The 72,089-nt window shown below is 38.8% G+C and overlaps 1 long non-coding RNA gene across 1 annotated transcript; it reads left to right on the top strand.

Annotated features, from left to right (window-relative positions):
- The first annotated feature begins 36,652 nt into the window (after positions 1-36,652).
- Positions 36,653-54,850, top strand: LOC121232726. Its single transcript, XR_005931662.1, has 3 exons — positions 36,653-36,765; positions 50,045-50,054; positions 54,841-54,850. It is a non-coding gene; the product is annotated as an uncharacterized LOC121232726 (long non-coding RNA).
- Positions 54,851-72,089: the final 17,239 nt, after the last annotated feature.

Below are 72,089 nucleotides of genomic sequence, written 5' to 3'. Positions count from 1 at the left end.
TGGGGTTGCTCCCTGGTGGGCTTTGGACACAGTGGAGAGACTGCTGGTGCTTGTCCAGCTCTTGGACTAGTACCATCCACATTTTCCCCCATGGCCACCAGTGATGCTGCAGATGAGACATGGAGCATTCCAGCAGTGACTGCACATCTTGGGGAGTGAAAGCCAAGGGCATGGGGGCCCAGACAGTGACTCCTCAGCCCCACCCCTCTTACAGGGAAGGGCTGGAGGAGGAGTAGATGTGTCCTGCAGGTCAACAAGGGGTTGCAAATCTGAGGTTCACAACAGGGTTTTGTTTTTTATGACTATGGGATATTTTTTGAGAACAGAAGACTGCCATGAAGAGATTGGGTCCACCTGACCAGGTTGGGCAAAAGCATCTTTGCCACCAGGCCGGACAACTTGTTGAGGAGAACTTTAAGCTTGAAATGATGGGGCAAGGGAGAAGTGGTGGCCTGGGTTGGCAAGCAAAGGGTGTATGCTGGTGTGGACACAAGAGACCTTGAAAACAATAAAAGAGTACTGAAGGGGGCCAACCCTAAACATGTGCACATAAATGAATAAGAACTACCTACAGAACAGCATTATCAGGGAAGCCTTCGTACCTTTTCTGAGAAATCAACACAACTGATTGCTTCTCTGAAAGCATCTGTACTCTGACACATGCAGCATGGGGAGCAAACAGGACAAATTAGTGGTCTACATATGGCTGCAAAGCCACAATCTCACTGAGATCATGGAGATGTGGTGGGATAGCTCATGCAACTGGAGTGCTGCTGCAGGTGGATACAGGTTTTTCAGTAAGGACGGGCCAGGAACAAGAGGAGGAGGAGTTCCAGCTGATGTGAAAGCAGCAGATATATATGTAGCTCTGCCTAGGAATGAATAATGAGACAACTGAGAGCTTATGGGTCAGGATTAGTACACAGACAAACATGGGTGACATTGTAGTGGTAGTCTGCAGTGGACTGTCCCATCACGAATTAAAAGCAGATGATGACTTCTTCAGGTAACTGGAAGAAGCTTCACATTCACAGTCACAGGCAACTTTAACTACCCTGATGTCTGCTGGAGGGACAAGAAAGCAAGGCACAAGCAAACTAGGAGATTTCTGGGGTGAATGAATGAAAACTTCCTAATCTCCTGCTAGAGGTGCCCATGCTGATGGCAGGAGTCCCCTCTGGGGTGGTGAAGGATCTGGGGACATCTGTAACACTGTCTTCCTGTCCCCTGGCAGTTCAGGTGTCCTTTTGGCCCAGCTGCCTCTGGGCCCCTTTGCTGCACTGGTGCATGATGACATTGATTCCTGCCAATGGAGGAAGATTGCTGTGTGGTCTTGCAGGCTGGACTGCAGCTCCTGGACCAAGGCCTCTTTGTCCATCCCCAGGAAGAACAGGCTGCTCATGATGAGGGCCTCTGCTGCAACCACTTGCCACCACTGGGCCCCATAGATTTCCTGCAGCTCTTGTTACAGCCAGGGCATCAAGAGCTCCAGAGTTTTGGGGTAGCCTTGGAAAATGGTCACCCAGATGTCAGGTGGGAGGCCACCCACCATAGACCCGGACACCATCCTTGCAGCCCCCGGCTCATCCAGGAATGGCACTGGTTGGGAAGAGAATGGTGGGGATGCCATTGGGTGATGGGGATTCTGGCATCTGGGTGCCGTGGGCATCTGGGTGCCCAGAAGCTTTTTGTACCTAGCTGCTGGCATCCAATGGCTCTGCATCAGGCGTGTTGGTATATGCTAAAAAGCCATCTTCCATGCTCACCGAGAACGTGATGGACTAGACAGGGGGCCCACAGAGGGGCAGTCTGTTTTTCTACTGGTCCACTGTACCATGCAGCCAAAACAGACCTGGTGCAGACATGGGATCACACAGGCCAAGTCAGACCGATCTTTGCAGGAGGTGGGACAGGTCCAGTCTGATGCCACAGCCATGGTCTCAATGCACTGCGGCAGGCTGGGGAGAGCTGAGGGCAGAAGCTGCTTCGCCATGGCAGCCAGGGAAACACAGCCAAGAGCTCCAGGGACAGGCACTGAGAATTGCTACCAACAGCCCCCAAAGCACAACACAGCAGCAGCCAGAGCCTCGCTCAATCCTCCAGACGTTGCAGACACATTCAGCAGGAGTCCAGGCACGAGCCAGGCTGGGCCAGGCTTTGCCAGCACCTGGGGATAAGTAGTGAGGCTCTGATGATGGCTACCCAGACAGTTGAAGTGTGTTTTGAAGAACTAGGGAGGAAGAATAAGGACCTAGGAGTGGGAACTTCATAAACAAATATGTTCTTTAAAGAATAGTGAGTTAGGCAAGGGCTTGGGAGATCCTGATGTCACTGTTGTTTTTCTGCATGGATTCGGAAAAGTGCATACTTCTTCGTGATCCATAATTTCCTCACTGTAATTTGCACTGCAGCTAATTACATATTTTGTATCCAAAAACAAATTATGGAGGGAGAGAGCTTTTTGGAAGACCTTACTATTGAAATTTGAATAAGCAAATCTGCCTCATGTGATATTATGCTTAGTTATGTAACACTCTCAAAATATTTCAGTAGGCATATGTCTATGTGGCTACTTTTTCAGTCAGCAGAAAAATTTACCACTCTCCTTTCTGCCCCCCCAGAAAGAGAATTTTTGCCAAAACCTCAGATACAGTACAGACTTGCCTGTACAGCTCTTATTCCCCTGGTTCTCATTGGTCACATTAGTCAGAAAACCATATAGCTGAACTGACATGGCATTGTATACCAAGTAATTCTCCTCATTTTAAGTTTTTAGAGCTATATGGCTTCCAGATCAGAAATTTGCTGGTTTAGGTTCTACATGCCTCAGACCCCCCAAATTCATGTGCGTTGTGTTGAAGACTCAGACAGGCTAAGATTACCTAAAAATCCCAACAGTGGCTTAATTCTGTTGTTTTTGCAGGAATTCTATTTTCTTCTCTATAACCTTTGTTGAGAGGAAAAACCTTTCTTAATTTTCTGAAGAAAGTGGTTAGATTTTCAGGCAAGCAGTTTTACATGTTTACTGAGTTAGTGCTAACAACTGTAAAGGACAAAATGTTTTCAGTATTTGTTCAAATACTCAATATTTTTTAATGTCATCAATGCTTAAGATGTATCAGGCACTTCTTTTCTATGTGAAGTATCTTGTAAAGAGAAGGCATTTAGCTAGTGTTTTTACTGGTTCTTACAGAGGCACTTCCTTGAACTCTTCTTTGAAGCTATGCATGTTTATCGTAACACTGAGATGATTACTTTTTCAATAGTCTAGATGAACAATACAAGTAATTTAATTCTTGCCAGTTTGATGAATGAGAGATAAAAGTGGTTTTCTTTACTTTCTATTGAATGATTAAATTCTATTCTACAAATCCAGAGAGCCTCATACTAGTAGCAGTTATTCCAAAAGTTAGGATTACGGGCATTTCTTGATTTGCCTGTGCATTTTATAACAGCCTTTATAATATCAAATTATTTGTTTGTATTACATGGCTGCCTAGTAAGCTTGGATCCTTACTTTGCACACAAGACAGCCCCTTGCTCGTAAAAAAAATAAATCAACTTTAGGCAAATGTATGTTATAGTAGGAATGAAAAATTTTACCCAAATACGAGCAGAAGATCTGACAAAGCTGAAAATGAAACCCAGCATTTTTGCCTCCCAAAACAAAGCAAAAGCCACAAGCCAGTGATTTTTCTTATTTCTAATTACAAGCTTTGTGACTGCTCCATGCTCAGGATTTAAAGCTCAAAACATGCACACCTTTCTTGAAATGAAACTGGTGGAACAGTAATGTCTAATTTTCTGTCAAAGTTTTTTCTTTCTCTTCCACAGTTTCAGAGACTCTTCCACAAGGGGTTCTGACTTACTTGCAGGCAGATAGGTCTGGGCACCTACGAAGCATGCTCACCGTGCATATGTCTGAGTAAGGCACTAAGTAAGCATGATCCTAATTCCCATTGACATGACACTGAAGTGAGGTCCTGACTCCTGTGCTAGATAGGACCAAGGATATATGATGTGGATGTGCTGTGCTCTCACACAGCATCAGAACTGTCCAGTGTTGGTAGCATCTGTGGACAACAGTGATAAAGCTACATGTAGCCTGGGACAGCAGTGCAAAGGTTATATGGAGATTGTGGCCCTGTGGTTGCTGTCATCAATTCCCTTGTTTTCTACTCTCAGAATTTTTGTTTGTTTAAGTTGATATTCTTTTGCTTAAGTCTTCTTGCTGCTATTGTATCTCTGTGTCTTTCCATGCTCTGTCTTGCATGGGTCTATTCTGTGCACATTCTCACTGGTCCTCCTCACAATGTAGACATTTCCTCAGTCTGAGGAAAGTCTGAGCTATGCTTATGCCTCTGGGCTGTAAAAAATCTAGGTTTCAGGTTGCAGCTAGGTGCACTCCAAGGGAGATGGGGAGAGAAGGTTGGAAAACAGGACATAAAAAAAAAGAGAACAGGACATTTGAGTTAATATACTGGCCCCTTTAGAAAAGTGGAAGCTGCTGATTATGATCTGCTTATTTGATACATTCTTCATATCTGGAAAACAAAATGAGAGCAGAGCAAGATGGAAAATTGCATCTGGAATTTATAGGAAGATAGGTGACCCCTGATAGCATTGTCTATATTGAAAATTCACCCTTCCTTGCTAAGATAGTTACAGAATTTCCCAGGGCACTAAGCTGAAATCACTGTTATACATCAGTGAAATCAGATAGATGAAACCCTGCTTCAGAAAAAGGAAGGACTAAATCAGAGAGTCTATTAAGAGCAAAACTTTCTCTTAAGGTAACTTTCACAATTATTTTCATCTTATCCAAGATAAACATGTATCATATCCCATTGTCAAATATGACTTTTGGTTGCTGTCATTGTTTCTAGTATCGATGGGGTTAAGAATGAATATTTTTGAAATTATAACACTAACAAGAGCTCCTAATGCATTCATTCTTTGCTCTATCAGCAAAACCACAAGCATGGAGGAAGAGATTAGAACCTAACAGTGTTCCTTCTAAGCAGTAGAAAACTGTAATTTGACTGCTCTTCTGAAAGAATGCAAGATCATTACACAAAGTATGAGAAGGAAAGGACAGACTTGCACAGATTTCAGTCTTGCAATAGCATGCCTGAATGATTCCTTTCTGTTTCAGGATTACTGTTGGTATAAGTTTGCAGTGTCAGCTGGCTTACAGATAATAGAAAAGGGAAGGAACTGGACTCTTACACTACTGCCCACCCCACTCTGCCTGTTGCTGAGAAAAAAGAAGAGATAAATCCTTCAACTGTTACAGAAGTTTTCTGCTGTGTAGCACCCAATAAGAACTGTAAGCCCTAAGACTTTAGAGCTTCAGGAGTAGTTTTAAGCCTTGGTAAAATGAGCATGAAAGCAGAGCCAGAAATGGCCAGGTAACCCTGAGAGCTGAGCTGTTACACATGAGAGAATATGCTCCAGGCACGTCAGGGGCTTCACTCTTGGATTTTTATCAATCATGATAAGGACTATAACTTACCATTACATTTGCTCAGCCTAGTTAGTGATTCTTAGCTGAAACTGGCATACAATTACATCCAATGTGTCAATGTTGCATGAGTTAAATGAAACAGCAATTTCTTTTCTTCCTATAAAATCCTTTTTCAGAAGAAAACACAAAAAAGTCAGAAAAGTCCACATATTTTCAAAATTCTAATGGAATGAGCTGTTCTTTTGCTAGCTTGTTTTTAAAAACTAGTAAAACATAAAAGGCTAAACAAGTAACTGTTTGTCCTATAAAAAGTTCTGTTCCTTTCAAGATGTCACTTTATTGTATTAAAGAAATTTAAAGTTCAGAAACTTGGTAACCCATCATTTTTATAAAAGTATTTTTGACTGATGTGAAACAGAGTTCACTTAAAGTTGAAATCTCATTTTGAACTGTAATAACTTTCGTTTTGCCCTGTGTGTCTGAATTTGTCAAAAATAATGAAAAATGTGTCCAGTTCCAAACTTAACATGAATTTTTTAAGAAAACATTTTTAATGTACTCATTCTTACGTCTTTTCTTTCCTTCTCATGATCTCATTTTGCCTACAAATATAATAGTTAAATAGTTTCTTCTCACATTTTTTCACAGCACAGAATCTCTTGGGGGTGGAAAAAGCAATAATGAAACCACACTCAACCTATATCACAGATTAGCAAAAAAGTGCTGTGCATTTTTCAAAAGACAACATCAAATGTTCGTAAATCTAGTTGCTAGATAAGTTGATGGTAGATCTATGTTTGTAGAGCTGTAATGTTTTTCCTCTTAATTGATTTCCCTCAGGACATTGAGAAGATACTCTTTGTACTACTGGTACTTTATCTCTGACATGGACACTGAAGATGATGTCTATAATATCCCTGATGTGAAACAAAAACGTGAAACTGGGACAAAAGGTTAGCTAAAGAAAAAAAACTATTATGTTTATTTTAGTGCCCTTGATGGCAGTGTAATTGCTGAGGACTAAAATTCAAATGCAAGGAATTATGTATGCATTAAATAGATATTTGCATTGAGCTCTCCAACCACTGTGACTTTCTCAAGCAGAGGTGAAGAGATCTTTTTAAGCTCATCTCCTGTAGCTATTTCCAAAAAGAGCTTGATATAAATAACAACATGTCTTTCACAAGAATGTATTTCTGCCAGCCTGTGAAGTTCCTCATCTTAACTAACTGGTAGCATATCATGTTGACGCCTAACGGGAAAACTCTTTTTAGCATTTAACGCATAATATTTTTGTTGGAGTGGAGGCACTTGACCTTTTTAAGGAAAAGTTTGTAATGCAAGGATCTATTGCAATCATGGTTTGGAGCAACTATCTTCAAAACCAATGTATTTCTGCAATTTTCAAAATGAAGAAGGGTCTCTGACATTATTGCTTTCCCCCAATTTCTCCCTTTCTTTTCTTCCCTCCCTCCCTCCTTCCCCCCTCCAAATTATGATCACGCAGCTCAGCACCATTCTGTTCACATCGCTGTTTCATGAAAACTCAGGTAGCCCCGCTGGTGAACATTTCTGCTGGTAATTTGTGTGATAAAATCAGATATTCTGGAGATTGAAGTTCTATGGCCTGCAAACTGTGGAATCGCTGTTCTGTCTGGGTCACAACCCATTTCCACATTTCATTCTGCTTTCAAGACTTGATTTGTGTGACTCCTTTGTATGACTAATACAAGTTTAGTAATTTTTGACATGTAGTTAGTATCCATGTTTTAGGAAAACAAACCCAAATCTGGAGTAATAGGGATTCTATTCCTATACTTAGAAACTGTCATCTAGCTTTATTATCTTTTTGTTGTTCTCTAAACATCCTCTTTGTTGATATTGCTCTATTATATTCTTCAAATTATCAACATTTGCCATGTAAAATACCGACTTTTATTAGTAGTGTTCTTTATCAAAGGCAGTGTAAGATAACTGCTGTAACTGTATAGTTACTTATTTTGAAGCTTAAGAAATTGAAAGGGGGCAGCAGGTAAATTGGCTGACCACAGAGGAATTTCTTAGAGGAGGAAAAGTATGTATCACTGTTACTTCAAACTGAATGTGACACTCTGGCTAACACAGAAAACTGATGAATCTGAGAGGAGGTGTGACAATTTGAAATGTGGAGGAGGAGGAAAAAGAGGCAAGGAGGCTGATATCAAGAATATCTTGTCAGGAAGCCTGTAATACAGAACTCTAAAAATGGTAGTGAAGACAACTAGCATGGAGGATGGAGAGACTGAGTTCTCAAAGAGTGGTGATGAGCTAAGACTTCAGCACAACAGATTTTTTGAAACATTGTGAAATGACAGAATTCATGGATAATATTTACCACAGGAATGTGCAAAATCATCTTTTCACCTTAATATTCCTAGATAGCATCTTTGTTGCATCATCACATGTTATCATTTGAGCAATGTACTCAGAGCTAAGATAAAAGTAAAAAATAATAATAAAAAAAGTCTGTGAAAGTTTCTTTTCTTTTTGTTTACCTTTTTCAAAACACAGTAAATGCAACTGGTTCAAGGCTTTCAGAGCTCAGCTGCTATATAAATACCATAACAAATATTCACATTCTTTCCTCCTCTCCTTACAACTATTCAACACTGACAGCTAACTCCATGCTAAGACCTATTAAAAAAAAAAGTTTCTGACCTTTGCTGCAAAATACTTGGAAATGTTCACTATTTGAAATACTCTTATACTAATTATAAAGAAAATGAAAATCCTTGGACTTAATGTGGAAGCAGTTTTTGCAGGCTGTCCAATCATTATCAGTAAAAAACCACCAACAACAAAAGGCTTTCTGTATCTATATTAAATATATGTATACACTCTGAAGAATGTTCTGAATCTTCACATAAATGTTTATTTTAATTGGAAATATTTTGTGAAGAATATACCGGAAATGTGGGCTGCACATTCTACAATAAGGTATCTTGGAGTTCCAAACTTCTGAAATTTTTGAAAAAATTCTTGGCTGATAGTGGTTGCAGAAAACATGCTTATTTTTCATTTTAAAAAGTCATGCACACACACATACAACACTGGATTAAACAGTATGTATCAAAAGATTTTTTGTGCAAGTTAGGGGAGGAATACAGGAGAAATAGGGCAGGGAAAGATCATAACATATTGACTGTGCATCTCTCCCTCTGTCTCAGAAAATGAATTTGGCTAAGGTTATTAATGAGGTTGTGCTCAGAAGTCTTAAATGAGTGCACTTCCCTGGCTGGCTAAATACAAATCAGGCAACCTGTTTTAAAAAATCAGCAAAGACAATCCTTGACCTGTAAATTTAAGGTTAAAACTTATCACATAGACATCTTTGTAAAGGTCTTCTGCCCCACCCCAACAAATAAACAAATGAAAGTCTGGCTTGAAAATGCTGCAAATTCTGACATGTACCAGCTAGATCTGAGACAGTTTATGGTAACTCCTTTATCTCATTACTGTGGGACAATAGAGAAATGTATGGTTTTTATGCTGTATGTTTTGTCTGCTGCATCAGTCATTTCTCTGAGTGTTTTACTATGAAAGCAAATAAACAAACCCTAGCACAAAGTTTTCTGCTACCATCACATAAAGCAGCTGTTGTTCATACTGCTGCTCTTCCTGATTTGTTTATTTATTCAAAAAATACTGTTTAGTAGTTTTAATCTACTCATCTATCAATGGTATAGGATAGAAAAGATGGGAGAAGTTAAAAAAAAAAAAATCCCTCCTACCACCACTATATGTGAGTGTCTATGTATTTTCTAAGACATGTTTAGATTTGTAGTTCAGCTCTTTTTGCTTGAAATTTTCATTTTGATGATGAAGTGATGAAAAGCACTTATATAGAGCTATGTTTTGCCTATGTTGTTGTCCCAGTGCTGTGAGTAGCCTAGTGTCTGTTTGCTTTTGCTGTGCAGTGTAATGAGAATTTTTTTCCAGTTTTTAATTTCTTATTTTATTATTTAGATTTTTGTTTTAAAACATAGAGATTAAACCAAGAGTTCTTTCATCTGCCTCTGTTGTTTGAAACTAATTTCTTAACTTTAGTAACGTAAAGTTCCTGATGCAGATCATCATTGCACTTCTTACTGCTAGTAAAAAAGATGAATAGAGAGAATACCGTTAAAGGAGGCAATGCAGCATTGAGAGGGTGTTCATGAGAACTAGCAAGTGTAAAGAAGCAGACTTCGGAGGCAGATAGTGGAATTGCTGTAAAAAAAAGTCATAGTATGCTTAAGAAGTGGAAAGCTGGGAAGATACCTGCGCATTGCATTTTCTTCTACATTCCTTATGCTCTAAGGTAATGCAATGCCATTTGTTTAATTTGATTAAAATGCTAAGAAAGGAGCTGTTCAAATGCTTTTCATAAAGCGTTTTGCAAGAAATCATTTGGCCAAACTGAAGCAGGCATGATCTGTGAGGATGGCAGGTTAACACTTCTCATGTGGCTGCAAGGAAGATAGGGAAAATGCTTGGTCAGGCAGTATGACCTGGAGATGAAACTTTTCCAATTTGTCTAAAAGCTGAATTTATAGAAAGTGAAATGTTTTCTCCCATGTGGTAATGACAGTTTGGCACTGCAGCATTTATTTTGTGCCTCAGGGATCAGGTTGCAGTAGACCTTGGAGAGATCAGGCAGGTGATATAAACTAACGCTGTCTTACAGATGTGCCTAATCTCACTGAGATGAAGGGGAATTTCAAACACATTTTCTGTCAGGCCTGTGCCCATGGTGTATGTTCCCATGGTGGAGTGTTAGTGCTTGAAATGCCAGTTTCTGCCCATTAAGGTGCAGCTGGTGCTTTCCACTCTGAGAGAGGGGTCTACTCTCATGGCTGCCTGGCTATGCTCGGCTGCAACCAGGACACCCTTCCAAAGGAGGAAAAGACACCTTCTTTGCAAGAGAGAAGGGGTGGGAGGAAGAGTGGTACAGTGATATTACCTGCAGTAGTAGGAGTTACAAGACAGAGTTCATAACTACAAACCCAGCCAGGTGTCCTAGAGATTTTTCGTGTGTCTGTCATTCAGTGCTAATATCTATATTGTTCGCCAGTATTTGTCATGGGTTTGTTCATCAGGCATGCATTTCTGTCACTCTAGTATCTATTGTTTTTAATTTGAGGCCAGTTAAGCAGCTGTCATGTCCCACTAACTTTGGGGTTTCCAAAAAATAAAAGTGCATTAGCAATACAACAACAATGCTGTTCTTCCTAATGGCTAAGCTGCTCATCATCTGTAACACATTTCTCCTTCTGAAGCACTACTGTCTCCAGAGACTCATGTAACTCAGTCCCCTGAGGCACAAAACAAAATGCTGTCTGTACTCTCATTGCTGTACGAGAGCAAGCATTTCATTTTCTCTACAGGATTTAAAAACATCCATTGGACTGCTTTCAAGCTGGAAAATTTTCCTCACTAATGGTATCCTTTCACAAACAGTTGTCATATATCCTTTAAATTCACACCATCACCTGGAGGCCTTTTATTTTTTAGCCATTAGTATACATTTCGCTCTCTTAAGTGCCTCTACTAAAACATTATTTATGTTCTGTGACACCAAAGCTCTTGATGTTATGCTCTGCTCCAAGGCACTGTTTGCTGAGATAATACGTCACTTGGTTTGACAAATCTGTGATAGATAGGATGCAATTCTCTGACAAGATAAAGGCTTTAAAGATTTAATTTACAGAAGTTGCTTTTTATTATTCTTATGTTTGCACACACAGAAAAAGTCAACAGCTAATATTAAATGCCTATCAAATACTGTTGGCATTGCATATTAAACTTATTAACAGTACATTACAGTCTCTTCAGGGAAGAATTTAAATTTGAGACATAATTCTGAATTTGATTTTTTTTTCCCCTGTGGTATTTGTTTTCCAGATGTTCTTCTTTTGTTCTTTCTCTTCTTCCTAGTAGGGAAGAGAACTAGCAAAAAATCAGAGGAAAAGACAAACATTAACTGTAGGAAGAAAAATGGGCATGCTGTAACAGTTTTTTTTCCCAGCTCCATCCCGTACCACAGCGATTTTATCATCTTTGCTTGCAAGGAACTTCCCAAAGGTTCCCATGGATATGTGCTATTGCTTTCACTCCAGCTGTCATGCAGTGTGTCTTTGCTATGTTTTTTTCACTTCCTTTCCATCAACACAAGGAAGGAAAACAGACTTTTAATCTGAGGGTTGGAGTAGGAGTCATAGAGTATCAAATAAAATTGAAGCTTGGGTTTTAAACTGCATGCAATTCCACTAAAATCATTGTATGCAGCATGTAGTTGTTTTCCTGAAATAACTGTTTTTCTCTCAGTTCTAGAAGCAGTTTCCTTTTGCTTTGGGTAAAATAGCACATACTTTGTAATTGTCAGCATGTACCAGTTCTGTCTAAACCCTGGAAATGTGATTTAACTGGAATTTAATAGTGGGGGGACACACACACACAACAAAAAAGTCAGGATGAAATTAATCCCTGGATATGCAAGCTTATTTGAGATTTCTGGTCTAAAATTTTGTTTTGCTTTAAATCATGACAATTTTTTTTTCAGCTTTTTGATCAATAGTCATGTGTATTGGTCTGGGAAATGCTATAAAAATATAATGAAACACAATAAAAACAACATGATTTGTGCATGTCTTATCATCCTCCATCACAGCTAAGGGATAAAATGACTAATAGTAACGAGCTGTCCACGAACAAAACTGTAAAACTAGCCCCTCACTGGCATATCACTGTGCATCCAGACTATAAACAAAACAGCTTATTATGGTGGCATTTATCATTTGTATGCCACGGGCTTTGTTTATTCTGTATCTGCTACCTGCAAAATGAGCAGAGAGAGTAGACACCCCATGTTAAACCAAAAAAGTTACATTTTCCAGTGCTGGGAAGAGGGATGGAAATGATTTGATACCTTTGAGGGAAGCTACAGAATCCACACTTTGTGTTTGATGGCCTGGATCAGCATTTTTTTTTTCCTAGCTTTGAGTAATAAGATTGACAAAACATATGTAAACAAATATAAAAGTTTCCAAAGTATGAAATACAGTGCTGTGGCAAGCCAGTAAACAACTGGCATAAGATTTTGAAGTTATGTCTTCTCCCTGTTTCGTTTGGGTTTTTTTGTCATTATTGTTATTGTTAACAGTAGATTTAAAAAAACTTTAAAAAAAAATCTAAAAATCTTTAATAAGATTTCTATAGTTCTTGCACTTTAAATTACAAATAAATTGTAGATCCTAGGGAACAGAGTTATGTAACTGCACAAAGCTGAGAAGGACACCATGTCACTTGATGTGTTTGGTGAAAGCTAAGGAAACATACCAAAACACATTGGATTTTAGAGGCATTTGAGGAGCTAAGGCCCTTTGCTTCCCATTCATAAATTATCCTTTGGCTCAGTAGAATCAGTATAGAATAACCATGAACATGTAAACTGCATTTTGTTTTCTTCTATTTTAGGAGGTTTTTTTACTTTCATTTGAAATGGAAAAACCTATTTCATGGTGACAGGAGTAGCCTAAACAAGGGTATGAGAGAAGGTGGAGTGGGGGGTCCTGTAGGTACTGTCCCAGTGCTGTGTAGTTAAAAAACACTTGAAGTACATGTGTGCAAAAGCAGTGCAACTTAACAGTGAAAAGTCAATGTATCATGCGTGCAGTTAAGTGTCTAACACTTGTGCATACCTACTTCTAGATCAGTTGTAAAGAATGTGTTTCAAATAGCTTCTCTCCTTATCTGAATCGCACACATAGATGCAAACTGCATATACATACAAAAATGAAAATATAACTATAAATATATAAAGATATAAATAAATATATTTATGTGTTTATATACATTAAATTTGCTTTATAGATGCTATATACTTAGAGACACACACCTATATAAATGTAATCTTTTAGGTTTGGTAGTATATACTCTTTGACAACATCAAACAAAAAAGGGCTAGGACCGTCTGTTTACCAGGGGAACCATGCACACTAATAGGCCTAATAAATAAGTTGAAACACAAAATAAAAGCCAAGCATTGGTGATTTCCTATAAAGGGGAAGAAGTGACTCTATTACTAGGTTTTACCTCTGAGGAAGTTTGTGTTGGGGGGGGTGGGGAAGAAAAAACCCACCTTGAAATTGTCTGACCTGTGAAGTAAGGGAAATTCTGACCCAAAAGCTGTTGTAATGGTCTGGGAAGGAAATTAAGTGTTGGGCGGGGGAAAAAAAAAAACAAACACATTTGCTGTGCATATATGGTATAGATTCATCCATGTGATGTATCATAAAAGGACCTTCACAGTGCTCTGGTAAGATGGGTCACTGCACCCACAGAGCCTGGACTTTTCACTGTGGCCCTGCTAGTACCGTTCAAACTCTTCTTACTGGGATGTCTATCACTTTCCTGTGACCTGTATCATGCTTTAATACACCTTAGTCTCTCATTTATATGGGAAAGGATATTCATCTATTGGCAAGCAGAGGATCAAATTTATTTCTCCTTTTAGTCTACAAATATTAGTTGAATTAGAAGACTGATAGCACTTGCTTAAGAAGTCCTGATGATTTTCCTTACTAGCCATGTGACAGTTGTTCTCAGACAATGTTTACCTTTAAAATTAAATTCATTCCTGATCTAATCAGCTTTATAATTACCTAAATCTATTTCATTTTTTTAAAAAAAAGATCATCCTTTGCAGCGTGCATTGGGTTTATGTTTCATGTAAAAACTCTATCAGACTTAGAAAATTTAAAAATATTTTTTCCTCCTTTTGCCAAGTTGTGCTCAGCAGTTCATGTTCTACCTTCCTGGCACATATGTGTTGTAAGGTGCTACAGGCCAGTGTGTGTTGTTGTAATTTGTTACTGCTGTAGAGGATCATAGAAAAACAATAAGTATCAATATTTCATTTTGCTAAAAGCTTTACACAGGCATGGCTGAAGATACTGAAGCTCTGTAAAATCTAAATGCTGAAATGCTGATGTATAGAAGCAGTGATTATGCTTATTTCAGAGGAAAGTGACTATAATGTTGAAAGCACAAGGGGAGGAAGACAGTTTAATTTAGCAGAGCTGACACATACTCAGTCTTAGATATGGGTTTAAGTATCACTGTGGACTCATTTTCCTTTATTGGTGTGCTGGTTTTGGCTGGGATAGAGTTAATTTTCTTCATAGTAACTAGTATGGGGCTGTGTTTTGGATTTATGCTGAAAACAGTGTTGATAATACAGTGATGTTTTTGTTGTTGCTGAGCAGTGTTTACACAGAGGTGAGGCATTTTCTGCTTCTCAGCCCACTCTACCAGCGAGCAGGCTGGGGGTGCACAAGAAGTTGGGAGGTGACACAGCTGGGACAGCTGACCCCAACTGACTCAAAGGGATATTCCAGACCATATGATGTCATGCTCAGCATATTAAGCTGGGGGAGGAAGAAGGAAGGGGGGGACGTTCAGAGTGATGGCATTTGTCTTCCCAAGTAACAGTTATGTGGGATGGAGCCCTGCTTTCCTGGAGATGGCTGAACACCTGCCTACCGATGGGAAGTAGTAAATGAGTTACTTGTTTTGTTTTGCTTGTGTGCATGGCTTTTCCTTTATCTATTAAACTGTCTTTATCTCAACCCACAAGTATTCTCACTTTTACTCCTCCGATTCTCTCCCCCATCCCACTGGGAGCAGTTGTGTGGGGCTTAGTTGCCAGCTGGGATTAAACCATGACAATAGGTGAGGGGAGTAATTTTCTCTTCCATCCCTCCTTTCTCATGAACACACAAAAAGTATTGCAGAAATTCACCACAGAGTCTTAAAACATAGAAAAGTAATATTGTATGAGAAGAGAAGAGAAGAGAAGAGAAAAGAGAAGAAAATATTCAAGTTGGAAGGGACCTACAACGTTCACCTAGTCCAACTGCCTAACCACTTCAGGGCTGACCAAAAGTTAAAGCATGTTATTAAGGGCATCATCCAAATGCCTCTTAAACACTGACAGGCAGAGGGCATTGACCACTTCTCTAGAAAGCCTGTGCCAGTGTTCTCTCAGTAAAGAAAATGCTTCCTAATGGCAAGTCTGAACCTCCCCTGATGTGGCTTTCACCCATTCCCACATGTCCTGTCACAGGATTCCAGGGAGAAGAGCTCAGCACCTCCCTCTCCCCTTCCCCTGCTCAGGAAGCTGCAGAGAGCAATGAGGTCGCCCCTCAGCCTCCTTTTCTCTAAACTAGACAAACCCAGAGTCCTCAGCTGCTCCTCACAGGACATGCCTTCCAGACCTTTCACCAGCTTTGTCCCCTCCTCCGGACGTATTCGAGTACCTTCACGTCCTTCTTAAATTGTGGGGCCCAGAACTGCACACAGTACTTCAAGGTGAGGCCGCACTGACACTAAATACAGCGGGATAATCCCCTCTTTTGACCGGCTGGTTCTGCTGTGTTTGATGTGCCCCAGGATGGGGTTTGACCTCTTGGCTGCCAGGGCACACTGCTGACTCCTACCGAGCTTGCAGTCAACCAGCACCCCCAGATCCCTTTCTGCAGGGCTGCTCTCCAGCCACTCCTCTCCCAGTTTATACTTGTGTCTGGTGTTACTCCATCCCAGGTGCAGAATCCAGCATTTGGTCTTGTTAAAGTTCCCACCATTGGTGATTGCGTGATGCTCCAACCTATCTAGACCCCTCTGCAAGGCCTCTTGTCCTTCAAGAGAGTCAACAGCACCTCCCAGCTTGGCAATGTCAGCACACTTGCTAATGGTGCATTCAACTCCTGCAGCCAAATAATTGATAAAAATACTGAACAGAACCAGCCTTAGAATTGAGCTCTGAGTAACCCTGCTGGTGATTGGTCACCAGCCAGATGTAGCCCCATTCACTGCTACCCTTTGAGCCCTGCTGTTCAGCTGCTTCTTCACCCAGTACACTGTGAATCTGCTCATTCCACAGCTGGACAACTTGTCCAGAAGGATGCTGTGAGGGACAGCATCAAAAGGCTTACTAAAATCCAGAAGAAGTACATGACCACCTTCCCTTCACCCATGAGGTGGGTGACCTTATTGTGGAAGGATATCAAATTAGTTAGGCAGGACTTCCCCTTTGTGAACTCATGTTGAGTGTGCCTGATGATTGCATTGTTCTTTAAATGCTTTACAATAGTACCCAGTATGATCTTCTCCATAATTTTTCCAGGAACTGAGGTGAGACTAACAGGTCTGTAGTTTTCTGGGTCTTCCCTCACACCCTTCTTGTAAATTGGAATAATATTGGCTAGCTTCCAGCCAGCAGGGACCTCACCAGACTCCCAGGACCTTTGGTAGATGATCGAGAGGGCTCCTGCCATAACATCCACTAGCTCCTTCAGTGCTCTGGGATAAATCTCATCAGGCCCCATGGACTTAAGAACATTCAGCTGATACAACTGCTTCCTTACAATTTCAGTGTCCACAAATGGAAAGTCACTGTTCCTGCACTCATGGTCATCTGACCTAGAGGACTGGGCAGCCCAAGATCTATCAGTGTTATTAAACACTGAGTCAAATAAATCTTTGAATGCTTCCATTTTTTCTTCATTTCTATTTGTCAGGTGACCATCTTCAACAAGTATCAGTCCAATGTTTTCTTTGGACCTCCTCTTGCTATTAATGTACTTAAAAAAGCCTTTCTTCTTGTCTGATACAACACTGGCCAGTTCAACTCCTGCTGAGCTTTGATCTTTCATGTCTTCTCCCTGCATATGCAAACTACGGCTCTGTAATCTTCCTGCAAAGCCTGACCTTGCTTCCAGAGGTCATCCAATTTCTTTTTCCTCTTGAGCTCCAAGAGAAGTTCCCTGTTCAGCCAAGCTTGTCTTCTGTCCTGCTTGCTTAACTTAAGACACAGTGGGGTTGCCTTCTCCTGTGCTTTTAAAAGGGGGTTCTTAAAAACTGACCACACTCGTGGACTCCTAAGCCATCAAAGACAGATTCTCAGTGAACACTGAGTAGCTTAAAGTTTGCTTTCTTGAAATTCAGGGTAGCAACTCTGCTGACATTTTTTCTGGTTACAGAGAAAATTTTAAATTCAACCTTTTCATGATCACTGTGGCCAAGACAGCCACCTACCATCACATCTCCCACAAGTCCTTCTCTATTCACAAACAGCAAGTCTAGGAGTGCATCTTTCCTAGTTAGTTCACTGAGTGCTTGTGACAAGAAGTTATCTCCCACAAACTTCAAGAATTTCCCAGACATGGGAAAATGGGAAGTGTGGCATCATGGCAGTATTGTATTCCCAGCTGATGTCTGGGAAGTTGAAAACTCCCATAAGGACAATGGCTACTGACCCAGAGATTTCTCCTAATTGCCTGTAGAATAACTCTTCTGTGCTGTCATCCTGGCTGGGTGATTAGTAGTAGACACCCACTATGACATCTGCTTTGTCTTCCATCCCCTTAATCCTCAGCCAGGGGCTCTCAACCACATCATCTCTAACTGTAAGGGCTGTACAGTCAAATCTCTCCCTTACACACAGTGTGACTACTCCGCCTCACCTGCCCTGCCTAGCCCTCCTGAACAGCCTGTAGCCCTCCTGAACAGCACTCCAGCTGTGGGACTGATTCTACCAACTCTCGCTAATACCAATGACATCATAGCTCTGGCAACTGACCAATTAGTCATCTGGCAGAGAACTTGCTGTGTGAGTTTTGCAAAAAAAAAAAAAAAAAAGAAAAGAAATGCATCACCTCTTAGAATAATAAGGATGACTGCAAGGTTTCCATATATGTAGCAGTTAAATGTAACACCCAAGGCAGTTTCTCTGAATTTAAGTTCTGTAAAGGTGTGTAATCCTTGCTCCACAGACTGTGGAGCTCCAGCCTACAGGAGAGTTGAATTACTCCCTTCATTAATGGTGAGAGTAAATGCCAGTAATTATTTACATTGTAGCAGAGGAGTGAGATACAAGCCCTGTTGGAAGTCAGGGTTTTTTACAGCTAGTTTTGAATCCAGATGCTGAAATTTAAGAAGTCCTTATTGATATTTACAGGGTGTGAATCGGGCCCTATAGCCAGAATCTCTGGTGTTTGTGTGACAATCACATTATTGTGCAACATAATGCAAGTTAGAGAAATAGTTAAAGTGTTTCCTTAAAGTATTGCTCTGTAAAAGCTTAGGAACTATGGAACTTTATTAGGGAATAAAAAAGTATAACAAAAAAGGTGTTTAATTTCCATCTTCTTTAAGGGATTAGCCATGAGTCTTATAAACCTAAATTCTTACTAAATTTCCAGCTGGTGTAAACTGCATTGTTCATGTGAATTGGTGTACACATTTGTGAGCCTGAGTCATGGATCAGAGCTGGCTTGATGAATTCAGTCTTGTATAGACTGAGCTGTTAGGAGTCATCTCAGAAAAATCAGGTGGCACAAATAATGAAGAAGGTCCCTTGTTGTCCAGAAAGACATTGCAGTGGTTGTGTGAAGCAGGCATATGAACATATTTCTACAGTGAGTAGGAATACTTCTTTCTATTTTCTTCTAACTTGGAGATTGCAACCATATCTCCAGCTTCTGTAATTTGCAGCTGATGTGCAGGGAAGTGATCTCATGCCTGGATTTTTTTTGTACATTCTGTGCTGACCCATCTCAAATCTTGTATGTATTTTAACATTTTAGGTAAACTTGTGATGGTACTGAAAATGACCCACCCATTAACATACCTTGTAAGTCACCCCTGAACTATTACCTTTAACCTGTCTTTGTTATAGAATGACAACTGTTTTCTATTTAAAACCTTGTTTGCTTCCATGGGTATGTCACAAGCATCCAGACAACTGATGGCTCCTCTTTGTGTGAAGTTTTTAAGAAAACTAACATATGAATTAATTTTTTTTAAAAGTGTTCCAGCAGCAGTAGTAAAACTACTGCTATAGCTCTTACTTTTCCATGTAATATATAGGAGCTAAAATATCTAAGCATGGGAAAATTGGTCCATTGGTCATTGAACGAACCTGATTCTTCATTGTGATTCATTCTGATTCCTCAAACTGGAGGCTAAAACGTACATTGGAAGGGAAGATGCATTGCTGGTGTTTTGTGTTACATCTGAATGTGATGTGTAATAGACTTTCAGTTCAGGGAGCTGAGGTTAAGGGAGTTTATTTCATTGCTTGTTTCCAAATACTCTTAAAATATACTGTGACTCTATATGCTTGTTCCAAATAATGACTGTAGAGTGAAACCAAAGTAATTTCCAAAATAAAGCTTTTAGGATTACTTTTAAGATTTAATTCTGTAGATTTCCATGACAGGGAAAAAAAAAATCAAATTATTTATTAAGCTTTAATTTAATTTTACAGCATCAGTTTAGATAACTCTATCCCATTCACTCTTGTAGGGAAAGACAACATTTTGCATAACAAAAATAGACACATTTCCATTTGATTTTCAAATGAGCTGAAAGGGAGAAAAGAATAGGTGCTGCTACATAAATGAGTACATGTTTAAACAAACTCAGTCGTTCCCAGGAGGAAACTACAACAGATACGGTCAGCATTAGGTTGTTAATTTTGCTGCATACATTTCTCCTTTTTTATGTATTCATCTGGAGGTAGATTTTCATAGCTTTTCTTCAGCTGTGTAAGACAGTAAATCTATTATTTTTTTTCAAGCACATATATCACAGAAGGAAGAAGTAAGTTGCCCTCCTGAAGTGTTCCTCTACATGTAACAGAGGGGAATAAATGGGAAAAGAATAAGAAGCTCAACCTGCCTTATTTCCAGAGTGCCAGTGGCCAGCATTTGACTAGGTATACAAATATGAGGAAGCTAAAATCCAAATGGGTAAAAAATAATCAAATAATAGCAGTCTATAGATGATTTTTACTGATAATATTTTTCAGTCCACAGGTATCATTTTTAGTTTCATGTTGGACAAATCAACAGTCCTTTTATGCAACTATTTTTACAACACTTTCTGCTCTGGAAAGAAAGTATACTATCTGGAGATTGCTGCCTGATGTAAAGTGCGGCACCTCAGTACAAACCAGGTAATACAGACTCCTGGCCTGCATTAGTAGGACCATTGTCAGCAGGTCAAGGGAGGTGATCTTTTCTTCTATTTAGCACTGATAAACACATCTGGGGTGCTGTGTCCAGCTCTGGGCTGCCCAGTACAAACATATGGATTTACTGGAGAGGAGTCCATGGAAGGGCCATGAAGATGATGAAAGGATAAGAGCATCTCTTCTATGATGAGAAGCTGAGTGACCTGGCACTGTTCAGCCTGGAGAAGAGAAGGCTTAGGTGGCATATTATCAATGTGTGTAAATACCTAAAGGGAGAGTGCAAAGAAGATGGAACCAGGCTCTTTCCTGTGGTTCTCAGTGACAATGGGCAGAAAATAAAATACACTAAACTCCATCTGAATACAAGAAAAAAACATTTCTACTGTGAAAGTGGCCAGACAGTGGGACAGGTTGCCCAGAGAGATTGTGGAGTCTCCATCCTTGGAGAAATTAAAAGCCCAACTGGACACAGTCCTGGGCAACCTGCTTATGACTGAGCAGTGAGCTGAACTACTTGGTATTCAGAGGAGCCATTCTGTGATCCTGTGAATATAAAGGTCAGCTGGCATCACCTAAATTTAAAAGTGAGAAGGGAGAGCAGAGACTTTGCAGTGTGTTATCTGAGTGTGGAGCGTAGTCAGACTGCTTTCTGGTACAGAAAGTCTCAGAGGTATACTGAAGTTTACCATATAGGAAGGAGAATAAAAAACAGTATAAAGGAGAACTAAAAACTTTGAACACTTCCTGGGGTAGAATATCCTCTGTTAAAATCTCTGCACTACAGTGACCTCTCCAGGTTTTGTTTGGTCTTTATTTATATACAAGATGGAACTATGAAAAGGGTATGAGGAACATCTAAAAGAGAAAACAAAACAAAACAAACAAAAACCCAGGAAGGATAGCCATTATGAAATAACTTACTTTTTTCCTAGGTATGGTCTGTGATAGTTAAGCATTCAAATAACACCTTTCAAATACTCCAAGACAGTGAGTCTACTGCAAATAGATTATTTTTAATTTTAGTTCTGATATTTTCATTATAACATCAGTGACAGTAAATGAAGTATACACCTATTGTAAAAGAAACAAATTTTATAATATGCTGTAAAATTTTAAGAATGTCTTTGTAAGTGCCTAAATGAATGGAATTGAACTGTTCCTGAAAACTACAATGAAATCTGATCTTTACACGTCACACATCATCTTGATTTTTTGTGAATTCCTTCAGAGAAAGGAAGATTCATGCACACATGAATTTTTTTTCAAGTTTTGGGGGAGGAAAATATTGCACATTGAAGTAATTATGCAATTCATTTATTAACTTTACAAAACTATTTCTTTCACATTGCTTTCACATTTAGCCTGAGTAACCTTAATGGGGTCCTAAGTCAGCTAGAAAACCTCCTGGGTGTGTGTTGTTTGGTCTTTTCTCTCTGAACAATGAACTCACTGGTTCCTAGAATACCTGTCTTCTTGCTTCCAGGTCTTGGATCAAATTCTTTCCTTGCACTGGTTCAGTACAACTGGCAGCATTGGAGTGGTGCACCAGTCAAGTCAGCAGAATGGGAAGAGGTGAGAGACCTAGGCCAAAATTTTTATTCAGTCTGTGTATAGCTTTCCCACATGTAAAGTGAAAATTATTTGCACTTTTCTCAACACGTATATGGTATTTTTAAATTACACATCCTAATGGGCAAGACTGCTTCTCCTTGTGGTTTGGAATAGTTCTCCACAAAACATGCCTCTAATGCACATTTGAAGTTGACATCCAGGCTGCTTGTTATATACTGTTTGGAGTTTGATTTGCACACCTTCTTGTTATTCTTATAGTTGTACAGTGGTAAAATCAGATCAAAAGGTCAAAAGCATATGATGCTCTTGGTGAAAAATTTTTAAGGTGTTCAGCAGACTACAGATGTTGACTAGCACTTCTGAAAGCATTTCTTGATGTCTAAATTATGATTTTCTCACATTTGCTATGAGAACTAATTTTATTTTAAATCTGGACTGCTGTTCAGACCCCATTTTTACAAGTGACAATGGGAAGTAGGAACTAATTGCTGTGTTAAAGGTGTAAGTTATTATGATCAGCAAATACCCATGAAAGAGCATCAAGCTGGGAAACTCATGTCTTTAATGTCTGTAAAAAGGAGAATATTGCTGGGTCAGAGCTAAGAAGCACCCTTTGGTCCAAGACTGTGATCAAGTGTTGAATCTATTCCAATACTTTTTTGTAAACAGTGAATATCAACAAACTAAATATATTTGCTTGCATTTGCTTGTACAGTTTCATACCCCCTAGGTAGAGCTTTTGGTAACCCTTCTGAGCCTGTTGATTTCAGGTCTCCTCCAAAAGTCATATGTGATTTGGTGGTCTTTTCATTGCAGAAGGTAGAAAAAAGAGTTGGTGCTACAATGGGATAGGAAGTAGGAGGCGAAAATAATCTTTTCTTCTTAAATGGACAGAGCTGCCTGACCCCAAGGATATCATGAATAACCAGAATAACCTAACTGTTGTTGAGTGACAATAAAAAGGTATTCCCAGCTACTGCAGGCAGCTGTAGTCTTGGAATGCCTCTCCACATGCCAGCAGTGTGTGCTCTTAAGCAGGGGTTAACAAGAGTTGCCTGAAGAGCTACCTAATGTTAGCAACCACAAGGGCAGAAAGACTGATGAAATGACACAAAGGGTCTTCTGCATTTCATTTGATGTGGCAATTGTTCCCTCAAAACTGCACAAGTAGTCTGCATTTTTACAAACACATTGCTACACCACCACACCCCAGTACTCTCCTGGAATATAGAAGTTATTTGGGAAAATGTAGAAGCAACAGTATTTTACAGAAACCCTCAAATTTCTTGCATTTTCTGGTTTTGCTCCAGACTTTTCAGTAGTTTATGGTGAAATTACAGGAACTGATTTTATGTTTCATTAACGTAACTAGAATACATAGTCTGGTTTAAATTACTGTGATTACAGTTCTAAGTTTAGCATCTTTTTAAGTATTGCTAGGAGAGTGAGACTGTATATACATTCAGTTGGTGAATAACGGCTAATGTGTGCAGTCTCTAAGTCACAGGTGATTATTCAGTGCTGAAGTCATTACCTCTTTTCAAGGTGTGTATAAATCTAAAGCAGAGAACTAGAATATCACATTTTGTGAAGGCCCAGTGCTGTGTCCCTTACACATCCAATTGGGATGATATCAGGTAATTTAACTAGGTAGATTCACTGAAGCTAAATAGATTAACATATCTAGCAGATTGAGTCTCAAAAAATACTTGCACCTACACAGACTGATCAGAGTCTGGTGGTATTTCTACAGGGTATGATTAACTCTCTTAAGGTATTTCTCTTAAGGAAAGTTTATACTATATTTTCCATCATATTCTTTCTGATTATGCAGTGAAATATATCTCAGGGACTCTTGGATTTCTGGTAGACTCATTTCTCTCACAGCTAGAGATCAAAATTTATTAAGAACTCAGTAGAGTGAAATGCTGTGTATTACAGAAATATATGTACACTTGGGAGAAATAGAAAACAGAATTAGAAGAAAAGGCTTGGAGCCACTCTAAAGCTTTAGCTAACTGTGGAAAGGTATTGTAGCGTAGGGTTACCTCTATCTGTGAGTCCAATCCCATAGGGGCTATATGACATTGACACAAGACCCTGGAAACGATGTGAAATCAGTTCTGACATTTAAACTTGCTGTGCAGTGGGATGTTTGCATGCTAAAGACTCCAAAGGAAAACCAGGAATGAGTGAACAAATGACTTTCATTTCTGAATGCAAGACTTCTTGTTTTCTGAATAGCTGATTAACATGTTACAGTCCTTCGCTGTTGTACTATAGCAAACATGAACCCACATTTTTCTGATCCTCTGGAAAACATGTACCCACATTTTCCTATATGCAAAAAAAGTCTTAAAGCTGCTTGCAAAAGCTGGAAAATATCAGCTATTTTTAACCATTATTAGTTTTCATCTATACTAAAAAACAGAATCTTACATGTTGGCCTTCCTGCAGCCTATTATTTCATTCAGTAAACAAATTAATTTCTACCTGGTGTAGCAACTTTTTTTTTTTTAGCTAACTTCAATTAATTTTAATAGAAATGGGCTACATCTTTCACTGGCACATGTAAGAGTAATGTCGTCAGAGGTAGGGCGACAGGGTTGGTTAATATGTGGTGGGCACCTTGCTCATAGCTACCTTCTGTGCCACGCAGCCCTAGTCAAACTGAATCAGAGATCTGGTGACTTTATTCAAAGATTACCCAGAAAACAGCAGTAATGCAAACTTCTACATCAATGCAAAGACTGTCCTTGGAGCAGGAGTTTAGTTCATTTCTCATTCATCTTCGGAGTGCCTCTGCCAGATCTACAGCTGGTGTTAATCAGCATAGCTGCACTGACTTAAAAATAAACTTAGGCTGATTTATGCCAGCTAAACAGATAGAGCTCCTGATATTACTTTTTGTACAACAGATATTTGTGTAGGAGCTGGCTTGGCACCAGCAATTCGGTTTTCACTCTCAGATTATAACAACTTCTAATGATACTGACTTGGCTTTCAGCTGAAGTTCAGAAGTTAGAAATGTAAATAACAAAACAGGTTCCCCCACTATGTTTCCTGAGTTTTAGTATGTTTTTTCTCAATCAAAAGTCTTTTTCAACAAGTCAAAATGAATCATATTTCATAGAGTTCTAGGTTTTAAAAAATACACAGTATGGTGAACCCTGGGAGAGAAGCTGGGCTCACAATATAGCTAACCTCCAAAGTGACTTGTATGCCTCCTTTCTGTGTCTCTACTACCAAAATAAGTATGACATCCAGTCAATGCCTTAATGTCTAGAGGATAGGATAGTTTTACTCTTTCTGGAATGCCAGCTTGCTTCTTTAAAAATCCTAAAGTTTATTTAAGAATTTAGATGCTTTTAACCATAGAATTAGTAGCAATAAAAATCAGTGGTAACAATCTCTCGAATTCTTTTCTTTCAAGGACTACTTGCACATACCAGTCTTGCTTCTGCTGTCACCTGTTAAATTAAGTAAACTTTGTGTTTCACATACTGTTCAAAGACAACAGTGAACTTCTGTGATGACACTAGTGTAACATACAGTGCAATTCCTTGAAAGCCTGTCCTTCATGAATCAGCTTGGGATAAAGGTATCTCTGGAAAAAGAGCAAAGGCGGGTAATAAGTCAGATTATACATTTCTGTATGTTGATGTGTATTTCTGATAGCTGCGTACCTGGAACAGTGTATTTAAGAGTTTAGATATTGTCTTTGCATCCAGCTTTAATTAAAACATTTTTTTAAGTTAGTGTAAGCCATGATGCATGCAAAGATGGAAGACAATGTATGTAAATCGTTTTGCACAATTTTGGTTTTTCTCACCTTTCCTCCCCAAGTTTTCTTTTCTATTTTTGCTCTCCATACAAGTATAATAGAGTAATTAATCATATGACATTTGGGGTTTGACAGCTTTAGCCTCTTGAATACATTTATATCATCAGCCAGAGCTTCTTTATGCCACATCCTTTGGCTTGCTATAACTTGCCCAGTAATCCTTAGTGCCATCTACTATTCACCTCAGACAGCATTATGTAGCCACTCAGGAATGATTATCTATCTGGGAAATCAATAAACTGAAGGTCTATTAATAATACACATTATAAGGGATACACCAAAATGACTGTCATGTTCTCTTGTGTGAGAGCTGCCTTAACACAGAGGAAGATGTCAGAAACCCATTAGAAATAAATCATTCTGACACCATCATTCTGCTTTTTTAATAGTGGGATGTCAGCACCTCAATATTTCCCTGTGTTAATAAACTGGGGGCAGGTGGGGGAAATAAAGTTCACCATCACCACCAAGAGACTTTCAAAGCTTGAGTTTTGGTGTGACATAAAATGAAAGCAACAGACCAACTTATTACCTCTTGCCCCAGGGTCACTGTTACAGACTAGTGATTCAAACACACTGGCTTGAGAAGCATTTGGAAGCATGCCTGCTCAGTTGCAGTGAGGGGCTCTTGAAAGATTCATATCAGAATAAAATTGAAAATTACTGACAGAAATCACAGCAATTTAAATTAATCCCTATCTCTGGATGTTTTATGTTTGCTCACAAAACACGATGGCACAGTATCATATTGCATCTTGGGTGAGAGAAGTCTCCATCTGACCTTAGTGGCTATATATCCTGATTCGAAAAAAAACCAGCTTCTTGCAATCTACACCTCCATCATCCATTTCGTGGGATGATACAACTGAAGTGTTATGATTTCCTGGTCTGCTCTGAATATTACATGACTCTCACAGTGGCCAGCTGCAATCAAGTGTGTGGGATTTTTGAACATAGGACTTAACAAGTGATTCAGGTTGCCCTTTAAAATAAGTAGTATTGGTAAAAAGGAATGGAAGGAATGTAATTGTAACATTTCCAAGCATTCCTGGGGGTATATTTCACAGCAGATAGCTGTAGATTTTCAGATTTGCACCACTCTTTTTCCACTTTTTGCATTGGTTTTCAAGTCTGAGGATGTCCTGTAATCCTTATGGAAGAAATCCTTTCACTCAGCAGGATGTGTTTATTTAGCTTATTATTAGACAGGGCATGCACAGGAAAACTATATTATCATTCAGGTCCTTAGATAACAGAAGCTCATGCATTACCATATGAAGCTGAATATATGCTCTCCATTCCTGTAAGAGAAAGGTAGCTCCTTAGGCCCTTCTGAGAGAGAGAGGTGGATACAGCATATCTTGTATAAGATAACAACACCTACAACCCACATGTGGAGATCTGTTTTGCTAGGTAGATGTGTCTGCAGATCCATGCCCGCAGGACTTCACAATGTGAAGAGAGAAGACACACTTGGTTCCAGTTTGTGCATGGAAGTCTCAAGTCTCAAGTAACTGTGTGTCCCAAAATTTGAGCCATGGTGCTGTCCTGTCCCCACAGTTGCTAAAATTATACATGGAGGTTTCAAGAACTTGGACCAGTTTATAAGGTGTTTATTTGAAGATCTGAGTGAACCTGAGGTTTCAAACACTGTTGGGGATTTGGGGGCTCCACTAGGTTTTGAATGACATGCAGAAATTAATTTGTTTTTACTGGTAGAATTTTGGGCAGAATCAACTGCTTTTAAACTTCTACAAGTAGTCAAATGACAGTTTCAGCTGTTACTTGCTACGAAATGCAAGAGATGCTGAAACCCCAGACTCACTGAAACACAAGACAATTGAAACAAAGAAGATAATGATACATCACTGTCTATGTGTAGAAAACATGAAAGTTTACATAGTAATTAGCAACCATAGATGCTAGTGAAATAACTGCAATAGTGGAAATGTAACTCAAATTCAGAAAAAGGGTTTTGATAGATATTCAGTGAAATGTGGACTTTCAGGGAGTTTAGCCCCCAAAGTTCTTGCCCTGCTGCCAACTAGCTGTTACCTTCTGTGTCTCTGTTGTCATATAGATGAGCAACACTTTCCCATTGGAGTGCTGTGGCTTCTCTCCAATTTCTGAAGCTGACAAGTTAGACACGGTCTATTGGCTTGGAAGTTAGGCATGCATATTTTCTCACCCCCTGAAGTAGAGAAAACCCTGTAATATGGCACAAAGGCAGGACAAATTTGCTTCTTGTTGAAATGAGAAGTAGGAGTGGGGATGAGGAAGTTAATGGTATGCAAGCTTATTTTTGCATTCATATCTATCCTCCTTTGACTTACACATTTATGTGCTTTCCCTCAGCAGCAATAGATAATGCATTCTGGGATACCAGAGCTGATGTTAACCTTTGTTGGTTACCTGTTTGTAGTTTATAAATCCTAGAGAAAACAAAACTTTTAATTTATGTATTTGACACAAATTTTGGGACCATACAACTTGTCTCAGAAGTAAGTTAATATTTAGTTAATATTTGTGATTTTATATAGATTTTATTTATTTTTAAGAGTTTTGGGGAATTTTGGCCATCTCTGCTTGGTTGAATGTTTACAGGTTTTCTTTGTGTGCCTCTGAATATTTGAAGAAACACTATTATTCCTTATGGGCAATAGCAAGTTCACAAATACTATGCTGTACTTTTCCCGCAGCCCACAAGGATCTGTGAGAGATGAGAAGAAAGCGCTTTTTTTTCTCTCTCTCTTTTCTTTCTTTCTTTCTTTCTTTTTTTTTTTTTTTTTTTAATTGCTGCATCTCATTAGTACTCTTGGTACAAAAAAACTTAATGGCATGACTGATATGGCAGATTAAAACCCATGAGCTATTTTTCTCCCCCACTGGTTAGCACTGAATAACAAAAAATTGTAGAAGACTAGTTCAGAACCTGCTCAAGATTATTATTTATGTTGGCTGTTCATAATTTCTTTTTTTCTCTTTTTTTTACAAAGCAGGAAGAGTAGAGGCAGGAAAGGAATTCTGTTTCTGGCAACAAGGATTTCCCCACAGCACAGCCAAACACCCTAGGGCATAGCTAGCAAAGGTGAAAGAAAAGCTGATCTGACAGATTCTAGGTGCAAGAAAGATGTAGCCTCAGATTTGCAAACTTGAAGAGTATGTGAGGAATCATGTCAGGTGTTATATAACAGTATTTTCCATCAGGAAATAGATTTTGTTCTTATGCTGAGAAGCATGTCTTACTTTGTACAGAACTCCTTTAGGTGTGAATGGGACTGCTCAAAATAAAATATTGCTTAGTTGAAGTAAGAGACCACATTTTGTTATATGCAACCTGGAACCTTGAGAAAATCTGGTTTTGTTTACTTCTGTTACTTAAAAAATGTAGAATTATCATAGGACTTCTGCTCTTTAGACCTTTACTACAGAGAATAAATAAAGCAGGGCTCTACGCATTGCTTAGAAAAGTTAACCCTGCTCTATTCCCAGGAGAGAGGTGCTGCTGGTGACATTTAGGCTTCAATCACTAAAGAAAATACTGGTTTGTGCAGAAGTAGAAAGATGCTTGAAAATGGAGCAAACCAAATAGAAAGATTATTAGCATCCTCACAGAAGAACAGAGTAGAAAGAAAAAATGGACATGATGAATGAGAGGCAACCTGTGGCTGGACAGTAGTAGGTAGGATGGCAAGTAAGCTGCATTTAGAAGGGCACGAGCGCGTGTGTGTCCATGTGTGTGAACATGCCTGTGATGACATTAATGGTTTGTTTGTTTGTCTGAAACCTTAATTAACTGCCACAATTTTGGAGAAAGAAAACAAACAAAGAAGTAGTTATTTAATCTAGTTGATACTCAGTTTGTGCAGTTTGTCACTGTGTCTTCGACATGAAACTAATATTTTGCAGTGTGTCACAGTTTGTAGGGCAATATAGTAAGTTTTCTTAGCCCACCTGATGGAGCTGGAAAATAAACAATCTTTCAGGCACACTAGTCTGTTAAGTCTTCCATTACCCATATGTCTACAACACCTTATTTTGTTTAATTCTAGGAAACCAGCAAATGTGATTTACCAACTATTATTTAAGACAAAACATCTACAACATGTGTATTTGCATTTGAAACAAACTACTGAGAGTCAGCATGCAGTTTGTTGCTTAAAATGTATAAACAAAGGTATTGAAAGAAAGGTATTTAAAATAAATAACTCATATAAAACTGCTACACAAAGGGTGGTAACAGTAGAAGGTTATTGTGTGTGCAGCTCTGTGGGAAATTTTGTCTACACTTCCTCTCTTGATGTCATTAATATAAACATTATTAGTTTTGTTAAAACACTTTTTTTTTATTAAAAAAATAATTCTCTGAACAAGAGAAAAACCTTGGTAGGATCTCACACACACACAAAATCTCCCACTTACATCAAGCTTGTCAGCAGTAGTACAACTTTGGTCTTATACAGTAAAATATCAGCTGTGGATCTCAGATGTTATTATAAATGTGCAAAGGATTGTTGAACGTATTGAACAGATGGAAAAACTGACGTGCTTGGATAGTGACTTATACAAAGTCAGCACAAATACTTAAAAAGTCATGTATTTCCCACCAGTATTTGTAACCTGTTTTATCTCCAAATGGAAGAGATGAGTCTCATAATACATAATTGAGATCCTGACAAATAGTAATGTAAGGTATATTATTAATAATATAGAACAATACAGCTGCTTTTGTCTACATCTTATTTTTAATCCTCTTCTTTTCTTAAGACTTGATATTTCAAATTATTTTTTACTTAAAATATTACTACTTCAAGCCCACCCCCCGCAAAAATTGTTGACCTGAAAAATAAACCATTCATGTGCCAAATGGTTTGATTTATTCAAAGTGACTGAATTAAAGGAACAGGTCAGTTATCTGAAAACCAAAGAGGGATTTGGAATAATTCTGTTGAAACCTGACAGATTCTTTTATCCTGCAAATTGATGTATTGTCATCAAAGTCCAATCAGCTCTTAGTTTTTTGGGTAACATCCTTCACAGATGTAAATTGCTGCAGCTCCAATGACACTGATAGGGCTAAGCTGATTCTGTATTGCCTTAAGATCTGGGACAATGAAGGCTGTTAATGGAAGTAAACTATGTTTCAGAGCCTGAAAATTGGCGGGAAGTAGCCTTTAATATATAGTACACTTAAAAAAGCAATGAGAACCTCAGTGTGTACATACACTAAAATGTAAATCTGGAAGCAAAATCAAACCCTCAAAAACTACGAAAATTCTGAATTAAGTCTGCCTGAAGAACTTTATTGTGGCTTTCTTGGCATACGCATATAATGCAAGCTAAAGCATTGTGTTATCCCCACCCACTCTGCATGCTGCTTCAGGACAAATGGTAGTAAAAAACCCTGGGCTGCTATGCTGCATTTTGTTCTTTTCCTCATCAGTCAGTGTGTGGTCAAAGTCATGTTTTCTACACGTTGTTCAGATGCTCCCCTGACGACAGATTTATTCGTTTCCTCCTTGAACCTGAGTGCTTCAGTGATGAGAAGTCCATTTATCTTCACAGTGCCCTGGTGAGGCGAGGTGGTGTTACAGCCATTTCAGGATCTCTGTCTGAGAGCACAGACCTTTTTTATTTTCTCTTTTCACAGTGCTTTCACATTGTTTAGCATCTTTACCTCTATTTAACTTCAGTTCAAAGGTGAGTGATTGGCTCGAGCTCAAAATGGGACCCTGCTAATTCATATGGTGCATTAGAAAACTGAGAAGGCAGACGCAATGGTTGCTGTGAACCATCAGTTGAAACAACTTGGTCAGTGTTGCTGAAGAAATCTGGAGGGGAAGGAGAGCAAAATCCAGTTCTGTGTAGCAGCACCCTGGTAGCTTCACCATGAAAGAGGCTGTGTTCCCCTTTCACTGGCTGGTAACCATGGTGCTTGCTTTCCAAATGAAAAAATACTCTGTAATACTGTATCCAGATGAGAGGTTAATATTTTATACAAGAGAGATCAAATGGCTGTTGTGGGTGCCACTGACAGTTTTGTTACAGGAAGCATTTAAAATGGGTATCAGACAAAACCCGGCATTTATTCATACCCTGGTTTTGGTTTTGGCTACCTTTTTTAGCATGAGAAGTAGCTGTATTGGATTCCTTTTGAAAGAGCATGTGGGATGGGTTGACCAAAGACGTGGTGTCCATCACTCTGCTGGGTTCCCATAAGCAGTGTGAGATTTCTTCTTTGCACACGTGCATAGAGGCTGTCATGGGATGTGACACAAGGGATGTGACCAAAGTAGAGATGGTCCATAAGTTGGCCAGGTTCTGGGCTCAAGGTCAGGTGAGACTTTCTTGTCACGGTTTAACCCCAGCCAGCAACTAAGGACCACGCAGCCGCTCACTCACTCCCCCCTCACCCAGTGGGATGGGGGAGAAAATTGGGAAAAGAAGTAAAACTTGTGGGTTGAGATAAAAATGGTTTAATAGAACAGAAAAAACTAATAATGATAATGATAACACTAATAAAATGACAGCAATAATGATAAGAGGATTGGAATATACAAATGATGCGCAGTGCAATTGCTCACCACCCACAGACCGACACCCAGCTTGTCCCCAAGTGGCGATTCCCCGCCCCCACTCCCCCCAGTTCCTATACTAGATGTGATGTCACACGGTATGGAATACCCCGTTGGCCAGTTTGGGTCAGCTGCCCTGGCTGTGTCCTGTGCCAACTTCTTGTGCCCCTCCAGCTTTCTTGCTGGCTGGGGATGAGAAGCTGAAAAATCCTTGACTTTAGACTAAACTTTACTTAGCAACAACTGAAAACATCAGTGTTATCAACATTCTTCTCATACTGAGCTCAAAACATAGCACCGTACCAGCTACTAGGAAGACAATTAACTCTATCCCAGCTGAAACCAGGACATTTCTGAAAGCTGCCTTTAACATTTGACTGAGAGCTCCCACTGCTGTTGGATCACATTCTTTTCCTAGGCATAGACAGACACACCTGTTGTAATTAAATCAACAGGACTGCATCAGAAAAATTAGGGGGAAAAAAGTATGTAGTCCAGCACTTATAAACTCCTCATTATTTTACAAAAGAGGTTTTTCAATAAGCAAACATAAAGGGAGAAGGAGTGAGAACTATTGTAGCAGATAAGATTACTCTAATTAAATTTAATTAATATACTCTTGCACTGCAGTATTTAAAATTCAAACTAATTTAATAAATACATTAATCATGCTGGTTAAATGGAAATGAATAGGTAATTCAGTATGCCCTTCAGTTTCAAGAAATGTATTAAATCTTTTACCAAATTATATACCTAGGATAGAGGACACTGGGGAAAAATATGACATTTGTCAACACTTCTGTCCTCTCAGAAGTCCTCATGGCTAATAATTGCTTTTCTAAAGCAGTGTTACTCAACCTTTTATTATTGAGGGACCACTTCACCTGTAAAAAACAACCCATAGATCTCCCCAGTATTGTTTGGTGGCTGGAAGGAAGGTAATTAACAGATTATTTAGCATTTAGATATGATAAAATTATGTTTTGTACAAAAATGTAATGTGCTGTTATGATTAAGAATGATGTAATTAAGCCTCCGGATTATTAAAAAAAATAAATAAAGTGACCATATATCCATCTTCAGAAACTGTTATATATTGTCAACTTTCCATATGCATGTATTTCTTCCTCTTTTTACTTTTCTTCCCAGTTCATTCATGAGGTTCTTGGGAGGGGAATTAATGGATTTATGAGGCCCTTTGGGTGACCACCAAAAAACTGAACACTGTTGTTTTAGAGAGTTGATCTCTAGTCATTAAATTTGTATGTGGATATGAATCTAAATATTGAATTTGGGTGGATTATTGATGTAATAGTCCACTGAAAGAATGTGTGCTAATGTATGTTAATCCTGTATTCAAAACCAGCCTAGATATTTAGGTACAGTAATTCAGTCAATAAAAGTGACTAATTCGTATTGTTTTAATGGTATTTATGAAGTAGATCTGGTCCATCAGATAATATCTTCTGTTGAAAACTGGCAACTATGCCTATTCTATGTGCAATGTATGTTCAGTTTTGCATCCTTCAATCCTGGTCTTTGCACTATCCAAAACAGTGGATATTTTGGCTGATTCTGTGCTTGTGCATTTAAGTTTCCTTCCAAGGAAAGGAAGGTGTATGCACAAGGGTCTCATCCAGCTGTACAACAAACACTTGGTCATGTCATCTATATTGGAAACAGATTTCTAGGGCACACCCAACCTGCACTGCATTGTGGATGCACCAACTAGAACTTTGTTCACTAAATTAATGATTTTGGAAATGTCACCTCTGACATAAAATTTGAGTTATTTCAGGGACTTATAGACTGGGGAGCACATTCGTGTCCACTGAAAAGTGAATGCATGCTTGTCGTGGTTTAACCTCAGACAGCAACTAAGCACCATGCAGCTACTCGCTCACTTCCCCCGCACCCAGTGGGATGGGGGAGAGAATTGGAAGGAAAAAGGTAAAACTCATGGGTTGAGACAAATACAGTTTAATAGGACAGAAAGGAAGAAAATAATAATAATAATAATAATAATAATAATAATAATAATAATAATAATAATAATAATAAAAATAATATCAGCAACAATAACAACAATAATAAACAATAACAACAATAAATAACAACAACAACAACAACAATAATAATAACAATAATAATAATATGACAATAGTAATAATAATAAAAGAACTGGAATATATAAAACAAGTGATGCACAATGTAATTGCTCACCACTCACTGACCAATGTCCAGTTACTTCCCGAGCAGTGATCTGTCTCCCTCCCCACTCCTCCCCCCAGTTTATATACTAGACATGACATCACATGGTATGGAATATCCCATTGGCTACTTTGGGTCAGCTGCCCTGGCTGTGTCCCCTCCCAACTTCTTGTGTCCCTCCAGCCTTGTTGCTGGCTGAGCATGAGAAGCTGAAAACTCCTTAACTTAGTCTAAACACTACTGAGCAACAACTGAAAACATCAGTGTGTTATCAACATTATTCTCATACTGAATCCAAACCATGACACTATACCAGCTACTAGAAAGACAATTAACTTTATCCCAGCCAAAACCAGGACAATGCCTCATCATGTGATCTTAAAAGAGAGAGAGGAACAAACAGGACACAGGATTTATACTTCTCTTGATTAACTCATGCCTGACCATGAAATGGAGAATAGGAAATATCACTTCTATACTTTAATAAAACAGTCTTCTGGCTTCCAGAATAGCTGGTAACTTAAGCTAAGCAATTGTAAAGTTATGGAACCTTTTAAAGAATCAAAACATCTTCTCTCAAATGTCCCCTCTACATCATTGCCCGGTATTGTCAGTACATTGTGGATGTGCCTGTGGTTAAGAGCCACTAGACAGAGGTATCTGATAGTGGTGTGACATGCCACAGCAGAACTTCTTGTAGTGGGAAAGTCAGCAGCAGTGCTCTGTGACATGAGGACTTACAGAGTGCTCTCAGCTCCTGGGATCAGAGTCAGGAAAAGGGACCAAGAGGATTGTGCTTGTGTTTCAAGTTAGTACTGAATCTATACAGGATCTGGGATTCTGTTCCCTGTAGGATCAGAATTCCCACAGAAAACACGAAATGTGGTGGGTAAATGAATAATAGGAAAATGTGAAAAACAGGAGAAAAATTCTGTGACTGTACCAGAAACAATTACTTGACTATGGTTTTATATAAACACATGTTTATATATATATATATGTGTTTATGCATTTACATGTACATGTGTTGAGGTTTCAGCACAGCTGGTAACAAAGCACCAGGCAGCCGCTTGCCTACTCCCTCCCCGCCCCAGCCATGGTGGGATGAGGAGAAATATAAAGGCAGGCTCGTGGGTCGAGATAAGGACTGGGAGGGATCACGCACTACTTATGGTCACAGGCAAAAGACACGCTCAACTTGGGGAAGAAACAAAATCAATTTAATTCACTACCAATCAAATCAAAACAAGGATATTAGGAAGTAAACCCAAACCTTAGAACACCTTCCCCCTACACCTTCCTCCTTCCCGGCTCAACCCCACTCCCGGTTCTCTCTCCCTCCTCCCCCCAGCAGCGCAGGGGAACAGGGGATGGGGTTGGGGTCAGCTCCCCACACCTTGTCTCTGCCGCTCCTTCCTCCTCGGGGGGAGGACTCCTCACTCGTCCCCTGCTCCGCCGTGGGGTCCCTCCCATAGGAGACAGTCCTTCACGAGCTTCTCCAACGTGAGTCCTCTCTGCGGGCTGCAGTTCCTCACAGACTTCCCTGGCGTGGGTCCTTTCCGTGGGCTTCAGTTCTTCCCAAACTTCCCTGATGTGGGTCCTTTCCGCGGGCCGATCTTCAGTCACAGGCTGCTCCAGCGCGGGCTTTCCCATGGAGTCATGGCCATCTTTGGGGGCATCCATCCCCCTGCTCTGGTGTGGGGTCCTCCCCAGGCTGCAGGTGGGCATCTGCTCCACCGTGGACCTCATGGGCTGGGGGGGGGACAGCCTGCTGTCTCACCATGCACACCTGCTCCCCCTCCTTCCTCACTGACCTCGGTATCTGCAGAGGTGTTCCTCTCACATTCCAATCCCACTACTCACTGCAGGTTCCCCTTCTCAAATCTGTTCTCCCAGAGGCACTACCACTGTCATTGATTGAGTCAGCCTTGGCCAGCGGCGGGTCCGACTTGGAGCCAGGGAAGCTTCTAGCAGCTTCTCACAGAGGCCACCCCTGCGGCCCCCTCCCCCACTACCAAAAAACTCCACGCCACACAAACCCGTAACAACACATTATACACATATGCATTATGTCTCAAATATCACATTTTCCTTGAACTTTGTCCTGATGTCAAAGTTATTTTTCAATATATATTTGCTATTCTACTTTAAAGAGTAGATCAAGATAATTTTTTTTTAAAGCGTATTTTAGGATTAAAGAGATCCTACACACCATTCTTTAGGAATGCGTGACAATTTTTCTTTCCTCTACTCCCTGTGTTTTGACAGTACCCATTAGAAAAGCCATGCATTTAAATTTAGCCTCCTAGATTATCTGGCTGTGCTGAGGAATTTAGGATCAATTTCATGAAGCTGGATTAATAGCATTTGACTTTCTCTATGGTTGCAAGTTGTTGTAATACTTTGTAAAATCAGGCTAACTACCTTAAAATGGCCACTTAAGTGATTTTATTTTATTGTGGTATTTGTAGCAATACCCCTGTTTTCCAATAAAGTTTTCATTCTTAGACTCCCCAGGAACCAACAAACTAATATTTTTTAATTGCCTTTTCTAAGAGCATGTTTCCCCATGTGTTCTTTCTCTTTTCATGCAGTCCAAATTTATAATACAACGTTTGAAATCCCACAGTAAGGGTGTACAATATGTCTATACTGATTCCATTATGGTAAGCAACTTTGTTGTTACATCTGTTTCCTCATCTTGCATTTTGGAGGATACCAATTTACCACAGGTCACTCTGAGACTAGGAGGTAATGTTGAGATAAGAAGTACTTTAGAGGTAATGATCTTGTTCTGCAGTGTCAGCTTAATCTTGGACCTAAATTAACTTCAGGTTGACTTACCTTATTTCTTTTAATGCTTGGCAAGATTTGTGTCATAAAAATGATCATTGTGACAGTGACAGGAAGCACAAAGCCGAGGACACACCCTGCTCTGTGGCAATGAGTCCAGTGCAGGGTCCCTGTGATGGTCAGGGCTGGAGCACAGGGTGCACAGGGGGAGGTGGTGGGCGCCAGGCTGGCTCAGCCTGGGGAAGAGGAGGGAAGGAGACATGTCTCTGCTGTTTGCAGCTTCCTGGGGAGAGGCTACAAAGAGGGAGACAGACTCTTCTCGGAGGTGTATGATGACAGGACAAAGGAATTCTCAGTAGATACGAGTAAAATAAATGCTTACCAGGAAGCCAGTCAAACTCTGGCTGCCCAGAGAAACACTGGGATCTCCATCCATGGAGGTACTCAACACACGACAGGACAAAGCAATAAGTAATCTATTAAACAGCCCTTACTGGAGCAGAGATTTGGACTAGATGAACTGCAGAGATCCCTTCCAATCTATGTGAATCTTTGATTTATGATATATTAATTTTACTCTACCAAGTTTTCTTAGGAAGAGTCACAGGCATACTCCCATATTTGTATATTTCTAACTTGTATAACGTTTTTGTATAAAAATCTGTTTTATATTAATAATTCCAAGACAATATATATTGCCGTTTTTTCATTTCCCCCTGTGCTTTTTTCCCTTGTTCATTTGATTCTCATGTATTACTTTATGAATGCTCTTACAACTGAAATTAGCTCATAAGCAGGCTTCATTTCCATGAAAAATCCAGACCCAGATATCCAGTTTTTGATCTGAATTTAGAAATAAAATCTTTACTTGGAGAATTTGTGAATCCAGAACTGAGCTTTTTAAAAGGCAATATAACTCATCTGGTTTTATAACACATTTTTAGTTTTGGTTCCCACCCACCCCCCCCACCCCCCACCCCGCCCTGGTCATCTTATTTTGAATGTAGGGGCAGAAATCTGCCATCTTCTCCTTATGTGAAATAAAAGAAATTGAATTAGAAATAACTGTTACCTCTCCCTTTGTAAGTCTTTGTATTCTCAATATCTTTTAGACCTGTAGTATAGCCTACTTAAGAAATATGTGGAAAGCATAGATCAGTCAGATGTCCAGGTTTCCTCCTTCAGAGTAGCGTTGACTAGTAGGTCATGGCAGATTTCAGTTCCATAAAAGGAGTAAAGACTTTGCTTCATCTCCATATATTTTATAACCAGGTGCTACACAAAGGTACAGTAATCTTTTGTGGAATTGCTTGCTTTAAACCTGACTAGATAGCAAAGGAAAATTTTATTCTCTCAGGATGATACATTGAAATGAATCAGAATAACCTTAATATGTGGCATGAAAGAAATGCACATGTGGGTTAAGAGTTAATTCTAAAAAATTCTTGTTGTCCTAAACAGAAAAAGACTTTTGGCTTTCAGAACTCAGTATAGACATAGGTTTACGTATATGGGTTTTCATAATAAGTGTGTGTTCCACAGTCCACTTCACTAGGATCAGATCAGGTCCCTGAGATTTATGATGGAATCATATTCATTTATCATCTTGTGACTCTGGAGGAAAGGAGGAAGAAGTGTGGTTAATGGAGTTCTGCTCTTTCATCTGATGGAAGCCTTGAATGCAGTTACTAGAGTGTAGCAGAGATGTTATTGCCTCTGGGTAAAACTGGTTCCTGCTACAGAGGAACAGTATAGTATGCAGCATTGGTTAAGTCTTGCACATTGTCTGACTGGAGTTGATAGATGTAAAGATATGCTTATGCATCTTGAGACAACTTCAGGTTTCTCAAAAGAAAAGTCAGAGTTTAAACATCAGGCTAAAGGAAAGCATTTATTTAATGCTTATCCATAGATAGTCATTTAAATGTTTAAAAATAATTCAGTAACTCTGGACACCAGCAGTATTGCCACTACTGTTGGGAACTGCAAGCCAGCTTTTATTTTGAGGGAAATAAGTCTGTGATCATGAGCTCTGTCAGTCCTAGCACTCCCTTTGCGTAGCCTGAATGCCCAGATAGGACAGAGGGCTCTGAGCAGGGTGCTTAGAGGTGGTGAAGAACAATAGCATCATATGGATAATTCCTGTTTGGGAACCTGTGCCTGTATCAGACTACATAGAAACATTTCCAGAAATTGCCTACCATCTGCTAGGCTGTCCACATGACTGACTGAGGTTGGGATCAATCTCCATATTGATTGATAGATCTATTGATAGTGAGTGTCATATGTTTTTGTGTATATGGCTATTTTTTTCCATTTATTTTCTGTGAAACATATAATTGTTTGAAATGTCCCCCTTCAAAATTGGAAACCAGTAATTGTGGGGCAGCTGGTTTGTACTGTAATGAATACATCTTCTTGAAGATTGCAATGTTCTTTATGTGTATTGGGTTTGCATGGCAAGGTTTTGGTAGTGGACAGGTGTTTTGGGGTTGTGTGGTGGGGTTTCGATAGCAGCGGAGGGAGCTGCAGGGGTGGCTCCTGTGAGAAACTGCTAGAAGCTTCCCTGGCTCCAAGTCAGACCCAGCTCTGGCCAAGGCTGAGCCCATCAGCGACAGTTGTAGTGCCTCTGGGTGCAAAAATTTAGGAAGGGGAACCTGCAGTGAGTAGTGGGATTGGAATGTGAGAGGAACACCTCTGCAGATACCGAGGTCAGTGAGGAAGGAGGGGGAGGAGGAGCGCCGGAGGAGGGGATGCCCCTGCAGCCCGTGGTGAGACGGCAGGCTGTCCCCCTGCAGCCCATAGAATCATCGAATCATAGAACCATTTAGTCTGGAAAAGACCTTTAAGATCATCCAGTCCAACCATCAACAATGCCCACTAAACCATGTCCTGAAGTGCCTTGTCTACGCACTTTTTGAATACCTCCAGGGATGGTGAATCAAGCACTTCCCTGGGCAGCCTGTTCCAATGCCCGAGAACCTTTTCAGTAAAGAAATTTTTCCTAATTGTCCTGGTTTCAGCTGGGATAGAGTTAATTGTCTTCCTAGTAGCTGGTACAGTGCTGTGTTTTGAGTTCAGTATGAGAAGAATGTTGATAACACACTGATGTTTTCAGTTGTTGCTAAGTAAAGTTTAGACTAAAGTCAAGGATTTTTCAGCTTCTCATCCCCAGCCAGCGAGAAAGCTGGAGGGGCACAAGAAGTTGGGACAGGACACAACCAGGGCAGCTGACCCAAACTGGCCAACGGGGTATTCCATACCATGGGATGTCACGTCTAGTATATAAACTGGGAGGGGGGGGGGGGGGGGGGGGGAATCGCCACTCGGGGACGAGCTGGGTGTCCGTCTGCGGGTGGTGAGCAATTGCACTGTGCACCATTTGTATATTCCAATCCTCTTATCATTATTGCTGTCATTTTATTAGTGTTATCATTATCATTATTAGTTTTTTCTTTTCTGTTCTATTAAACCGTTCTTATCTCAACCCACGAGTTTTACTTCTTTTCCCAATTTTCTCCCCCAACCCAGTGGGATGGGGGGGGAGTGAGTGAGCGGCTGCATGGTGCTTAGTTGCTGGCTGGGGTTAAACCACGACACTAATATCCAATCTAAACCTCCCATGCCACAACTTGAGGCCATTTCCTCTTGTCCTATCACCAGCCACCTGACAGAAGAGACCAGCACCCGCCTCACTACAACCTCCTTTCAGGTAGTTGTAGCAAGTGATAAGATCTCCCCTCAGCCTCCTTTTCTCCAGGTTAAACAACCCCGGCTCCCTCAGCTGCTCCTCATAAGACTTGTGCTCCAGGCCCCTCACCAACTTGCTGCCCATGGAGGTGAGCAGCTGAGCAGATGGCCAGCTGCAGCGCATGGAGGACCCCACGCTGGAGCAGGTGGGTGCCCCCAGGCTGGCCATGACTCCATGGGAAAGCCCACACTGGTGCAATCTGTGACTGAAGGACTGTAGACCATAGAAAGGACCCACACCAGAGCAGTTCATGAAGACATGCAGCTCATGGGAAGGACCAATGTTGGAGAAGTTCATGGAGGACTGTCTCCCATGGAAGGGACCCCACAGTGGAGCAGGGGAAGAGTAAGGAGTCCTCCCCCTGAGGAGGAAGGAGCGGCAGAGACAGTGTGTGATGAACTGACCCCAACCCCCATTCCCCATCCCCCTGCACTATTGGGAGGGAGGAGGTAGAGAAAACTGGGAGTGGAGTTGACCTGGGAAGAAGGGAGGGGTGGGGGAAGATGTTTTAAGATTTGGTTTTATTTGTCATTATCCTACTCTGATTTGCTTGGCAATAAATTAAACTAATTTCCCCAAGTCGAGTCTGTTATGCCCATGACGGTAATAGATGAGTGATCTCTCCCTGTCCTTATCTTGACCCATGAGCTTTTTGTTATATTTTCCCTCCCCTGTCCAGCTGAGGAGGGGGAGTGATAGAGTGGCTTTGTTGGGCACCTGGTGTCCAGCCAGGGTCAACCCACCACATCCTGAAACAGACTATTGAGACCCTTATTTAGGAATGTTCTTTTCATAAATGATACATTCAATGCCCTCTGCTTATTACACATCAATTTTCATTCCTCATATAGCACATATCTATGGAAGATATTACAGCTGTTTACTACACTAGAAAGGCACCCACTAATTATCTTTAATTAAGGCTTTTGTGAAGGTCTCTGTTTTAATGATGTATGGAAGAAATTTAGAATTAACTTAACTCCTAAGAACCTGCAGTTTATAGTGATGGTTGAACTCTCCTAGCCCAACAATTAAAAAGTAAAAGGATTTGAAAATAATTTGTTCTGGGACTATTTAGCTTTTTTTATCTGGTTAAAAAGGAAGACAATTTGGCTTTGTCCTTTAATTTATCCTGTATCTTCCCCTAGTTTCAGGTTGGTGGTTTGTGGTTTTTTTCCTTTTTAGTCTGACAGAAGAAATCTTTTAAGAATCATCTGGGTTTTTTGAGGTACATGACAACTGTCATGAAAATGATCATAGCATTGCTGAATAAGACGACTGTTGCAGCATCCTTTTTCCTCAAATCATTGCTTAATCACCTAGATATTATGGTAGGGTCCATTAACTGCAGGAAATTGTGTACTTCTTGATAATCTGTTTTTTAAAGGCCATGATGTACTTATCTTCTTTACTTAAGCTGCTAGACTCAGGCAGCAATTTTTCTTTTCCTGTTCTTTTGTTTCATGTGATGATTGTTTAATGAAAGAAATATGAACGACTGCGTCAGTGGGGACCAGAACATAGGACTCTTCCTTTCCAAATCACTGAGTCATACTCATGTTGGCATTTTTTTCCCTGCAAGAAACCAATATTCTTTGCTGCACCAGTGAAACTGCTTCAATAGGAGAGGGTTTTTTTTTCTTTTTGTGACTAAGCAGAGCAGTAAATCACTTCTTTTAAGGGATGAAGAAAGGGAATATTATCTGACAGTCAAGAAAAGACTGTGGAGGATGGACAAAGATCAATAAAACAGAGAATGTGTCGTCTCTCTCAACAAAATGTACAAATCTCAGAAAGAGGCAATTTGCCTTTTTCTTTTGCTTGTAAATCTGTGACTGGGATGCTTCCATCAACTTCTTTCTGTTCTACTAGGGTAAGGACAGTGGGTGCCACTTTAATCATTCTTCAGGGGAAAAAAAAAAAAAAAAAAAAAAGACCCAGCCCTGAATTTAAACAACAGTTTTCTTACTTTTAAACAATCTATTTAATATGTAGCAATTACCAGTCTTCTTTCCTATAAGTTACAGAAAGAAGGACAAAGGCTTGGTGGTGCCTTCCCTATAGTCAAAGCTAGAGATAAAGGCAAGCTTTTTCAAAGGCATTGATGTGACTCAGGACCCTCCAGTTAATTTCAAAAATCACATAGGAAAATTTTAAAAAATAAATTCTCTCAGCTTCTTATTGATTTGTCACATTTGAGTCAAAAGCACTTAGCATACATCTCAGCATTTAAGCTCCTACAAGTTATCATGTACAAAGTTATTTTAGGTGCAGTTGGGAACCTGAAATGATCTCTAAGCACTAAAGGAAATAAATACAGATTCAAGTCTGAATCCAGAAGGCAAAGCATAACTCACTTTTTTTGTCATAAGAGAAGGATAGATTTTTCCACTCATGAGAAGAATAGTTTGTTTCTATGGGTTTTAGGCTTCCAATTCCACCTTCTGGACTTGCTTTACTGCTTTTCAGAATTTTACTGAAGACTGATTTTATGTCAGAAATATATGGTAGAAAGAAAAAAAAAACTGGCATAAAAATACCCAACTATTAAAAAAGCAAAATCAGAATAAACAAAACATCCCAGCTGCTCCAAAATTAATTTTTTTCTATTGCTCCCTCCTGGAGGGCCATGTAGACAAGCCTAGTTAGTAATGGCTTTTACTTACCTTTACTTTTATGGGGTGGTGACCCATTGGCAAAAGGATTTTTCCTGTTGTTAGCTTTCTTAGTCATCTGCTTCTCTCCTGGTAACAATTTAAGATATTCAGATGTTATCTTCTCTCTCTGATTGAAGAATTTATATTCTGTGTGACACTAAAAGAAAAAAAAGATGTCATCCTCTCAGACACAGAAATATGCAATGTTTTGTAGCCAAACTTGAGATTAAACATCTTTTGCTTCATTGCTGCATTCATCAAAATTTCATGCTAATATTTCTATTCTGATTGTACTTTAGAATGTGAGGGAGAATGTGTGCTGTGTGGTGTATTAATATGTGTATGTGTGTAGGGAGAGAATTCAGTATTAAAAGGAATGCAGCATTGAAGGGTTACATGTAAAATATGTGATACAGAAAGAGAAGGTGTCTGGACTTTAACCATTACACCTAAGAGACTTTTACTTTTTAAGCAACACTTATAATGCTAAGCAATGTAATCGGTATGCCAGTTAATAACTGCAATGGATGATGGTGTACTTCAATCTTGGCAAAAAAAAAAACCCTTACATTTGTTCCTTTTCGCAGGTATTTGGGTGGTGGGGGGGTTGAATATGAAGTACATATGGGTCAGCAGTCCCCAGGAATGAAAACAGCTAGGGGTTTTACTGAAAACCCCATTAAAACCAATTTATTTTCCAGAGATAGTTGTTCTATCAAATATTAATGAACTTTGTTATTTATTGAAGAAATACTTTCTCAAGTTTATGGGAACTAGCTAGAAAACTCTTATATAAATTCATCCTAGAAACTGAATCAAGTTCTTGTGGTGTCTTTAGGATGAATTTCAGTTTTTGTCTGACACTTTAAGGTAAGCAGTGTTTTATGTACAACGTTTGCCATTTGATGAGCTCAGTAGTAAATTGAAAAAAAAAAAAGGTGATTAAAACCCCCAAACATGCCAGTATTTCTCTCTTTGTGCCATGAGGACAGATCATGGTCCTCTGAGGACTGGTATTTTAGACAATTTGGAATTTCTGATCAACCAGGTCCGAAGTCTTTATTGTCGTACTCTCCGTGAAGTTTTTTTTTAATACTTACAGAAAGCACAGGCCATCTAAGGTCATGCAGCACTGGTGAGCACAACCTTCCAAAGGATTGCCTCAGACTATGTTGGTTGAAACCACTAGTTCCCTAATGGGACTACCTGCTGTATTTAAACCCCATTGCCCACCACAGATTCCTTTTCCTAGTCTCTGGTAAGTGAGTGATAGAAATAGCCACATGCAGAAATTAAATACATGGTCCCTGGGACTTTGAGTACCAAGAATGCCAAAACAAAATAACTGGAATACTTGGTTATTTTATGGGGATAACATGTTAATCTTTTGTACAGTTTTAGAGCCATTAGGTTTCCTTAGCTTCTTTTACAGGAGCTTTTTCAAGCCCTCCAGGATGCAAAGCCCACAGGCAGATGAACTGTGTGTATTTACACAGGTTAACACACACGTCTGTTTGGAAAACTCCTGCTCTGTGTGATCAGTGCTACGTGGGAAGAAAAAGCAATACAGCTCTCTGTGGCTTGTTCAGCTGCTCCAGAGAAGAAAAGTAACTTAATATAAGTCACCCCTCATCAGTAGTTACAAGTTTCAGATGTTCCTAAGCTTTGATCCTGACTCAGATGCCAGCTCCTCTTGGACCTTCCTGTAAAACTCTGTCCACTTCCGTCTCTCCAATTGTATAACAAAATCAAAAATGCTTGCTGGCTTCAGGAAGTAGGAAGACAAATTAGCTGATATTTTTGAAATGTTTTCCAGAGCTTTATGCTCACATAAGATATATCCTTTGTGATTGTTAAATATTCAGCACATGTCCGCATTGTTACAGCAACAGAATTATAGGTATTTGGTCAAAGGTAGTGTCGGATAGAAATAGTTTAGCAGGTGTGTCCAGGAGGAAATGAATATCATCCCATTAAATCATAAAATAACAGAAGAGAAGTGTTAGTAGTCATCAATTTTTGTGGTGGATTTTTTCCCGGCAAAACTCATCATGCTGCTTACTGAAGGTAGAGCTGCACGTCTCCAGTAAGCATATGTGTATCTCTCACTAACAGAAGGTATACCAGTGCACTGAGAGAGTATTCCCTAATGAAACAGGAGATTATTTTAGTATAGTTCCTCTTTTCTATTAAGCACAATATTTAATAGAGTACCTAGACTGACATAACAACTCTCAACATCTGTTCTCTAACCTCTACAGAGCAGTAAAATATGCATTACATTAAAGTTAGGTATTATCATCAACACATGCAGTTCCCTACTTTTTTATAATCTAAAAAACCAGCAACCAGAAAGTAATTAGAAATACAAATAGGAAACTGTGAGTGATACTCTGTTGGTAGGTGAGTAATACAGGACAAATCATCAATGAGACTGTGCTTAGGACACATTTATGACAAATGCTGGGGGGGGGGGGGGGGGGGAGGGAAGAAAAGAGAAAAGAGAGGGGGAGAGAGTGGAGAAAGAGAATTAAAAAAAAAAAAGAGAATTGTTTATGTCCTAAAATCCCTTTTGTTTTTCACCAAAATATCAATGTTTGCTTTAAACCACTCAATGGCTCCTCTCCAAATTTCCAAAATTCATTTTCTTCTTTATAGTGATGCAAATCTATTTTTGCTTTTAAAATATTTCTTAAATTGCTACTCAAATTGGTATCTGAAAAACAATGAAAAAAATCTGGCATAAATTAGTATGACTTTTTTAAATTTTATTTTTGCTTTGGGAAAAACCCATGTCCTTAGGCTGTAGGTCTTCTCTTATTTCAGTAAAGTCACCAACTACGGAATCATCATAAGGCAACCTCAAAATTTCCTTTCAGTCTTTGGCTAACATGTGTAAGACTACTTTAGTTTCAATTAATGACTGTCTTAGATTGTCACTTTAGTAAGAATTCATGCATCATGACTATAATAAATGTCTTTAAAGATGATAAATTAAATATATATGTATACATGTGTAAAAGACACTAAATGTATATGCTTTTAAGCATACATTTCTTCTATGATAGAAACATATCATTGAAATCAGAGTAACTGTATCAGATGAGAGATAAAAGCTTTGTTTGTACTCTGAACTTGTCTGACTGGGTAACTGTACTTGGCTGGGTGTTGTCTTGCCTGTGTGCTTGTGCATTATATTTCTTCACATGCTCAGTGTCAAAGGCATGACCAGAGTCAGCAGAAAATTTTTGGATTGTTAGGGATTTTGTTTACTTTGTTTGTTCATCTGTTTGCTTTTTGCATTTTTCTGCAGTATGTGAATTTCTTCTGCAGCAACTGATCACCATAGCATCCATCCATATCTTATATAATTAGTTGCGTATCTTGTTGTAGTGACACTTCAGCTGTAGTGAAGAAACACAACATATCTGAAAACTAGGGTTTGCAATAATTTTTTTCAGTGTGATATATATTTGGAGGCAGATGGGGATAATATGCTTACAGACAAAGTACAGTTTGATTGGGAGGTAGGTAATGCATAGACCCATGTACAAAAGGAATTTCAGGTTCCTTAGTGGAGACATGTTTGACAAAGGCTCTCTTTTCTTTGCTGATAGCCAAAAATTTTGGCTTTTAGAATTTGTTTCTGATTTTTTTAGACTAATCTCCTGAACAGATAAGGTATACTTTAAAAGCACTGGTGTTCTCTTGGAAGGAAACAGCTCCAAATATTTAGGAAAAATCTACAGAAATGAAGGGATTGTAATGGGAATCAAAACAGGAGCTGGTACGACAGTTTTGTGAAGTTATGGGATTTTTTTATCACAGGATATACTTTTGAACTATTTCTTTTCTATGTGAGCAACCCACATATCATAAAGGAACCATTCAAAGGCAGAGTTAAAAGTGATCAAAGATGCTGTACTATTATAATGAATAGTGATGTAATGGTGTTACTACAGCACAAGTGCCTCACTCCAAGATCTTGTCAATGACAAGAGTCCAACTTTTTCACCTCTGCAGTGGTTAACAGAAAAAATCCATCAAATTAAAGTTGTCTGAGGTATCTTTTTTTTGTTCACATCCATCACACAACAATGAGCATTATTCTGTGTTTGGATTATTATAATGACTTAATTATGTGCTGACGTCATATTGAAAGTTTATGCATGTGTACTGGGATTTGTTCCATTAGTTTCCTGCATTCAAATTGCTGTTCTTTTTTTTTTCTTGTTCAGTGGGATTTGTAACTGGAGTGTCTGAAATGTTGTTTCTGACTTGTGGCTAAAAACCAACTTGCTCCATGTTCTGAACTTTATTGACAGTGTATGTCAATAAACAGAACTATTCTGGAGAGTTGCATCTGCCAGCTGCCATTGGACTTTACCTCTATTTGCAAACAGATGACGTAGTAACCTTTCATAAGCACAAATGTCAATATAAAAAGGAAAAGATAAAAAAAATCCAACATCTGAAATGTCTCTTTTTCAGGTTTTAAAAGTAAAAGAACATGTTAGCCACTGAGAAACTTAAGTATTTCATAGATGCTGTAGAGACAGTGCTTATAAACATACTTCAAGTAAGAAAAACATGTACAGCTCTAAGATTTCTCATATATTACTAATACACAGGTCTGGGCATTATTTAATCATACTGAGAATCTAAAGTACTAAAAATACTTTTGATTTTCACATTATGCAGGCTTGCAAAGGCATTACACTGTTCAAAACAAACTTTTCATATGTGAGCTCCTTGACACAGCTCTTTTCAGTGCTGAGCTGCTGGTTTAAAGGTTATACAAATTATATATTTTTACCCATGAAAGCATGCATAGATTTACTTGGATCAAGATTGTGACCCCTCTGGTCTGAAATTTTATTAAAAACTACTTAATATTCTACAATTTCTCTGTTGTATACAATTATGCAATAATTTTGAAATGAATACTGAGAAGTAGACCTATGTTTGTGCATGCCCAGGGTTAGTTTCTGAATGGACTTTTCAGCCTGCAATTAGTTCTCTGTGTGAGTTTAATCATGTACCTATGTCTTCACCATTATTAATGAAATGATTGATTGAAGCAATTTGGTATATTCACCTAGCTCCAAGCATTTGCCATAACAAACCCTGTAAGGCTGACAATATAAGTGCCAGTTAAACTAGAGTACCTGGAAATAGAACTATGTTCAATACTCCGTATCTTTTTTTTTTCTTCTACAGAGATTTTTTTCTGGCTGGTTCTGTCAGGAACAACTTGCTAGAAGATTAGCTTTGCAAGGGTACTGAAAGTCTTTGTGATAGTGACCTTTCTATTAACCCAGAAAAAAAAAAGACTTATTATCATAGCACCTGATATTTTTAATTCCATCTTAGACCTGATGCCCCAAAACATTTTCTTCTGTCTTCCCTGAGCTGGAAGACAGGGACGGAGAGCAGAATATACCCCCCATAATACATGAGGAAGCAGTTAATGACCTGCTACGCCATCTGGACACTCACAAGTCTATGGGACCAGATGGGATCCATCCGAGACTACTAAAGGAGCTGGTGGAGGATCTTGCCAAGCCACTCTCCATCATTTATCAGCAGTCCTGGTCAACAGGGGAGGTCCCAGAAGGGTCAGAGGGAGGATCTGGGGAACTACAGGCCTGTCAGCCTGACCTCAGTACCAGGGAAGATTATGGAGCGGTTCATCTTGAGTGCGCTCACACGGCATGTACAGGACAACCAGGGGATCAGGCCCAGCCAGCATTGGTTCATGAAAGGCAGGTCTTGCTTGACCAACCTGATCTCCTTCTATGACCAGGTGACCCGCCTAGTGAATGAGGGAAGGGCTGTGGATGTTATTTTCCTGGACTTCAGTAAGGCCTTTGACACTGTCTGTCACAGCATACTCCTTGAGAAGCTGGTGGCTCATGGCTTGGACAAGTGTACTATTTGCTGGGTGAAAAACTGGCTGGATGGCCAGGCGCAGAGGGTTGTGGTGAATGGGGTGAAATCCAGTTGGCGGTGGGTCACAAGTGGTGTTCCCCAGGGCTCATTACTGGAGCCAGTTCTCTTTAATATCTTTATCAATGATATGGACGAGGGGATCAAGTGCACCCTCAGTAAATTTGCAGATGACACCAAGTTGGGAGGGAGGGTTGATCTGCTCAGGGGTAGGTATGATCTACAGAGGGATCTGGACAGGCTGGATCGATGGGCTGAAGCCAATCGTATGGGGTTCAACAAGGCCAAGTGCTGGGTCCTGCACTTGGGTCACAACAGCCCCATGCAGCACTACAGGCTTGGAGAAGAGTGGCTGGAAAGCTGTCCAGCAGAAAAAGACCTGGGGGTGCTGGTTGACAGCCGGCTGAATATGAGCCAGGAGTGTGCTCAGGTGGCCAAGAAGGCCAATGGCATTCTGTCCTGTTTCAGAAATAGTGTGGCCAGCAGGAACAGGGAGGTGGTTGTCCCCCTGTACTCGGCGCTGGTGAGGCTGCACCTCAAATACTGTGTTCAGTTTTGGGCCCCTCACTACAAGAAAGACATTGAGGTGCTGGAGCGTGTCCAGAGAAGGACAACCAAGCTGGTGAGGGGCCTGGAGCACAAGTCCTGTGGGGAGCGGCTGAGGGAACTGGGGCTGTTTAGCCTGGAGAAAAGGAGGCTGAGAGATCTTACCACTCTCTACAACTACCTGAAAGGAGGTTGTAGTGAGGCGGGTGCTGGTCTCTTCTGTCAGGTGGCTGGTGATAGGACAAGAGGAAATGGCCTCAAGTTGTGGCAGGGGAGGTTTAGATTGGATATTGGAAAAATTTCTTTACTGAGAGGGTTGTCAGGCATAGGAACAGGCTGCCCAGGGAAGTGGTTGAGTCACCATCCCTGGAGGTATTCAAAAAGCGTGTAGACAAGGTACTTCAGGACATGGTTTAGTGGGCATCGTTGATGGTTGGACTCAATGATCTTAAAGGCCTTTTCCAACCTAAACGATTCTATGATTCTATTTATCCTAATTTGAATAGTACCCACCAAAAGGACTGAGGATGTTGCTTCTCAGCAGGAAGAGAAATTTGCATAATACAAGAGATGTATTCTGGCTGGGGATGAAGGAGGGAGATGAAGTGATGGAAACTACATTATCAATTTTCGATTAATATACTTTCCTTTGATTTTTAATGAAAAAAATATTTAGGACTGAAGTCTTTTTGGTGCCAGTTTTTGTATTTGTTGTAAAGTTGAAAGGAATGGCAGCACACAAACAGTACTGTAGAAAGAAAGTCATTGCAAGGGTGTAACTTCAATTCAGTGACTGTCTTCCCTCTGCAGGCAGCTGTGGCTTTGTAGTACTGACTTTTCTTTCTTTGCACTGTTGAGATGAAGACCTACAAGACAAATGGTTGCTAGGAGCAACTCTTTGCAGTAATGTTTATAGCAGAAATAGCAAAATTTATTCCTATTTCAGCAGAATGTCTTTAAATGTCAAAGGCAGTTTGATATGGTTGTGGGGTCTCAAGCACATTACAGTATCATAAAATCATGTGGAGTTTTCATTCTAAGGTTTCTCTTTTTCCTACAGCACTGTACTGGGTCTGGCTGGGATGGAGTTAATTTCCTTCATAGCAGCCTGTATGATGTTGTGTTTTGGATTTGTGGCTGAAATAGTGTTGATAACACACTGAAAGTTTGGCTATTGCTGAACGGTGCATGCACAGTGTTGAGATTTTCTTTTTCTACACTCTGCACCCATAGTGAGTAGGCTGTGGGGAGACAAGAGGTTGGGAGGGGACACAGCTGGGACACCTGACCCCAACTGACCAAAGGGAAACTCCATACCATATGATGTCATGAAATGTCTGTTAAGCTGGTCAGTAAGAAAGAGAATGTGCATTTTGTTAAATACCTTTCTTTTGTACAATATATAATTTTTTATTGTGTCTGTTGTGTTTCCTTTAAGTCTGTAAAGTTTCACACAGTGTTAGCATTTGTTCTGCTCCCCAAAAAAATGTTTTCTCCAACATCTAAGACCAGGTAGAGGAATGAATATCTTAATGATTAGTTATAACAATGTACTGGGTTACGGGGTCTGGCCAGGATAGAATTAATTTTCTTCATAACACCTCGTTTGGTGCTGTGCTTTAGATTTTTGACCAAACCAGTACTGATAACATACTAATGTTCTAGCTTTTGCTGACAGTGTTTGCATCAAGGCCTTCTCTATTTCTCACTCTGCCCCACCAGTGAAGAGACTGGGGGGTGTGCAATAGGCCAGGAGGGGACACAGCTGGGTAGATGACCCCAAAAGATATTCCATAACATAATGTCATACTCAGCAATAAAAGGGAAAAGAGGGGACTTTAGGGGGATTAGCCATCTTTTGCTCAGGCACTGGCTGGGCATCAGTCTACCCATGGGAGGTGGTGAGTGATTGCTTTTGCACGACTTGTTTTGTTTTGTTTTCTTCTCTCTTCTTCCACTTATCAAACAAGTTTGTTTGTTTGTTTGTTTTATCTTGACTTGCTTTTATCTTCCTTTCCTTTTCTCTGTCCCACTGGGGATGGAGGGAGACATGAGTGAGGGGCTGTGTGATGCTTACCTGCCCACCGGGGTTTATGCTGAACAAACAGTGATTCTTAAAAATCTAAATACTATATGGGAGAGCCTTGACTTAAACACGAAACTGAAATTTATGAAAATGAGTGACTGGGTGTTCACATATAGTTTTAAAAGGAAAACTAAACAAAAAAATGAAAAAGTCAGTAATTTCTTTAATTCTACAGCTGATCAGAGTCACAGAGACAGGAGTAATTGACCCATTTTTATCACTACATAGAAAAATAAATTTACAGGAGCATAAAAAGCAATTCAAAACAGAGAAAGAAACAACCCAAAGGAAATACTTTGGCTGTTCCCCGCTGTAAAAAGGAAGATTAATGAGTATTCAGGTCTACTTTTGAAAACTGGCCATTAAGCTGCAGGTCTACAAAGTTTACATAATTTTTTATCCCTTCTTTCTTTCAATTTGAGAATTCTAGATTCATAAATATCTTGAAATACTGCACAAAAGTAGAATTGGTGCCCACTATCATATTGCTTTTCTGGATTACTTATCTATGTTACTCATCTTTCTTTCTTCCTCTAGCATCACCATTATTGCTGTACATACTAGAAATCCATGGAAGAAACTAAAGTACCCTCAGATTTACAAGATAACTGGTGAATACCAGGGAATGCAGTACTAGCTGGCAGAATGATAAATAGGCAAGTTTTTTAGGAAAACTGGGGGGTTTTAGGTTAATGTTTTTAGGAAAACCCATTTGGTTTGATCTTTAATAATGTCACGTTGTCACTGCTGACAATGTGGATGGTAAGAAAAACTTGTGGGAGTGTGAAGTTCAGTTGGGCATTAGAAGCATCCCAGTTTAGGCTGATAGAGCTGATTTCCAGGCTTGCAAGTAGGCACAGATGCTTGAGTAAATGTTTATAGACAGAGCCTACAAATGTTAAATGGATTTTACAAGCCAATATATACAGATCTATTCAGGTCACAGATAGCTACTTTTTGTTCAGACTGGGAGACAAGCACTTGGGCTAGAGATTCAAGAGTGTTAATGAGCAGCTGTTTCAAATCCTCCTGAACTAAGACAGCATGTTGACTGAAAAAGTAAATGGAGATGTAGGAATTAAAGGCTCTGGACCAAGTCCCTCAAGGATCTGAAGAAACACAGAAATGGCCAGGGATATGATTATAGTTTTTCAGTGGCCTCTTCAGGACTTTCATTCTCTTTTGTCACCTGGAATAAGGAGTTTCTTCCATGAAGAATGAGACACAACAGCGGTGTAAGCTTCAGAGACTCATGAGAAATGGTATTTGTTCTGTGACCAAGTGAAAAGCTAGGCTCTTCCCACATGTAAAGCACTTTTCAGAACTGAATTTGCCAGTACTTTTCTGCATCATTATTATCTTTTCCTCTCAGAAAGTTTTTGTTGTGTTTTCTACGCCTTATTCCCAAAATCCGTAACTTTGGTTTCAAGGCATAGATCTTGCTTGCTGCACTATTTCTTGGTCCCATATATACAGGATGACTTTCCTGATTTTGTGGTTATTTTTTTCTTCTTGCTATGTTTTTCAGTATTAGTTCTGCAAACCTGAGTGCAATTCTCATTTCAACTAAATAGTCCTTCTGTGGTTTAAATTCTGTGTTTAGGCACTTTACTTAGGTGGTGGCTTTAAGTTTACTATTATTATCTTCCTCTTCTTTTGCTTGTGTGATATGTTCTGCTTTTCTGTTTTGAAGAAATGGTTTCCACTGGTGGCTTCTCAAAGCACTTTTGTTCCTGAGTCCATTTGGTGACAATCAGACTGAGGAGAAACAGAACACATAATTCATCACAATTCCAGAATATTTCCCTTCAAAGCCAGGATGATCCAAACAAATATGTTTTTTAAAAAGTTAAAAAAAACAAACCCAAAACGCCACAACAAAACCGTACCCTACCCACTCACCTTCTTTCTTTCTTTATTGCTGCTATATTAATAATTTGCACTAACAATCACAGTTTTGTATTTTCTTAGGTGTAATTATGAAAGCTCTGCACTCAGGATGTTGCAAGTGTTGCCCAGCCTTACAAGTGAAGAAAATGGCAAAGTGGATGAATTCCTTCACTTCAGATTTTGTAGATTGTGTTAAGTGGTTTTCGAGATTCTCCACCGCTTGATCTCCTGGCATGTATTCAGACTTCCCTTTCTGACAAGACAACACTTCAAGTATTCATAGATGTTTACCTTCTATCTGCCAAAACATGGCGTTGTTGTCCTAGAGCTTGGAGTAAATGGCAGCAGTGTTTTTTTCTGATTCATTTACATTGTTTAAACCTCAAAAGGCATTTTGCTTTGAAAAGGGAATCTGTGTTATGTACCCTCAGAACTGTGTCCCAGATAATCTTACTGATGAATAACTGCTACCAGTGAAGAAAACAAAGGTGAGGTTATTGTGATTGTTTTGAGAAAAAGGGTCCATGTAAGAATGCAAACAAAAGCACAAAAGTTGAAAATTTGGTCTTCAAATATTTTATCAGAGAATGCGATGAAAACAAATTGCTACAGAATACTGGACTGGATTTGATAAAATATTGCTTTCTCCCTGAGAGACAGTCACAAGTATAGAATTGAAATTATAGAAATTATAGAAAAACCTATAGCTATAGATAGGATTCCTTATTATTCAACAAAAAACAGTAGTTACAGCATTTATCTTGCCTTAGCGTTTAAGCGCATCGAACAGAAAGGGAACACATATAATAACCAATTTTTAGTAAAAGACTACTTGGTCTTTGGGACATCTATTTATCTCCTCCATCTTCCTTATTCTCCCTGTTTGACCACAGTTGTAGTTACTGTCCTTCTAATTGCAATGCAATGGTTTTCTGTAACCTGCTTACTTGTACACATGCCTTCTTTTGAAACTACAAAGCCATTAATATGGCACTTGTGAGAGCCAGAGTCTTTGTCTGCAAACTGGAGCATGCATGACTGAAGGTTAAGTTAAACAGGTGTAAGTTGTTAAAAGAAGGTAAGATAAACATGAAAAGAACAGAAATTTTAGCTCTTGTGTTAAAAAAAAAAAAAAAGTCTTATTCTGGAAGTGGAAAGAAATTGGTTTTAGAAGTCTTACATTAATGACAAAAATCAGATGAATAAGTGATATAGCAAAGAAGTGTCACATGAAAGATTTTACAAAAACATGCCAGCTTAGAGTATTTGCAGATTTCCAAATGCTACAGGATTAACTGTTATGGCCACGTACTACTGGGGTATTTGAGCTCTAGAGTGGTACCAGTGATGATTACCAACATGAGAGATGGCCTCTTTTGGGCCTGCTTATGTGTATATGGTGACTGTTTTGTTTCACTTCTCCATTGTGCATTAAATACTGAGAGTCTTAAAATGTGTGCCTGAAATTCTTAAAATTTTGGCTCATGAGAAATTGTAAGGGTTGACTGAGTTTAGTTTTGGGCATCCATATGGGAAGGTGGAAGTTTAGTAAACAAAATAAGAATAAACCAGTGGATTTTTGCCTATACTGTTTTGATAATCTCTTTATAATATTGTTCCTTCTTTGATATCCAGAGGCAGTAATTCCTGTATCCTTTTACCTCTATAGCTTTTAGGCTGTCTTGTAGCCACTGTCTGTTATGCAATTTCTTTCATATATGCTTTCTTGAATATGGCTATGGCACAAATAGTCTGTGTTCCCATGAATATAATTTCTCAGTGTTCTTAAGTACCTCTTATGCCATATAGACAAAGGACAGGGGGCAGATCATTAACCTTCATCCACCTTGTCTATTAAGCAGACTATACCTGAGAAAGGGATACAGGACACCCAGGTGTTGGCTACATAACCTCCCACCACTTGCACAAACTGATAACCAAGAGAAGACAAACAGTATCTCACATCCCAGTCATTTTAAGCCTTTGATTTGCAGTGCTCATCAGGATGATGATGTTTCACATTTCTGGTACAGGGCATAAGAAACCATGGAAATACAGCAGCCACAGAGAGCCTTTGGAATAACATAGTTACCACCCAGCCCAAGAATGTCAAGCCCTTGCATCCTTTTGGCTTTTCTTTTTACTGTCCAATTGTGTCCCTTAGTACTGCTGAGAGACATAGATCTGTGCTGTAGTTTTAGTGATTCCTTCATGGAATTTGGAAAGATGCTATGATAGTTTTTGTTCTTGTCCTTTATGTTTCTTTATTCCCCAACGGGGATACCAATAGTTACTAAGCTGTTTTTATTTGCTGTCTGTATGTCCTGCACTCAAACAGCTCGGTTTGTCTCTTTCCACCGGCCTTGGTATAGACTATAGTGTAGTTCCAGGAATAATTCTGAGAAGGACTTGCTGCTTTATTTGGAACGGCAAGCTCTGGTCCCAGATCAAGTGGTCCCTCCAGTTCTAAGTGTTTGATTCCCTCCTGCCATCTCAGGCCTTTATATCTGTTTGTGCTTTTCATCTGAAAAGACCTTCAGTCTTTTTAAATATTGCTTTCTTATAGGTCTAGTATAACATAACTTAAAGGTTTGCAAAGTCACTTTTACTAACATAGAAAATTGTTACAGCTTACAAGATAACTTGTAAAGCAGACCAATGGAAAGATATTTTCCTGTCTCTTGCAGTCTTGTTAGGTATCTATTGTTCAGCCATAAAATTGTAGCAATTGTACATCAGCATTGTCCTGATGGCTGATTAAGTCAGATCATCTCAGTTTCATTTGCTTCCATTGATGGAGGCACTGGACTTCAGCAGTCTTTCTGTCTTACTGTGTTATAGCACTGAATCAGCACCCTATGTTTTGAACGCTAACTTCTCAAGGAATAGAGTTTCAAATGGACATTAAAAGATGAACAAACAAACAAAACATTGACTTTATTATGTTCAAAATGAACAGTATCTGAACTGCTGCCTTCAGAGAATGCTTGGTTTTGGTCTGGAAGCACAGAGCCAGCTTTTCGCTCTTCAGATGTATAGAGACAGTACATTGTGAACATTTGCTTAACTTCCAGCAGCCAAAATATTTTCCTTAGTATGGAAATTCCCTCAGTATGGAAAATTACCCCGATACAGAAAACACGCCTTGCTTTTCTCTCTTCTATACTCTTCATCTCCTATTTCACACTCATATCTTTCAGATCCATTGTTTCTGGTACATTTAACTGTCATGTTCAGTTATGAACTATATAATAAACACAACTTGTTGAAGATAAATTCTTCCCACATGGGGAATGCTACCTGGACATAGATACAGATCTCCTTCTGAAGGAAACTAACTTTAAAACCATGACAAACCTGAGTAGGGTTTTTTTTTTAGAATTGGTACAGTTCCTTTTTTTCCTTCCAGAAGTCTTCTGAATTGTAACTCTTTCACTCCTGCTTGTTTTTAGTGCTTGCTGAACTTTACATCCGGCAAATGTAAGATGAATTAGTCTAGTATAATGCATGTAGTGTGTTTATTTACATTGCTGATTTGCTACAGTCTTCACAGGCCTTTATATCATTGTACTATTGCTTATTTACCAGACTGTGGTACTGGCTTTCCTTCCCATGTATTTGTGACTCAATAGGTTAAAGCACAATAGAGATTTATCACCAAATCTTTTGATTTTCTTCTATTTCCTGGAGATATGAGATCCTGACTTAATAATTTCTACCTCTTTTACTTGCTCACTGCCAAGCAAAGCTTTGAAACTGTTTGCATAGGCCCATCTTACAAAGCTCTAAAGCTCACTTTAATAAAAATAAAAGCTGAGATGGCCACTCTGCTGACTAGTTTTGTGGGTGCTTCAGGAGGCAGGGGGCATGTTCTCAAACTGCAAGAACTAAATGTATCTCTGAAAAATGGTCAATAATCTTCACTTTCAAAAGGTTTTTCATTTTCCATTTCACCACATAATGGAATCCTGTACAAGCTTCTACTAAAGCAGCATTAATTAGGCTCCAAAGGAATATATGAAAATGCCAGATGTCAAAGTAGAAGTATTAGCAAAGCTGTTAAATTCATGAACAGACATAGGACTAACTCGTAGCATAACATATTGTGTGTTTAACTCGCTGACAGGAATTGCAGAAATTGTAGGTTTATTTTACTTGAAAATCTGCCTTGGAGAACTGATTCTGCTAGTGAAGGCTAAAAATCTTTCCATAAGTCCCAAGAGCAAATGGGTACGTAATTGTTGCTGAGCTTTTAAAGAATTTTTGCTGTATGTTTCTAAAAATGCTGCTGCTAACATTTAAATGAAATTAAAACACCTGCAGGAAATGCAAAATTCAGGCGAAGTCAAATCCTAGTTTGACATAAACAGGCTGAACTCCAAAGGAGCATTGAAATTGTGCCTTTTTACGCAAGATTCATGCTTAATATATAATATCTGCATTACTTGTTTGTGTTTAAGGATCTGCAAATACTTTGCCATTACCAGTTATCCTACCATGATTTCTTAAGCAAGCAGGACTTTAATATGCTCCATGCAGAGCTTCAATATGTTCATCACATTGGCTTTCTACAAAATTTACCTGTCTAAGTTGCAGAGGGATACAAATCTAGTGCTGCTGCCATTCACATGGGTGATGTCTCACAGAAGAATAAGAAAAGTAGGAATGTGACCCATAATTCTTTCTACTTCAAAAAAGTTTTTCTCTCTCAAGGTGATTGCTGAGTTAGGGTGATCCCCTTCTAGCCATAGTCAGGAGCCCCTGTGTGAGTTCACCCCGCCCATAGACCTGCTTCTGTCAAAAAGGATGTACTTACTATGCAAATAAACCTTTGTGGAGTCTAAATCTGAGGTGTGCTTTTGCAACTTAGAATAAATATAGGAAAACTGGAAACCAGGATCTTTCATAAAACTTTATGTGAACACAGATTTGAATTAATAAAAACATGCCTAGATGATAGTAATCTGTGTTCGATCTTCACCAAATACAATGTAAGGACCTGAAATGCAAATTCTGTCTGTGAACGCTCAGAGCATTAAACCAGAATTGCACATTCATAGAATGGCTGAGGTTGCACACAACACTGGACATTGGGTAGTCCAACCCTCTGCTGAAGCAGGGTGACTGTGATCATGTTGTCCAGGATCGTGTCCAGACGATTCCAGTCCTTGAATATCTCCAAGGATGGAGACTCCACAATGTCTCTGGGCAGCCTGTACCAGTGCTTAGTCACTCTCATAGTTAAAAAATGCTTTAGCGTTGTGGAACTAGGACTCAGATTTCCTGGATTTCTTTCATGTTGAAGTTAGATTATATGGCAATATTTTTCAAAAGGTTCTGTGATAGAGCAATGTAGCAAATAGCTTTTTACCTATTGTACTCTTGTCAGTCTGTATTATCAGCACGTATGACAGATTCCATCAGTTTGTCTCTATAAAACTGGACCTAAATTATTTTATGTTGTAAATTTCTTTGCCAGTTGACATGGCCAAATTCAAAATTGTATGGCAAAAGTTAGGTTCTCTGTGTTGTTGCATATACTAAGAATGTACATTTTCTGCCCGGCACTGCCAACCTTAAATCTGGATGGAAGAGTGATAGGAAATAAATTACAAAAACAGAAGACAGTTGTTAATTTCATATCCTGAAAAAAGAAAGTCTCTTTGCTTCACTGTATTTTTTTACTAAAATTTTGACCCTCAGTATTTTTTGAGGACGTGGCCTAGCACTTTAGGAAATAGATGTAAAGTTTCCTACTACCATAAGTATCCATGGATTGACCTCTTAACTGCAAGGCAGCAAGTATTCAGGGATGTCTGGAGTCATGATATTCTGGGATATATCCATTTGCTGCTTTGTTTTGCTGCAGAAATAAATCAATGCTCCTTTAATGTTTGCTCCAGAGTCTACCAAATTTAATATAATGATATTGACTTCAGTATTCTTTGACTGAAAGCCTGGAGCACCAAATTAATCGTAGAACCACACAGTGTGACTGTGAATCTACCTTAGACTGGGATCCACTCTTTAGTGGCTAGAAACATCAGACCACTGTGCGAAGTAAAGCAGTAATTTCAGGTTTTAAGTGGCCAAGCATGAAAAACAGCTAAGTAATTGCTAACTTTTCTTTTGAAGTGATTATCTAAAATGAATATTTTACATTTTAAAAGACAATGTCTTCAGTCCTGAGAAAGAATCCTGTTAAGTGACAGTTCCTCTGTTTGCTGTTCCCCACTGCCCCCCATAATTTTCTAAAAGATTTCGTGTAATTTTGTGAGGCTGAACCTAGGTCTGGTGGACCAGTAATTATCTCATACAGAGAGAGTCAGTTTCATTTTTAGTGCAATTAGTGAATGACACCAAGAGTATGTGTAGTTTCCTCCTAATGCAAGAGAGATCAGGCTACACAGTTGATCAGTTTTAGCCTTCCTTTACTTCTGCCTCTCTGGAGATGAGGGGAGTAATGGACCATGAAAGGAAAGAGGTGACACACCAGAAAAATGATGAGACTTACACTATTTCCTGTGTCCTGCCTCCTGGCAAATGTCTATCAGGGTAAGTAAATACGTGCAGCTCCTGCTAGCTTGTAAAATATTCCGTTGACAAGGTTTAAAGTCTCTAAATCAATCTTGAAGGTAAGAAAAAGCTGCCATTCAAAACAAGATCAGCAGCCAGAACTGAGGGCTGTGGTGACCACACACAGACACACCCACACGTGCGTATATCTAAAATACATGCTAAAAGTTGAGCTCTTGGATGACTAGAAATCCAAATCTCTCTTTAATATGAGTGCACGTAGACTGACAGTTTTGTGAAATGAAATTCTCTCTTTACCAGTTAAGCATAAGAGGTGATGATACAGGCTTTCGTTATGTTGTTTGCCATGGCATTTCAAATAAACTCAGGAAAGCTTGTTTGGGAGGAAATGTTCATTAGTATAGTATAGATTTGCACTGAATCTGTGTGATTAGGATGGATAATCCAGCTCTTATTAAACATAAAACCCTAAAACTGCCTCTGCTATGGAAGTTGTATTTCTATAAACCTCTCTCTAAAATCAGTTCCCTATTCTTGAAGACAAGTGTCTATAATAAACAGAATAATTTTTCCACAGAAAATCCCTTTATAATTTCCCTCAAACTCATATGCTACATGAACATTTTATACAGGTTTGAATATTTGCACCTTCACATTTATTTTGTCCTTTTCACTCTTTGCGCACTGTAGGCATGTGCTTTACAACACATTTGCCTTTATCTCCGGATACTGTGTTGATTCATCTTAGAAACATTAACATTTATTGAGAAAAGCATAAATAAAGGGAAAATCAAGAAAGCCTAAAAAATTCCGGTGTCAATATGGTGCAACTTCAGTCTGTACCATCCTTGTGGAAGTTCTTCTTGCACTGTTCTTACATACCTCCCAGTCTTGACAGCTGGAGATAGGATTTCGTTGCAATGTGTATGTGAAAGGTAACAGTAAAAAGATGGACTAGTGAGGCAAGTGCTGTGTCTGCTTAATTCAATGAAGAGAATAACTTAGATGGCTAAATCCAGGTCTCAAGGCAGGGATGCCATCGGTGAAGGGAAAGGGAAAGTATGAAGCTTTTTATTTACTATAATTCAAAAGTTGATTAATTTCATTCCAAATTAAATAAAATTTATTCTGTGTGTGTGTGAGGGGGGATATTGTTAATCTTTGAGGATCTTGCTATACATAGAAGGTGTAACCTATGAGGCAATCAATCTCTGGCCAACTCATTAGCCCATCACACAACACTTGACCTCAGTGTTACCATAGGACGTCTGAATCCTGAAACAGGGATGCTGCCACAAATAATCATATTTGCAGGAGCAGGATACGGCATAGAAAAATTAAAGAAAAGCAAAACTTACTCCTGCAATAGTCTTCTAATAGCTGAAAAAAAATGTTCAATATCAATTTTCCTTTTGTTCATTCTCTAAAGGGGAAATCCTGTAGAGAGAGGCTCAGTCTCAAGAATATGTACTTGTGATAGCAAAGATAGATTTTTTTTTTTCTTTTAGACGGATAGCGTAGCAAAAAGAAAATGGAATATTATTCACTCTCAAAGAAGTCATGTGAAGGCAAAATGACAGTTTTTTCTCTACATAAGGGCCTTTTGGCTAGATTCACTCAACTGTATCAGACAGTGTTAAATTAAGATCAGAAGCTCAATGGAGTGGCCATATTAGGCTCAGATTTAAAGATTCCCCCTGTGACATTCAGTGCCTTGAGACTCAAGCCAGACCTTTGGCTCCCTATGGCATATTTCCTGGTTGCACCCATGGAAGAAGGGGCAAGCAGAAAGTTGCACAAGGACACTTTACAGTGCACAGTGCAAAGACGTCTTTATTAGCACAGTGAAAAGATGTGCCAGGTGGATCCACAAGATCTGTACGGCCTGTCCTGTGCTTTGTTCCTGAGACCCACATTGGTCTTCCCATCTGCAAGTTCCCAGTACTTCCCTCACTCACCAGGTGTTTCTGAAACATTTCCCTCATGATAGTAGAAAAGAACTTGAGAAATTTCCTGAGAGTGATAGTTAGTGATATTACATGGTAATGCTGTCAGTTTGGAGTAATGGAAACTTTCACCCTAGGAAATTGGCCTCCAATCCCAAGGTGTTCTTCAAGGTCCTGCTCTGTTCTTACCACAATCTGCAAAAATCTTTGTGTGAAGGTATTAAAGTTTCTTAGAGTAACAGTTTTAAGATTTCAAAGCTTGAAACATTAACAGCTTCTTCAAATGTGAAGTCTGTTGATCTAAACTGATGCTTTGTTGTGTCTTGTTGAGGGTGTCATATATGTGTGACAAACATAAAGATATGTGAATGTAATGATCCTGCTCTTTCTTTTAGACAGGATCAAAGTGTTCTGTATATTTTATTGATCTTGAAACTTGTCCTGGGCAAATTTAACATATGGAAAATAAGAATGGGTACAGCCTAGGAACACACTAATTGCTAGCTTATAAGCCTAAAAAGTGCAAACAGAATGGTGCAAAGTAGTATTCAAAATGGCCCATTGTTTAAAGCTATAAGGTCCTCCAGGTTGTTAGGTGTGATGCCTACTTCTCATGTTAATCACTGTGGGGAAATAAACCCTAAGACAATGGAAATATTATTCATTGTACATGAAAGGTACAAAAGCCTTGCATAAGACAGACAACATGCAACAGATATGTCAAGTTGATTGTTTACACAACCTGAAGTTTCTTAATGTGCTGAAATTCTGTGACAGGAATGTTAAGGTTGCTGAGAAACCCAGATACTCTGGTGGTGAGGACTATCGGAATAGTTGGAATATTTGGATTACAAAGTTTTTTGGAACAAACAAGACTATTGCACAATAATGTCTTGCCCATAGCTGAACTGATGATGCCAGTGTTTATGAACACCTTTCCATTTGTTCTCCAACTATTGTGTTCTAATTAAAAAATGGTCTGCATGCTGAAGGAGCAAAAGACTTTTAAGAGCACAAAGATTAAGGTAATTCTGTAATTCTGGTCTGAGTGGGATGTGAGCATTGCAAGGGGACATCTGGTGCCAAAAATAAACTAAGACGTGCAACTAATATTGTTCAGTGTTTTGGATCAATGTTATATGTTTCTGGGGGGACTACTACATTGATTAGCAGGAACTTTTTCCAGGAGAGGGAGTAGCTGCTATTTGCTCAATAAAATATGCTTCTACTGTTGTTTGCAGTTCTGCCAATGCCAGTAATCCGTTGCTATTCTATCTTCTTAGAAAAAGCAATAAATTTACTCATCTGAATTCAGCAGATATTTAGATTGTCACAGGTTAGGATTTCACTGTCAGCAGGGAACAGCTGATATACTGCTTTTATCAAGACATTAAGGAAACGTCTTCTGCCTCTCTTGATAGTTATACCATATTTTAACCTATTCTTAGCAGAAAAGGACTTCTGAGACTCCAATCTTGTAAATCCATTAGAAAATTAATGTTAGCCTTGTAGAGTTATTTCTTATTTGCAAATAATGAAACTTTGTGGATTTTTTTTTTTTTTTTTTTTTTTGGTGAATGGGTCCCTTTTGTAACCAACACTCAATATGTCATTTTTAAGCTGGGATTTGAATTAATACAGTGAATTGTTGAATTCCCTGAATATGATTTCAGCCTCTTTTAACTTTCCTAGCTTTCACCATTTGTTTGGTAATTTTCTTCGTTTGATTTATATGTAGAGAGATGCTATACAGAATTCATGTAGAAAGATATATAAATCCTTTGTAACCAGTGCAGATCCATACACAATGCACTGGACCTGCTTAATTTCGAAGTGGAAAAGACATGAGTAAGTACAGTAAAGTCTTATTGTGAAAAGGCATAAAGTCTTGTAGGAAAAATACAAATAAAGCTATTGTCATGTTCTACACAGCTGTCTTCAACTGGAAACCTGTAAGAACTTTAAAACCTGAAAGCTTTACTAAAAGAAATACCAGATAGCCTATTATAACCTCTGGCAAATTCTTGTTTCTTCCAGTTCAACAAAATTATCTTTCCTTTCTAGTGCCAAAGTCACAGCACTGATAATCTTTCTCTGAATACTACTATGCAAAGAAGAGAAACATTCATGCATACCTGTATGGTTGAGAAGAGTAGATATTAGCTATCTAAACTATCTCTGCATAAACAATATTAAGAAAGCCTGGGGGTAAGAAACAAAAGAACTATTACAATAAGCCTGATAGTAGTTCATGTGATGCAGAGTCCAGCTGATATTCTACCAAAGTAAAGTATAAAACTATGACATGTTAATAGGATGACCTACTTTCAGCGTAGTCCCTTTCATTTGCTGATCAAATACCAAAAAAAGTATAGAAATAAGAAAGTTCATACTCCTTTGGAAAAAGATGCTTAAAAATACTTGACATAAACTTGAAATTAACAATGTTGTAAAAATATACAAATACCACATAATTTCAAATGGATATGTAATTAGTAAATGACATTGATAGGCAATGCAATCAACAAAACTCATAAGATATATATTACAACATCATTGATTCTCCACAGAGCCTCCTCTGATTCATTTTCATGCTAGTTATCTTGTCAGCAGGCTTTTACTTTACAGGTCCATGACAGCAATGACTTAAATTATTAAAGAATAAAGCTAAAAGTATCCTTTTTTTTTTTTCCCCTTCTGTTGAAATATAACAAGTTAGCTAGCTTTTATTCTTAGATGTATTTGAAGTCTTTTAAGGTACCTATTGCATATTAATTAATATTTATTATCTGGGTGGGTTCGTTTCTTCAGATTCCTTCACCTTTTCCTTTCTAATTTTGAAATCAGACTGTTGCTGAGGTTAACAGAAATCTGTTCAGTAGCTTTTGGTGTTTTTTTGAAACAGTTCATATCTTTTCTACAGTTCAGTATAATTTTAATACAGATATGCATCACAGTTACATTTGAAGCAAGTACATTTTCCATTCCTAAATACGCTGACATTGAGATAAGGTTGCTCTGTTCACTACTGCTACAGGGAGTACAAAAGGCATCTGAAAGATGTATTCTGAAAGAGAAATAACTTATACTTCATGTTAGTCATAGGTTGACAATGCTATCTGAGTAGAGAAAGGAACTATTCAAGAGAAAATTTTACACTGGAGAAAAAAAATCACTTTCCTGAAGGTTTAGTAAGGACTAGATATGGTGATAGTAAAGCTTCACATGACGAAGGGTCAAGAAATTGAGAAGAAATTGTCAGTGCTGTGACAAGAAAGAAAATGAGGCCCTAGAGTTAAATTCTTAGGTCCTCACCTGTGAATTTTTGACATCCACATGATTCTCCAAATTTCTGTGCACCCAGACTCTTCTTCCAGTTGTGTAAGTTATGGTGGTGTGTCAGGTAGCATATCCGATTTTATCATGGAGATGTTACTGAACAGAGGCATCTAGTGTTGGCCCAGTTTTACCAATGGCATAAAACAAAATATGTCCTAATGCAGGTGCTTGTAATTTGCAATACAGATCAGTATTATTTTTGACATGATGGCAGTATCCACCTCCATGCCTAATTTTATTTCAAATTAACTCTTGAGTCTCATTTCTGCTTTGTTTTTTTCTTCAGTAAATTTGGTTTCCAGGTGATGCCCACTAGACGTGATAAACTGTAGATGATGTGTGCATGTCAGTGTGTACACACATGCATTGCCTATGTAATACGCGTATACTGTGAAAGGTCTAGATGAGAAACTTCGTGCTTAAAATGCTGGAATAAATTTCAGGAAAATAGTTTTCAGTTTGGTTATTAGTTGTATCAAACATTGCTGTGTGACAGGTTGCTTGGTCTGGGATGTTCAGTCTATCTGGACAATGTGAATTCCTGAACCCTCCTGAATCAAAAAAGATTTTGTTACTGGAATTTCTTAGGTTGGTTTTGGACCCCAGACTCAACATCCCTCCTTTCCCCAGTGCTCTCTGCCACATTTATCCTCCATTTTCTCAAGCTGGTTACTGTCTAAAATGACAATACACATGTCAAATTCTTCAAATCTATGATCTTAGCAGGTTACTCTCTGTGCTACAAGTACATAAGTCACTGTTTACGTGTAGCATGTACCTTAAGGAACATTTATTAATAAGCACATAGGCAACACCTTCCCTGCAGTATTCTGAATAGAACCAAACAATTTTGGTCTTGGTTATATTTTTGTGGTGGTTATTATTCTGCATGTGTGTGATGAGTCACTTTGAATTGTCAGACGTTTTGGAAGTCATCAATTGATTTTCAGTTATCTGCCTGAAAGGTTTACTAATTTAAAAAAAAAAAAAAATTAAAAGCTTTTTCCATTTCTTCATCTCCTTGTGGTGGTCTGAAAAAAGGCGTTTCCAGCAGTGCTTTTCTGGTTGCCATAAAAGCCTTGTTTGATTTATGATAAATGTTAATTGCCTTCATATAGCTTCCAGCCTGTCCAAGTAAGTGCTCTAGGACAATAAATGCCACACTCATTCAAGCACACTGTGTTCAGAATATTATCTATTAAAGCCACTGTGGATTAAATGAAGCAGATAATATGTGATGAAATGTTTATTCTCTTCTTTTGGCTCACAAGACAAGTATGCATTACTAGATGTCTTGCCTGAAGGAAGAAAGTTCCTTTGCAATTGTGTGGCTCTAATGCACTGCTTTTTTTCTTTACACTGCATGTACATTACTTTTTTGCTGGTGGAGCAGGAAGACAAACACTTAGCTGGAGAAGACATACATTTTCTCAGGGCAAAATATTATTGCAACCTGAAGTGAAGCAAACTGGGAAAGCATTAAATTCAAATGAAGAATTCACTTTTAAATCAACAGCAGTGCCCCTAAAACAGAGAAATGATATTATAAGTGTATTTTCTCACCCAGTACAGAGGAATGAGAATTTTTACTGCATTTGACTAAATATACCAAATATCCTCTTAGAATTGTGAAAGCTCATAGTATGCTCCTTTCATGCCTTTTTTTTTTTTTTTTTTTACATTTTGCCTCAAAGGACTTGGCTTCAGGTAAATCCATCACAGAAAAGTGGCAGCAGTGACACCTGTGCAGTGACAGTGCTGCACTACACGATGAAAGATTACAGGCTGTGATGATTGCAGCTTCCTCACAGTGTCGTTACCAACCTCCCCCAATCTCAGGCAAACTCAGAGACACCATTTAACCTCACGATTCCCTATAAGGCTTTCTTAGAATATTTTAATTATCTTTGTTCTAAAGAAGGCACAGAATTTCTGTATCTACATCTGTACCCATACCTGTATCTGCATCTGTATCTACATGCCTGTCTCTGTCCCTCCCCTCACCTAATCTCATCTCTCTTTATATCTAGCTATATCAATATCTGTCTATATCTAATCTATATATATCTCTATCTATATCATCTATCTCTATCTCTAGCTCTATCTATATGATCGATATCTACATCTAATCTACATCTAATCTATCTATACCTATACCTATATCTATATCTAATCTACATATTCTCTTATCTATTTATGCATGTATATGTACACACACAACTACAGCATCTCTCCCTCTCCCTCTCTCTAGCTCTAGCTCTCTCTCACTCTCTCTAATTTGTGTCACATTTGTCTCTATTTTTATCTCCATCATCTCTCTCCCCCCGCTCTATATATGCATGTACACGATACATATATCTATAGCATCTATATCTATACATCTCTGTCTATATATTATTGTATTTTCTTTTTCATTCTTGGACCATGTTCATACATTAAGTAAACTGGTGTTAGTGAAATGCAGATAAATTGGCAGTCAATCTAAAACCAGACAAGTCAGTTTGGCAAGTATCTGTATTAGAGATTATAACACAAAAAGTATTAATTATTTATAGCCAAGAGATCAAGATTAGCCCTCTTTTTAATGTCTCTGTCATTTCTTAAAAAGTGTCATGTTAAAAGGAAATAATAGGATTTCAATTGCTGAATATCATGTAGCTGGTGGTTCACCACTGCTGTTATCAAGTGAGAAATGCTGAAAACTGAGGTCTATCTTTAAAAAATATTGAACATAAATGGAAGCAACAAAATGCACATTTATAGCAAAGGTAAATAAACTGGATTGCTATATATGTATGTACAGAAGTCCTGGGGTGGGTGGGAGAAATTAAGTTGAAATGTACCTTGATTTTTACACCCAGAATAAATACTTCCTTTTTTTTGCATTTATGTTTTAATACATTTCCCATTCTCCTTTTCTGCCTGAGGGTAAACCCTCCTCCAAAAAAACCTGGCCGTTAAAGACTGTGTATGTTTCACAATGCTATTGTCATGAAGAAATAATTAAGGTAGGTTTTTTTCTAACCACTTAAAAAACCTGTTGACATGATTAATGATCCTCTTTTTTTTTTTTTTTTTTTTAATTCAGAGGGGAAATAACTGCCACGTTGAAGCATTTGTGTTTTGACATTTTGCTTATGTATGTTTATGCCTGTGTTCACATTTTTTAAAACATAGTTGTGATACCTTTTCTCACTATATTCAGCTTTTTTCAATGTTTGCTTCACCTTCATAAACTGACATGTTGGTAGTCTTAGTTCCTATAATAAGCTAAATAGTAATACAAACGTGTCCATGATCTTTTCTTTTAGTTAATGTTCTCCTTTCTGTATGCAAATGTGTTAACGAATTTTTGCAAAAAGTATTTTTTTTTTCCACAAAATGTTTTACCATAAGCCAACTTTCCTCCTGTGTGAATTTAACAGTGCAGTCAATCTGTGCTCAGAGGTGCAAAACACTATGGAAGAGGTTATAATGATAGATCTCAGTCTATGCCATAGTCATTGCAGAATGTGCTTGAGTACCTTGTCTCTATATTTGGCAGCATTTTTCTAGTGAGCAAAAAGAAATCTATCACACACCTCATCTTTCAAAAGGTCAGGCAGAATGTCATTTGACTTTATCTTTCATAGGAAAGTAATGCTATTACGTTTTTTTAAACAGACATGTAACAGCTTTTGTGTTCTACTTTTTCTCTACCACAGTGTGACTACTAATACTGTAATTATTCCCTTCTGTACAAAACCATATATTTTATTGCAAGGTTTAGGAGTTTGTCTGTTTTTCACTTTATTTTTCAGTGAAAATGTGTTTGGTAAAAGAATAAAGTTTTCATTTTCAGATAAAGAGATCATACAGCTCAAAATGCAGTTGTTTGTGTGGTCCACTGCCCTCGCAATGGGTGTTAATGACAGAGGAGAACCCCTGGCAGGCTTTGAATGATGTGCTTTGGCAATTTTCCTGTAAGATTTGCTGTGTAAGGTTTTCCAGTGTTGACACCTGGTGTTCAATGTTTTGGTCAGTCGAGATTTCTATAAGAAGTCAATTCAATTCACAGATGTAGTCAATGGCTTTAGAAAGCATACTGTTGTTTCTGAGCTTTGGGTCCTATTCCTCCCATGCCTGATTATACAGCAAATATATTTCCCTATAAATCATGCTTTGTCTTTATGTTTCTGACAATCACATGGTGCTATTGCTGAAACATGCTAGTCATTGGGTATGACCAAAAGTCTTTTCACAGGATTTTTTTGTTTTGTGTATTTTTGCAATGTTCACATAGTAAGACATAATTGAATCATGGTTTTGGCTTTCTGTCTTCTAATCAGGTTATATCAAAAACTTATTTACCTATGCTCAGCTTTAATCATGCTGTGGCAGACATGCTTGAAGAGAATGTCACATTTGGTGTTTGAATGTGTCCTGACAGGTAGACTAGAAGGCAAAAGAGTTTCTTCTATTTGTAATATTATTTAAAAAGATAATGCATGAAATAAATTTGCAAAAAATGTTTTCATGAACTTACTCTTTAGTAAGGCTTTTGGTTAGTGTTATTGGCTTATCTTCTTAACAACAGGAGAAACTGGGGATATAAGATGTTTTACAATACTTAATTTTGAAGTTTTTGGGACCTTAATATTCTGGGTTTTTTTGGTGGCACATGAAAATAAGACCAAGGTATATTTTTAATTTCTAATGGAAAAATAAGAGGGAGAAATGTACTCTGCCCCCATTGATAGCTTTGTCATTACTACACTGATCTGGAGTTGAGTTTTTAGTTCAACCCAGGCAGCACAAGAATTCCTGTGTCCCAGTCACTAGAACACAGGCTCTTCTAGTCCCCTTACTAGCCAGAAAAATCTTTTCATACTGAGTCTAATGGAACTGATGTGAAGTCTTGACAAAAAAGACCTAATATGATAGAAAACCAGCTCTTGTAAAAAGTTCCCAGTAGGTGAAGCAGTACTGCTTCTTAGAGCAAATTATTTTGACTACTTTGTGTACTTGGGTTTATGAGACTGATTTTAAGGTTTTTAAATGTTGATGGCTAATCAGAAGCACAATCAGTCTAGAACTTAAGGAGCTCTTGAAAGAATTTGTAGATGTGGATGGAAAGCACCAATTTTGTCACAGGTTTGATAGTGAACTTTAGATAAATGAGTCAGTTTCTCTCTGAGTCTCAATTCAGCATCTGTAATATTTGTCAAATTCTCTCACTCTTAATTTATATATTCTGTGATTAAAGAAATATATGATTGTGAAGTGCTTCAGCACTATGGGAAGGAAGTGACAAAATTGTAGTGCAAAGCATTGCTAAGTAGAACAAAGAAACAGCAGAAATTTATCTACCATGAGCTCTGGAGTATAGAGTGGCTTTGCAAAAGGATGTGTCCCTTGACCTCACAGCCAAACTTACCTACACTAATTTATTTCCCTTCATGTGTGCGCACGTAACTCACAGATGGCTGTTGCGACAAGAAATCAGAGAAAGGTGATTCTCATGTGTGCATGCATTGAAACTATATAGCTTTTCTTTTCTAGAGAGCTGTCTATTCATTTCCAGTGGAAGCTGACTGGTACTCAGCATGTGGGTGAACTAATCTAGTAATTTCTGTTCACTGGTAAGCAGTTTAAAAGTATGGCTTTAAGAAGTGAAGTAGCTATGCTTAGCTATGCATAAACACTAATCTAAAGGAGACCTGCTCATCTCGGGGACTGAGCAGTTTTGCAGGATCAGGATTTTGGTGAATTGGCTTTTCACAATAGTACTGTTAATATCATTCTTACTCTATACTATGAAACTATTGGGAATTAATTTTTTTAATCCCATAACTCAGAAATTTTCTCCTTCCCAATTGCTTTGTACATTAG

The sequence above is a fragment of the Aquila chrysaetos genome, chromosome Z, assembly GCF_900496995.4.
Source record: "Aquila chrysaetos chrysaetos chromosome Z, bAquChr1.4, whole genome shotgun sequence".
Lineage (NCBI taxonomy): Eukaryota > Metazoa > Chordata > Aves > Accipitriformes > Accipitridae > Aquila > Aquila chrysaetos.
Note: the sequence above shows the minus strand (reverse complement) of the source record. Positions and strands in the feature narration are given on the sequence as shown.